The following is a 72,089-nucleotide window of genomic DNA, read 5'->3' on the forward strand; positions in this document are numbered from 1 at the left end:
TTACCAGCAATTCAGGGATCTATTATCCACTTATACCGAAGAGCATCAGTTTGGGAAAGTATGTTCTAAGCCAAGTTTGAATAGAATGGAGCTAAAGATTTCACATGCTAAAGAGAAAAAAAAAACTTAAAACACACTGATAAAATAATGCTAATTGGTAAAGGTTCCCCTCGCACATATGTGCTAGTCGTTCCCGACTCTAGGGGGCAGTGCTCAAAGCCAAAGAGCCAGCGCTGTCCAAAGACATCTCCATGGTCATGTAGCCGGCATGACTAAACACCACCAAAGGTGGTCCCTATTTTTCTTCTTGCATTTTTTATGTGCTTTCAAACTGCTAGGTTGGCAGAAGCTGGGACAAGTAACGGGAGGTCACCCCATTATGTGGCACTAGGGATTCGAAATGCTGAACTGCTGACCTTTCAATCAACAAGCTCAGCATTTTAGCCACTGAGCCACAGTGTCCCATGCTAAACTTAATCCAGCACAAATAACTATGATTACTATAGCACCTATGTAGAATGCCACTACCGAAGGAGCAGTTTTCATCAGCCTTCCCTTGAGATTGATAATTTATGATAAACATTTAAATCAAGCAAAATGAGCCTAAATCACCTCAGGAAATGATTGTAGTATCTTTATAATCTGTTGGGATTGGTTGGTGGGAGGGGATGAATATAAATATAAAAACTTTATGTGGCCACTGTCCAGTAATTTTATTGTGTAGTTCTTTCTCATTGTATTATTTTAAAATCTAGGACTGTTGCAGCTGAATGAATGCTTTGATCAGTGCTGGCTAGGGAGATTCTGGGAATTGAAGTCCATACATTTTAAGATTGCCAAAATTTAGGAACGCTGGCCTTGATTTTAGGAAGGTAGCTTATACAAACTCAAACCATTAGTTTATTTTGTTCAAAATATTCTGGCAATTACTCTCCAAGATTAAAGACAGAAGCCATTCCCTTTCTCTGGATCAGTGATTATTTAATATATGATCACATATTCTCTGAGCAACATTCTCTACTATGTCCTTGGAAATGGAGGGCTAGTTTAAATGTGATTTTAAAGTAGCACTTGAAATACACCACAAATAACAAGGTTTGATCCAGTTTGTGATTGTGAGGTTATACTACAGCCAAGAAAGAACTGCTGGGTAAAATCTAAATAATCTGAAAGCATCTTTCAGGTATTATTCTTTGTGCTCCCAGATCAATTTATAAACAGAGGAAACAGCTGGTCTGAGAGGCTTCTCTCAATGGTGCCACCTTGTTAGTAGCAGGAGAAAAGTTTTCATCTTATCAAACCTGAGTTAGCTAATAGAAGGAGCCCAAGGAGGCTTTCCTTAGGCCTACAGAACTATCTTAGACATTATATTCTTAAAAATATAAGAATACAGATTCATGGTATTTCCAGAACCAGATAATCCACATGTTTTTAGTTTAAATAGTCTTTGAGGCCTGAACTGATCACCTTGGATATCCTGATTATTTCTAGCCTCTTCAACTACTTGTAATACTTATCTTACCGGGAACTTTCCATGCAAAATGCATAGTTTTCTGTCTGTTGCACCTTTTTCCATTTCATATCTTGATGATCCCAGTATTGTTAGAGCAGTCAAGATATCGCAACAAGAAACAGATTGTGGAATGCCCATCTTGGATCATACAGGTTGAGGAAGACATGATATCGGCATGATGAGAGCTCCCCCTTGTGTTTGAAACTGAAATGGTGTTACTGGAAACTCGTAGCTACACTCTGTAATTATATCCTGTAATCAGGGAAGCATTGTGAACAACTTTGTCCATGATAAAGGATCCCAGATTTCATTGAAGGCAGGCTTTTTAACTAGATTAAAGAAATACCCAATGGAATTTAGAGGTCAGTGTTTGCTGGGATTAGCTGCTCTGAAAGCACTCACCTTAAATATTGGCTACAGAGTGTTGTCTTACTGCCATGTAAGTATTTTTTTTTAATTTTAGAAAATGTTTTATTTTTATTTCTTATCCACATAATGTAAATGTACATTCTCTTATACATCATTGGTTATACAAATACATATTTTTCTTAAAGAAAGCATAAAAATAAGGCATTTTAATTACATTTGAGGTTGCTCTTCTACCCACTTTTCCCTCATTTCACAACAAACCTTCTCCTCCTCCTTCTTTCTTTCCCTTCCCTCCCTCCTCTCCTACTTTCTCCCTCCTCCTCCTCCTCTTTCCTACTTCCCCTTCCTTTCTCCACTCCTCCACTCTCCCCCCCTTTTCACCTTCTCTCCTACTCCTGTCCCCTGTCCTTTCTTCCTCTCCTTTAACCTTTCTTCCATTCCTCTCTCTCCTCTCCTCTTTTTACCCGCTCTTCCTCTCTCCTTTCTTGTGGAATATATTCCCTATTTGGTATCAGAGCAACTTCAATATTCTAATTATACTTTCTTTTCGATTTCTTTTCAATTTTACCCATCACTTTTATCATCATAATTGTACATTTATATTTATAATCTTTTTTTCCCCCTCCCATCCCCCTTTTCTATTTACTCTGGTGTCATCTGGGTTTCTATTTTTTTTTTGTCCTCTCTCTCATTTAACTTTCTATTATTTAAATCATTTATCTATCATCTTTTATTCATATTTCTTTTCTAACCATACATACAATCTTCCCCATGTCTTGAACTACACCGATTCCTCTTTATCTTTTATTCTTACAGTTAATCTATTCATTTCTGCAGAGTCTAAAATCTTTTTTATTACTTCATCTTCTGACGGAATTTTTTCTGTCTTCCAATTTTGTGCAAATACAATTCTTGCTGCTGTTATTATATGTATAAATTAAATACACATCTTCTTTGCTGTATCTCTCTGGCAGAATACCCAATTACAAAACCATGTAAGTTATTTTTTAATGGCCAACTGAATTTTAGTAAAATAGAGTTTAGAAGTTTACTCTTGCTTAAGGTTTACTTGCTTTTTTAAAACTTATTATTAACCTTGCATTCTTTGCCTATTGATTTATTTATCACATTTGCACAGCTACTAACCCACAAGAGAATGACTCTGGGAGGTATAGAACACTTAATTAGAAAAGAAAAACAATAAATACATATAAAAACAATCATTGTCAAAAATACATTTTAAAAAACTACTTTGAAAGGCACACAGACAAGAGAGGATGTTAACCGTAGCAAAGGGGCCATCGAAAGATTGAGGGACTGGACTGAGATTTTACAAGGTTGGCACCATAGCAGGGAAGGTCCACCCCCTGGGACCCCAGCAATTGCAATTCCTGACACTTTCTGTCAAATCTGATGGGACAGGCAGATGTAAGTAGGAGAGATGGTTCTTCAGATAACCCACTACTAGTGAGTGAAAATGTCATCATATATGATGGAATATAAAAGCTTCTTTCTATATTGAAAAAGTTCAATTGCCGCCAAATGTTTCTTTTACATCCTGCTTGCTAAAGGTAATTGCAAAGATGATTTCCATGCTTGTGGGTTGTTGTTGTTGTTGTTGTTTTTGACACATCCAAAGAACCATCTTTTAATTTTACTCTTCAGAATGTAAAGGGAAAGGAACACATAGTATTTTGAATATGATCCCTCCCCCCCCATTTTTAAGGGCAGATGGTATTGTGACGCCTGGTGGCAACTTTAATTTGCCAATTTTGCAATTGGTTGAAGAGAAAATCTCATTTGAGTGATTGAGTTTAAAACACTTCCTTATTTCTTTATTGATAAAGTTCTTTATTTGAAATTATGCCTGGCTTTTCTGAGAAATTTAAAATAAAATACAATTTCATTTATTCAATAATGAAATGAAGAGAATCTAAAACAAGATTTAATGTTAATTAAATTTGTACTGCTAAAAGAGAGATATCAAAAACTGTGCCACTGCGTTTCAAAGGGAAATGGAATTGATCTGATTAACAAACTACTACATGTGGAAACATATAGCTTTTATATAGGGGGAAAAACAGGTATATTCATGATTAAAAAGAAAATGCCTTCAAACTGATACTTTAGAAGAACTTTTCTATTATCTATCCACCTACCTACCTATCTAGCAATTAATACCGAAATTCCTCATTTGATGACTACTGGAACTGATTAAAATGTTGACTTTCTACTTTTTCCTTCCTTCCCTAATAAAGAACTGCATCCAATTTGTATGTTACTCTGATGTAACAGTTTAAACCGGAGAAAATGATGAGTTTGAAAAATAAAAGAACTTTCCAAAGAAAAATGAAGTGCTATCACTGAAATCTTTATTTATCTGGAAAGAAAGAGCTAAAACATTACCTCAGAATTCAAGATTACAACTTCAGTGTGGCATAATGTAAATCCATTCTAGTGGTGAAACATCAGAAGACATAATCCTTTTTCAAAGACCTTTTGTTATTTTAATGTCTGACAAATTATACTTTTAAAAAAAGAGTGAGAGAAACAGAAAGAGGGAGAAGGAAAACACTTACATTTAAGAGGTTTCTTTTACTTCAGAAAAGGAATTTCCCTGTTTAAAAGTTTTAATTCTCCTCTACCAATGGTATCTACTAGGCTGGATATGTATTAACATAAAAGTGGAGTTATTTACTTTCAATAGGATTCAATACAAAGTTACCACCAAAGATTTTTTGCATCAAGTTGTTATGGCAACTCCACTTCTGAAAAGCACTTAAAATTTAGCAAAGGCTTTTGTTTTGTCCATGATAATTGATACTTGGTCCTTAGATTTAAGTTGTTTCTTTAAAAACTGTAGCCATATACATTGTTGATATTTGCCTGCGAGAGAAAAAGACATTAAAGTGCACTAGAATTTTGCATTTTATTTTTTATTAAAAATAACATGATGGAATTAATGTACACGAGCTATTTTTCCATAGCCTTGGAATGTGAACTTCATTTGTTTATTTTTGAAATTAAAAATACAATTTATAAAATAAAAGTTGAAGGAATTTTATCTGAGTGAATCTAAATGCAAGCAAAATGGGGTTGACTCGAAAGTGCTTATTTATGTATAAATCACAATTGGAAGCCAACCATTCAAAGCAACTCTCCCCAAGGTGAAGATTAAAAATCTGTGTTGACAGGGGGGCAGAGGTCGACCCCGAAGCCCCTCATATGTGGGGTGCCGCAGGGATCGGTCCTCTCGCCCCTTTTGTTCAACATTTATGTAAAGCCACTGGGCGAGATCATCCGTGGTTTCGGGGTGAAGTACCATCAGTATGCTGACGACACCCAGCTGTACATCTCCACCCCGGACCACCCCAACGATGCCCCTGAAGTGATGTCCCGGTGCCTGGAGGCCATACGGATCTGGATGGAGAGGAACAGGCTCAGGCTCAACCCATCCAAGACTGAGTGGCTGTGGTTTCCGACGTCCTGATATAGTCAACTGGCACTATCGCTGACTATTGGGGGCGAATCATTGGCCCCCACGGAAAGGGCTCGCAACTTGGGCGTCCTCCTGAATTCACGGCTGTCTTTAGAAGAGCACTTGACAGCCATGACGATTTTTCATCAGGTTCGCCTGATCCGCCAGTTGCGTTCCTTTCTAGATCGGGACTCCCTACACACAGTCACTCATGCCCTCGTCACCTCTCGTCTGGACTATTGTAATGCTCTCGACATGGGGCTTTCCTTGAGGTGTACTCGGAGGCTCCAACTGGCACAGAGTTCGGCCGCGCAGGTGGTTATGGGAGCAACATGGAGTTCCCATGTAACACCTCTCCTGCGCGAGCTGCACTGGGTCCCGGTGGTCTTCCGAGTGCGCTTCAAGGTTCTGGTTATCACCTTTAAAGCGCTCCATGGCTTAGGACCTGGTTATCTACGGGACCGCCTGCTACCACCCATAGCCTCTCACCGGCCAGTACACTCCCATAGAGGGGCTCCTCCGGGTGCCGTCGGCCAAATAATGTCAACTGGCGGCCCCCAGGGGGAGAGCCTTCTCTGTGGGGGCCCCTACAATCTGGAACGAGCTCCCCCCGGAGATACGGAGGATCCCGGATCTGTGCACCTTCCGTTGCGTGCTTAAGACTTTTTTATTTCATCAAGCTGGCCTGGCCTAAATGTTCTCCCCTTTTAAATATAAATTTTAATTTGTTTTAAATTATGGGGTATTTTAAATTCAGCCAAACTATTTAATTCGTTTTTAATCTATTTTAAATTTTTGTATTTATATGTTTTATCTTGTGGCTGTTCACCGCCCTGAGTCCTTCGGGAGAAGGGCAGTATAGAAATTTAATAAAATAAAATAAAATAAAATAAATAAAATAAAAATGTAAAAAAAAATCAAACAAAAAGGGGGAAAAGAAAAGAAAAAAAATTGGGGGCAGCAAACAGCAAAAAAAAAAAAAAAAAAAAAGCAAGAAAACATAACAACGAAACCAACATCCAAGAAGCTGACACTATCTATTAGCCTAATGTCTGGGAAAGTCGAATGTCATCAACCAATGTTGATCAAATATAATTTCTGGACAAGCAGGAGTTCATCCAGCTTCAGCAAAAGAAGGTGAAAAGTGAGATTAATCTATCATCAGTGTTTCTCAACCTTGGGAAATTTCAGATATGTGGACTTTAGCTCCCAGAATTTCTCAGCCAGCATTGACTTCTCAACTAATAATTTAACTACATAGTAACATTACAGCTAAATGACCGTGACAAGGGAGGCTTTTGCACAGGTTCGCCTGGTGCACCAGTTACGCCCTTTCCTAGACAGGGATGCCCTCCGTACAGTCACTCATGCTCTCATTTCTCGGTTGGATTACTGCAATGCCTTCTACATGGGGCTGCCCTTGGGGTGCACCCGGAGGCTCCAGCTGATCCAGAATGCGGCCACGCGGGTTGTTACAGGAGCTTCCCGCTATTCCCATGTAACACCTCTCCTGCACGAGCTGCACTGGCTGCCAGTGGCCCTTCGGATCCACTTCAAGGGCTGGTACTCACCTATAAAGCCCTTCATGGCATGGGCCTGGGGTACTTGCAGGACCACCTCCTACCGGTCTCCCACCACCCAGTGCGCTCACATAGGACTGCCCTCCTCCGGGTGCTGTCAGCGAGACAGTGTCAGCTGGTGGCCCCCAGGATGAGGGCATTCTCTGTGGCTGCACCGACCCTCTGGAATGGGTTACCCACCAGACTCCAGACGGCCCCTAATCTCCGCACTTTCCAAGCTGAAGACATGGCTTTTTCAGCAACTTCCCTGATCTGCTGCAGGGTTTTTAATTGTCTGGGGATTTTAAACTGACTAATTTTAGTATTTGGATTGTTGTGTAGTTTTTATTTTGTCAGCCGTCCCGAGTCCTATGGGAGAAGGGCGGCATATAAATTTGAAAAATAAATAAATAAATAAATAAGAATGGGCCCACAAAGGTCCTTTGTCAGACACTATTTTATTGAAGAGAGGAGTTAAACATTAGTTTAGTATGTCCTTCTTATGTAACTTTTATATTAATGATATTGTAATGGCCATGAAGTCACAAAGTTTTTCTCCCTCTTATTTAGTGGGTAGAAAATTTCAATAATAATTGAAATGCTGATGGCTTGGGTCTTATTTCTGTACTGAGATTGACCTTAGAAATTGTTAGCCAATTTCTGAGAGTGAAAGAGAAAAACTGAGGCTAAATTATAATAAAACAAAAGTGGTATTACTTTTGGCAGAAGTAATATTAAAGATAGGCAATTAATGCCCAACAAATTGTTGGCTTCCTCTGAAACCATCTGTGCTCCGCCGAACAAACACCTCACGCGCACACTCAAAGGTGAAGCTATCCGGTTTAATCGTAGCTTACCCGGTGGTCATACAGTAAGCGCCGAAGTTTTCTGATGAAAAACAAAGTCGGAGATGCCCGATTCCTCCGCTTATCTGGCTTTATAGAACGCCCCCAAGTGCCCCGCCCTTGCTCAATTGTGCATTTAAAGTGACCGCGCTATTTACTCCTTCAATTACTTCCGGATCTCGCTGTCCCTCGTATTGAAGGACGTTTGTTTCCTTTGACATCGTTTTATTGACCCTGTCCCCAGATTCCCTATACCGTCCACCAACTGATATCACCATGCCCTGCTAAACGCTACAACACCCCCCTTCACCGTGTCTCTGTTCTTCTGGCTTGTCACAGTCTCCGGGATCATGTGTCGAGAGAATGGCTGACATTCGACACAAATACAGCAATGACTTGCTTTTAAACACCTGGGCATCTCTTTTAAAAGTTCCTTTTATGGAAAGCACATTTAAAGAGTGTTTTAGCAACCGCTGAACATACAGTCAGCATTAATTCTGAAATTTCACCATTCTAAAGGAGGACAATTGCTAGCTCATGCAGTTACAATACTTCAAGGCAACTTTATAATTCATATGTTGTATGGGGATACAGGTAAGGATACCTTCTATCACTATTAGAATACACCTGGCATTGTTGGGACACTATCTGTATACTACGAAACCTATAATTGAAGATGTAGCTTGAATTTGTACTCTTGTGGCGTTTCAAATTCCTATTAATTCTTGGACCAGAAAAAGCCACATTAGATATCATAAAAAGAATATTATGAAGAGATCCTATATATACGCTTAAGTACTCTTAATAATTTTTCCAGCATTTGTTAAATGCCCATATAGATGGGCATTTAACACTAGTATTAAATCTCAGTACTGAATAGATTAGTAACATCCCACAAACCTCCCCTCCGAATAGTCTTGAAGGTAAATTTTTAATATTTACTACTGTAAATGCCCTACTATTTCAGCTGACTAGAAAAAATTGGTGGAAAAATAAGTTATAAAAAAGGGGAAAAAAAGTAAGTAAAAAAAATTAAAAAATGAAGTTTTACTGAGTTTAAAATCAGTAATATTTGAGTTCCGTGAATTATACTTACTGCAATAGCAGTACAAAGTGGAAGTCTTAAAGGTAATAGAGCTAATACACAGTGACTCAGCTGAACAAGCATGTCTTCTTTGCAAAGCAGCCAATGAACTAATGAGGTTAGTTTGCAACCAACTGAAGCTTCTAACCCAAATGGACAGGGATAATCAAAGCAACAGAACAAGGAAAAGTATAATTTGTAAGACGAACAGAAAAACATGCTGCAAAGCTGCTTTGGTAAATTAATAGATAATATTTCTTCCTCCAGAAGCAGTTAATGGGGCAACAGAACAATGTAGATAACCTCTAAATTAACATTTTACTTCCTTCCTAAAGTACTTGTTGGCCTGAAATAAAAATTGTGTGCTTTCCACCAACAGATCATTCTTCCAAAATGCCTACTAAAATTGCTGAATTCTATTCAGTTGTTAGAAAATTCTTGGTTGGAAGTAAATTTAGGCTTGGTTAGCTAAATTAGGTGCAGATTAGTTAAATTAGATGTAGAGAGTTGGTTCTTTTTTAACATTTGCAGGATTCTCCCTAATGTGTTCATTTTCATCCATTAAAAAAAATTATACTGCATTTGTGTTTTCCTTTGGATCTTCAACTATGAACTTAACCCATTGGCAATAATAAACCTCAATGGAGTAGCATCATCTTTTTGTAGCATCACAAAGATTTTATTGAAGGCATCAACCGAATCAAGTCATCGAAACTGTACCACTGTTATTTTCATCAAGGTGGGAGTTAGGAGTTAGCAGGAATGCACAACTTCTGCCAGTTTGAAGGTAATATCAGGTTTTGCAGGTCAAAGGTCACATTCCAAAACATTTGCAGCAAAATAATCAAGAATAGCTAACAAGTATTGCATACTTTTTTGAAAGTAATTTTATGACAATAAATAATAGACACAATCAATTTATGTTTATTTTCAATCTGAGACCAGAAAACAAAATAGATAACTGTACATTGGCAATTTTTGGACATGGAATGTTAATGGTCCAATGGTGCAGAATAATATGATTCATCCTGAAAAGGTGGAGTTTTAGGCAAGTCTCCTTGAAACTCTTTTGCATAGTTTCTGAAGTCACTTTTACTTCATCAATTAGGACTGCAGAAAAAAAAAACAATTGCAAACAGCCTATCTTACATTGGGGACCTGTATACTGCAAGAGCCAGAAAAGAGGGCTGAGAAAATATCTAGAAACCCTTCACATCCTGGACATAAACTGTTTCAATTCCTTCCCCTCAGGATGCTGTTACATGGACTTGCATGCCAAAATAATTAAGACACACAGAGTTTTTTCTCTCATGCCATCACTCTGCTAAACACCTAATTCCCACAGCACTCTTATGCCTAAGGAGGTAGCCCAATGTAGTAGGGCTGTATTGCTGTTATCCTTATCTTTCTATTACCTTCTCCTATTGGTATCTTATGACTTATCACTTAGTTGTTTATATCTTATGATTTATTATTGCATTTTATGATCTATTCTAAAGAATATTCTATTCTATATTCTATTCTATTTCTTGAAAGTGCTGGAAGAAGCCTGAGCAGAGTGAAGTGGATCAACAAGTTATCTCCCTTTGAAAACATTCTTCTCTTGAAACAAGGTTGAAATGAAACATCTCTTCATGCCCTGTTATAGCCCTGGTACTTTTATCATTTAGACAAACACATTTGCTCAAGCAATAAGACATTTCATTATTTAAAATAATTTTCCAGTAGTTCATTTCCCGATACTTTCATATTTTATTTGTATATAAAATATATTCTGTAGTTCCAGTACCCATCCACTTTTGCATAGTGGGGCCTTGTTCTTTGAAAAACTTTGTCAAACTGGCGGCCTGCAGGCTGGATGTGTCACATGCAGGCCACGCCCACCCCGGCTCTGCAAAGGCAAAAAACTTCATGATACATCATGTGACACGATTGAGTTTAACATCTGTGACCTAAGGCATGAAAACATTATCCACCTAATGTGCACAGCAGACTTCGTTTTGGCTTGTCAAAGATAATGCTCTAAGGGGTGGAAATAATTTCCCCTGGACTTAACTAAAACATGCCCATGTGGTAAAATAAATAGGAACATTCTGTGAAAGTACCTGTATTTTACTGTAGGCACTTTTAATACTGAGCAATTGAAGATTTAGAAGACACTTCAGAATTGTCTACCTGTTTTCCCTTGTGGCAGATAATAACTGTTAATTGATTTGCTTATAAAGTTTATTTAAAGAGATATTAAACTATCATTTTTCATGGACGTGTGAACATTGCTAAGCTTCTTAAATCTTCATCAGATAGGTTCTTTAGGATACTAATATGTGGTAATATGAAATTTAGAAATCAGTTTGTAGTGGTGTTACCTATACAATACTGATACAACAAGAGTTGGAGATGTGTGTGTGTGTGTGTGTGTGTGTGTGTGTATGAATATGTGTATATTTGTGCATGTATCTAAATACATAGATGGACAGACACAGATTCCTTCAAGCATATTTATAACCCTTAGTATATTCCACTGTGTAATCCTCACAACAGTGCATAATTAATATTTACCGTCTTTGTAGGTGGATTTTACTAAATCTACTTTTTGCTAGCAAAATCTTGAGATTTCTGGATGTAAAACATTTTTTAATCCTTGTTATTTTTAAGACAAATTTATTTTTGGGGCTGTACTGTGTATGTTACTGCTCATACAATTCTCCTGCTTTCTGTTGCTTCTTTCAAAATTCCCTTTGATCTTACTGTTACAAATTGCCTATAAAATGCATCTTGTATAACATAACTATTCAATCAGAGATCAATAGACCAAATAAAATATGCTTTTTGTAATCTAAAAAGATGTAATTTTTAAAAATGTATGATCAGTATCTTGAAAATGCTTTCTCCAAACAATTGATGGATGGATGGATTGACAGTTTTTTGAAATACATACATCTTCAATGAAACAAAGAACAATTGCAGAAATATTTAAACATTTATAACTTATTATTTTGTTATGTTTTAAGTGAATGTACTTCGCATGGAGGTGAATAATGAAAGGCTCCAATATGAACCAAACCTAATATATTGCAACTGCATGTGGACCAAATATCTATATAGTAAGATTTTTTAAAGACATATATTGTTAAATTTATTGAGCAAAAGAATACGCAACCTAACTAGCAGCTGAACAACTTTTTCTACAAATATAACCAAAAACACTGTAGATAGGAAGTCAGATTTTTTTTTAGATCAAGCTAAGGGATCATTTCATTCTGTATCCAGCTTGGCATAATGTTTAATTAGATGCTCTACAAACTCCACAAGAGTATGAAAGCAATTGTCTTTTCGTATTATATGAGATTGCCTAACAAACAGGCATTAATTATGATGAAAAGTGTTCTATATCTGAGTTGCCTACAGATGCTGCAACCTGTGAAACACCAGTACTAAGAATCTAATCTTTCTCCCTTCCCAACCAATAGATTTGTTCTTAGCACAGGTGTTTCTGCTGAAGAAAATATGCAGAGCTCAGATACATATATATTTCCCCACTATACTGGAATTTAGCTAATTCAAATGAAGAAGGTAATATGCTACCACTGAGATGAAAGGACAGAAACATTCTTTTTATTCAATGTTTAGGAATGAGAAAAAAAACCAACTTGTCCATAAATAGGTATGACATTATGAAGGTACTCAGATTTAGATTTCATGTAATCATATATTAGTTGCATTTATTCTGAATTACGTTCCTAAATGACAAATTGCAAGGGAAGTGAGTTCATCCCTCAAACAGTGCTGACAATCTTATGGATAGTTTTATGATTTATCTCCAAATGAAGAAGTCTCTCATAGATGAGTATGACTTTTGCTTATTAGGTTTTATGTAGTTATATTCATGAAAGCTCTAATGGAGCCTTTGGTACTGGACAGGACACCAATGACTACTTGCAAGTGCACCCATCTTTTCTTATAGCAAGAACTTCATGATCTGTGGCAAACTCTGATCCATTAATCAGGAAATGAAGGTGTAAATATTCTTTGAATTAGTTATTTTAATGCCATTTTTTCACTTTTTTGTATCTTTTGTACTATATGTGGCAGAATATGAATGTATAGGCAAGGACTGCCATTTTAAGTTTTGTGCAGAACTAAGGAAGCGTCGCCCTTGTGCATGTGTGTGTATAATTTCCTGATGTCCTAAGGAAAGTAAAATCACTACTTTCCTCAGTGTTTTAAAAATCTTATTAGCATGAGGTTTAAAAGCAGTTTTAATACCTGACACAGATTTCATCATTTATGTTAGATTCAACATTCAATTGCAGTTGACATTCCAACTGTTGTCATTGACTGAAACATGATAATGTTACTGCTGTATAAATTCTGCATACAACTTCCCTACTGATCAGATGCAGCATTTTAAACCCAAATTTTAGATTGTAATAAAAGACAAAGATCTAAGATCCACTTACATGGATTTCTAGTGGTAGGAATGGCTACATCACAGTGTTACACAACTAATCAGGATTAATCATGCAGGCCATCTTTCCCATTTGATTGTTTCCCTGCTCAAAATCAATAATTGTGAAAAGATATGTACAACTCTATCCACGTGATTTTGGCATCCAAATTCAGAGCACAGTTTAGGAGGACCATATCATAAAATGTTGTCTGTTCAGCAACTTAACAGATGTCTTCCCATGATAAAGATATAGACAAGTCACTGGCAGACAAAATAATTATTTTAAGATATTAAAGAAAATAAATGGGTTTTAGTCTTATGTACAGGAAATTATTATCACTTCTGGCTACAATTTTAATGAACTGTTTGACAGAACCAGCAGAAAGCAAATGAGGAGAAATTTTTATTTTGATATGGATTGCAATAAATGTTAGTGATGTGCAGAAATATATTTGACTACTCAAGTTTAAAGTGTTGGGTACAAATGCCCCTTTTATTGTTGAGATCCTGGTTACAGCTGAATTAAGGCTTCAGAAATTACTTCCTATCATCACTGAAAAGTGTTAGAAAGCTTCATTGAGAAGAGAAAACCTGAAACTTTGAATGCTGTTTTGCCAGTTTAACCACACCAGTAAAAAAAAAAAAATGTTTGGAATGCTAGAAGCCTATGATTCACACCAGTAATTTATGATTTATCAACGAAAAGTTCCCATTACTTGTTAAGGAAACTAACATCAAGTCAAATCATGCCAATTTTTATAACTAATGGTATTAAAATATTAGATATTAAGTATTCAGATAGGCATCCAATGGACTCTAAAAACTGCCATTGTCCGTCACACATATCAAATATATACATATAGTGTATGTATCAAATTATGTGTGTGTGTGTGTGTGTGTGTGTGTGTGTGTAATTTTATTGATATTAATTAAATTTATGTGAAAAATTACTCTGAGCAATGTACAGAAATCCAATAAAACAGTAAAATAAAGAATTACCTAAAACCATTAGAAAATAATTATTAAAAGGGCATTAAAAACTATAAAAGCAGAACTAAAATAAGAAATGAGAATAAACAGAGAGATAATAATAACAAAGCCTCCACACAAGTTCCCCTGTCCCCTTAAGTCCTCAGGCCTGATGGCATTACCAGGTCTTGAGGAACCTTTGAAAGTTGAAGAATGGTGAGGCCAACCTCAACTTTTGGGAGCTAAGATTCCACAATGTGGCACCACAAAAGAAAAAAATGCGGCCCGCGGGCTGGATGCGTCACGCACTGGCCATGCCCACCCGATTTAGTGAAGGGAGAAAAAAGTCACAATACATCATGTGACAACCATAAGATGACGAAAGTTTGACACCACTGATTTAGACTATTATTTAAAGCTTACAATGGATAATTCTCTTATACAAGGAATCTAAAATTATCCATGAACGATCATTTCAGATATATCATCTGTATTATTTGTGACACATACCATAAATCAATTGAAACAAAATTGAAATGTTCTTCAAAATTTACTTGTGTAGTTATGATCATTGACAAACTACTTCTGCCCAGAATATGAATATCATGTGTGAAAAATATAAAACATTGTTATATGTCACATTCCTCATTTCTTTCTATAAATATAATTGTTTTTTTATCACTTTTAGTTGCAAAGATTATTATCCTACAACTGTTAATTTCTGGGGTGGGTGGGTGATAAAAATAAAGGTCATTTAGATAGGTAGATATAGTAAATCAAACTTGGTTTGTGGCTACATCATGCCCACTGTGAAATAAAACATGTATTTAACCAAAATGCCTATATATTCTTTAAAAGCCTTAAGTGCTATTTGCTATAAAAAGATAAAGTTCTTAGTGCAAGATAAAAACTTGGACAGGCAGGTTTATATTTTTCCATTGCTTTAATGGGTCTCTTAAATGTTACTAAAAGGATACCCTCCATAAAATTTGTCAGAAATGTTCTTGAAATGCTCTTATTTCATGAAAACTAAATGGACTGACTAGTCCATTAATTATGTTATAATGGTCTTAATCAGTGAGTACCTATTAGTTCAATCGGTATGGCAATTATTGGATTACATATCCCATAACCTTTAGTCATCATGGCAATGTCTAAGGCTATGAGAATTGGTTCAAAATATCAGGAGTGTTCCAGGTTGCCTATTATGTATCTAAATAAGAAGACAGAATTAAAGCAAGCTGGTCAAATAGGTGTACATCAGGATAATTAAAATTGTTCCAATTGGTTTGCTATAAAAATACAAATATCACCTACTTTGTAAACATGAAATCAACTGACTGTCTGTATCAAAAGGATGATATAATTGAAATAAAAACATTATTAAAAGATACTAAGTACGCAAATAACCTTACTCCCCAAAGATTTCTACACTAAATCCCAAAGAACCACAGACTTCTTTTTTTAATTTGCCCTTCTAAATTGTTTAAAACAAAAAGATTTGGTATATATCTTACATCATTTCTGCCATGTTTGATGTCAAATTAAAATTGGCTTTCTAAGTCTCAACATTCTGTTCATGCTCTTCTTCACTGCTACATATTAATATTTATGAAATATTATTAAGCCTTTCCCAATATTAACACACCCATTTCCAGCATGGCTCTAGGTAACCTGACCTTGACATGTCAACTTTTGATTCCTTATTCAAGGTATTTTGGACCCACTAGGTGAACTTCAGCTTTTTCCTGGATGTTGTAATATCACCAAGTGTTAGTAGTCGGGTAGGAAAACAATCTACTTTGAATCTATTGTATCATTAACATCTTCTTTTATTGCTGTTTCCATTTTTGATTCTATCAGCTCAAGTATTTCACCTCAACTGAAAACTCAAACTAATTGTTGTGAAAGAGATACTTTTTCAGGTTTACTGATGAGGACTGTTTTTTTAATATGTGGAAGATGACCATCTCCCTAATTGTCCCTAGGTGATGATGGCAACTCTCTCAGGAGTTGCATTTAGCCCCAATGTCCTCATCATTAATGGATTCATTTTTCTTGCAAGACTTTTGTTAATTAATATTAATACTAATTTTGTTTTCAACTCTTTAGCTTATACCTTTAGTTTTTATAAAAAAATATATCTTGAATATTTCCTAGAGTAGCAGGATGAGGTATAAACTGACTAAATAAATTCCATCATTAAATTGAATAAGATTTATCTACAATTTCTCTGTCATATCTTTCTTTTCAAAGAAGAAAATAAGACAAGTCATTTGGGAAAGCAAGGAAAAATAATCATTATTTCTTCTAGACATACATTTTCCTTAGGCTATATTGTATTGTCAGCTATGAACTAATGAAAATATTCCTGTTAATGTTTCAAGGAAACTGAAATTGCCCCACTGCATGCATGCTTTGTTGGTTTGTTTGTTGGTTTGTTTATTCTGCCATCCATTTCATTGTCCTACTAGCAATGCCAAATCAACGCAAAGCTGTTACTTGTATATACAAAGTTTGAAGAACAAAAAGCATTGTCCTCATTTTGATTTAACTTCCAACATTATTCATCATCATTCTGTAAACAATTCAGAATTACAGGAATGCTTTCTGCACTTAATTCTGATGATCAGCTGAATAAAACAAATTAGGACAAAAAAAAAGTTAGTTTTAAAGTAGCAACAGCATTTATGTACAGTCATCTTATTCTTCAGCAATACTGATGTTTCTGAGTTGTCATTACTCAAAGGGAAGGGATATTAAGCACTGCTTTAGGATACCGTAAGTATATTCATATTTCCATTGGCATTCATCGTAGAACTTCACTGAAGTGCCCAAATTCTGATCACATGACCATGGGGATGCTGCAACAGTCATAAGTGTGAAGATTGATTATAAGCTCTTTTTTTCAGTGGTATTCTAACTTTGAATGGTTGCTAAAGAAATGGTTGTAAATTGAGGACTAATTGTAGCAGTAGCATAGGAAAGCTTGTCATAAAATAAACATAAGCAATGAATCTAAGTGGCCAGTTCCTATTCCAAACTGATGGCAAGAAAAAGATGCAATGGCAACTCTATTTTGTTGGCTCTTGAAGAATGTAGGCATTTCTTTTTTTGATATTGCCATTAAACCATTTTAGTTGAAATCCTAAACTCTAATTTATGGAAAGAATCTAGCTACATGATGAAATTGGTTGTATGTGTTTAAAATATGTTGCTATTTTAAAAACTATTTTGATAAGGTATTATATTCAAATGGGTCATTTAGTAGATTCATTTGTCTTTGAATATCTAACTGTAGGAACATTATGTATACTTGTAAGATAACTCAAGTTGGAAAATAGATGCTTTTTCTATTTTCTTTACAACAACCTGCTCCCTTTTCAGCAATTCTTCAGAGATTTATGATGCTACGCAGTAAACCTGCTTGGTCAGTAATTTATAGCTTTTGCTATGTATTTAACTGTCAATATAACTAATTGTAGTTAATTCCACATTACTTTATGGAAAACTCATCTTTGTGAAATATTATGTTTCATGGGAAGGGAATGAAGGAAATCACCATCCTGAGGCTACAAACAAAGGGGGGGGGGAATCTATATTAGGACAGAAAACTAAGGACTTGCCATAAACCATGAAATTACTATTTCTTCATAAAATATTTTAACCCAAGTTCTCAAAAACAATCAGTTATTGTTAAATTAATATTCCTTATCCTTGGATATATCACTTTGCTTAATAAGAACCAAGAGCCTTGCCTTCTCAGTGGCAGCCTCTGACTTTTCAAGCAATTTTCCACCTAATAAACAGTTGGCCCTGCAGGGCTTTAGAAGGCAATTAAGACCTGGTTATTGTCCAAGCACTTGGTTCAGGATAAGCCAAACTCCCCTACTTTGTAGGGAGAGATCTAGATTCTGGTAGCCATTTAAGGGTTTTTATTTTATTTTAGTAGCATGTACTTTTTTTCTTCTGAATTTTTGTTTATTTAATTAATTAATACATTGCCCGGAGTCACATGTTTTAAGGTGGGTGGCTACATAAATGTCCTAAGTAAATAAATAATAAGAGAAATGTAAATGAAATATATTACAGAAATTAATGGAAAATTTACTTTATGTTTTCAGGAAACAGGAATTTTAACTTATTGTAATTTTAATTGAGACAATATATTTATATTAATATGAATAAATAAATAATATAAAAATAACTGAATAAAGCTGGTATATTTTTAATCTTAATAATTTTTGATAAAACAATTTATAGCTTGAATTTTTGTGTGATGAAAAAGACAGAAATGTTTAAAAGGTTGAAGGTAGAATGCCTAAATATAGTAACATATGGAAGGGAAAGCAATTGTTCTATGACTCATTCAGCAGCAGAAACATTACAAAATAAAACAAATAAATTTATAATTTATGCACCATATATATTAACAAACCTTTTCCCCGGCTTTATAATTTTCAGCTTTCCTAGACAGAATTAATTACATGTATCCCATGTTGCTTTTTGTTTCCCATCTTTTCTTTGCTTCAAAACTATAAAGAAATACAAGTATATGTCAGTTTCCACTGAAGTACACTTCAGGAATTTTCAGTGACATTTCATTTAGCAGCAATGTCTAAATTGTAACTAAGTTTTTAATACTCCAGCAATGAAAAAGGAAATGTATAAACATTTGAATAATGTGTCAGTTGCACTAAAAATCCTACACAAAATAGATAAACTATTCAAAGAAAGAGCCACGTTTAAAATTAAACAAATATGGATCAAGCTCAAGAAGAAAAACATTTAAGTCAAATAATCAGCTAGCTGCAAAAAGAGATGCCCACTTACTTACCCCCAGGCAAGTTTTTTCTTTTTTCGGGCCTCTTGAGTAACCTCTACATCTTGCTTGGCTTTCACAAAATTTCGGCAAGCAACAGCTTTTGCAATTTTCACACCAAGCTAAGAAAAAAAGAATATAAGTAAGTCCACAGAAGTTAGCAAAACTAAATTAGATAAAGAAAAAACAGTTTTTTAAGAACATACTTAGGCAATGTTTGCATGGATCAAATTTGTCCTTTATCTACCATGGAAACTGTCTACTTATATTCAGTGGATGGTGTGGTCAGTTCTGATTTTGTGAAGTAAATGTGTATTATTTATCTAAAAGTCTATAAAAGCTTACAATTGAAGCTAGCAATACTCATGGTAGGCTAATATTAGCTGACTGAAATTATACATATTAAGCTTTTAGTTTTCTTCCAGCTGAAAATGAGGCAACGGGGACTTTATAATACAAATTTATCTGTTACTATCAAAATGGCCCTTGAGTTTTCCTTATACATATAATGCTTGGGAACTAGGCATGAATAGCTCTATGACTGGAATTTTCTGACTTTCTTAAGTTGGATACACTAAAAGAGGAGTTCTGGAAGACATCAAAAGGTTGGAATATGAAAAATGTATGAAGGGAATATAGACAAGCAAGAAAAAACCAAAAGTTATCATCAAATTATGTTTTTAATCAGTATTAATGTAAACAGTAAATATGTTATTCTTGGTTCATATTTTTCATAGAAACAAGCTGTTCAATGGCGAACTTGAGGAAAGATATACAAAGCCATTAGAGAAGAGCTACATACATGATGGAACATATATGATGAATTAGGAGAAAAAGGGGAAACATTTAGTGCATGCTAGCATAAATATACATACCGAATTTTTCAGTGTATAAAACACACTCCCCCCCCCAAAGTGGGTGGAAATGTCTATGCGTCTTATAAAGCGAATGTTGCCAAAGCCCCGCCCACCTGTCAGCCCCACCTTTCGGCCTCTACCTCCCAGCAATTTGACACCTTGCAGCAAACAGCCTGGTCAGCTTCAGCACAGCCTGATTTAGGATCGCCTCCACCCATCGCCACCCTCACTGCCCGTTGCTGCTGCTGCCTATTGTAGCCTCCACGCACCCCTTTTTCAGTCTCCACACATTCCATTTTTAGCCCGTTCCAGGCGGCTGGGATAGGCGACGGCAATCCCCGCTGCCTGGAGCGGGCCAAAAACGGGATGCACAGAGCCCAAAAGCAGACATGTGGGGCCTGAAAATTGGGCATAGGGAGGCCGCGATAGGCAGCAGCGGCAATGGGCGGCAACAGCGGCAATGAGTGGTGGCAATCTCCACAGCCTGGAACAGCTGATAGGCGGTTTTCTGGGAGGCAGATCCAACCGCTGCTGCTCGTGCTAAATCAGGCTGTGCTGAAACTGACCAGGCAGTTTGCTGTTTGCAGCAAGGAGGCAAATTGCTGGGAGGCAGAAGCAGGTTTTTTTTTTCTTGTTTTCCTCCCCAAAAGCTAGGTGCATCTTATAGTCCGGAGCATCTTATAGTCCAAAAAAATACGGTATGTGTTTTATATAAATATTCACTTATATGCATATACATATCCAAATGCAGAAAATCAATCTTATATTCCTCAAGAATAACCCCACCTATCATTTATTTTACAATTAGAAGACAAGTCTGTCTGTCTATTTCAGGCTGTGCATGAAAAAAATGTGTTATCAAATCAAAGTAATCCCATTCTCCCAAAGATTTTGTGCAACCGCCCTGAGGGATTTTCTCACCTATCCAATGTATCTTTCACTGAACATCCAATCCTGGTGCAGTTTTATTTCATTAGTTCTCTATACAAAGAACCCCAGAAGCAACCATGCCAATGTTTGGGAGGACGTGACCATATAATCATTTTGCTTATGTTGCCAGTCTCCCTTTAAAAACGCCATACTGTCTTCCTATATATTTCTTAACACTACATAAAAACAGTGATTTCATCCTGGAACTTCATTAACTGATAAATCTCATTATCTCAAATTTTCATAATTAATATTGTAGATACAACAGCTCCTGTACTATAAACCTGCAGTTTTATGAATACAGGTAGTCCTTTACTTATGACAATTGACCCCAAAATTTGTTAATTGAATTTTGCCCATTTTATGACCTTTCTTGCTACAGTTGTTAAGTGAATCACTATAGCTGGTAACATGGTTGTTAAGTGAATATGGCTTCCCCATTGACTTTGCAAAGGTTGAAAATGTGATTTACATGACCCCACAACACTGCAAGCATCATAAATATGAGTCAGTTTTCAAGTGTTTGAATTTTGATCAGGTGACCATGTGGATGCTGCAATGGTCGTAAGTATGAAAAATGGTCAAAAATCACTTTTTTCAGTGACACTGTAATTTTGAATGGACACTAAATGAACTGTTGTAAGTTGAGGAGTACCTATACCTCAAAGAAAAAACTTATTATGAAAGGAATGAATGATGAACTTTAATGGAAAGGATTGAGAGTCTTTTGCCAACACTAGAGGGCTACATCAGCTGAGCAATTTTGGTTCAGAGGGAAATGTTTAATATACAGTATCATTAACCTGGATCATTAAACTCATTTTAGACCAGGAACTCATGTTTATTGTTTCCACAACAAATCTAGCATAAGTATCATAAAGTCTAAGGATGTCACATAAGCTTTTTCCTGAAGTCTTCAAAACAATACAAATAGAGTGAACAAATGGAGTGAAGTGCTCTATAAATGGCTTTCCTCAAATATTATGCAGAATAATGGTTTTTTAAAAAATACTGTATGTGGAGGTTTGATGAATATAACTGCATCACTAATACATTAATGAATTGCATTCAATCTATTTTCTAATTACAAATAGTAAAATCTTTTAAAAATGGTTTATCAAATAAGGCTCCCAGATGAAAAGAATTAAATTTCTTTGTTGTTCAATAATTAATATATTTTGCAGCTTACTGTGCACTTTTATTTTTGTTAGATAAAATATTTGTTACAATAACACTAAGGAATTCTTCTTCATGAACAATAAAATAGATGTTATATAGATATCCTTGAACTTAATGGAGCATGCTCCTCATGGTTGTAATCATGATCATAATTAATTGGGTCACCCTCACCCATGACTGAACTGATTTTATGATTTTTGAAGCGGACATTAAGTGCATGCTATGTTTCTTAAGCAAAACAATGGTTTCCTATGGGGTCAGTTTTGCTGAAAACCAGAAGTAAATTCTGGTTTTTGGCAATACCAATGTAAAATGTGGTTATGTGATTTTGTGATGCTGCCAAGCACCTTGAATGCAGTCATGTGACTGTGGGAAAGGAGGATGGCCATTGGAGCTTTGAATCTGGAGGGATAAGGATCCCTCAAATTGGTCCATCATAAATTCAAATATTCATTAAGCCAAAGACTACCTGTACTCTAACAAAAATTATGTCCACTGAGTTTTATGAGACTTATTCTTAGATAAAAGTTCATTTAGTATATAGTATACTATATACTATATGAACTAAAAGTTCATATACATATAGTAATAGTATCAACTATTAACCCAAATATACAGGACTCATTACCCCGGCACATGTTATACTTTGAAATTTCATTTCCATATTCCCATATTTCCGCTATTAGACTGAAAAGATAATAATATCTAATAGATATTAGATATCTAATTATGATGTAGACCCAAGCATTTACATTGATTTACAAGTGCAGCAGCTCTTCTGTCTTTCAATATCACTAATAGGGCTTATATAAATTCTTTGCGTTGCTATCTTTTGTTTTGGTTTCTTAAGAATAAAATAACTCAATTATCAAAGCATAGATTAAAAAGGGCTTAAAATGGTACAGATTGTTAGAGAAGGAAAAGTATGTCCTGAGAATTTAATAATGAAATAAAAGTGATATTCCTATTGCAGTAAAGATATTACAGAACATCAAAAGTAACTTTTAAAAGACAAATGCAAATTAATTGCAGAGAAAGTGCATAAAATAAATCACTATGACTATGCCTTAGTGAAACAAACATTTTATGCTTCTATATACACTCATGCATGTAGTTTCACTTCCCATTTTAACAGGGCCCACCAAATCTTGGTCAATAGGTTTTATACTTTTTTTAAAAAGGTCATCAGATAACGTAGCAAGCTGCAATGCTATAAGAAGCAATAAAACATGAATAAAAATACATACAACATTTTCTTATGTAGTCAAAGTATCAGCATTTTCCATATAGAACATCCAATATTTTGCTGCATTTTAATTAAGGTGTCTAAACATTATCACAAAGAACTGCAAATTGGTCAGAGCATGCAGTAAAGAAAATTAAGCTCTAAAGGCTTTTTATCACCACATTTCAGGAACCAAGGGTGTAAAATGTTCTAATTTGGGATATATTAAAAGCCATAAAAGGTCTTTCAAAAAGATTAATGGTACTTTGCTTGGATTTAAGATAAGGGCTTTAGCTGGTTGGAAAAGCAGGGCCCTGGCTAGACCCTTGAGGCATTCATCTTTACAGCCACTTGGAAGATTTGTAAAAGCGTCTGCATAACCTCAAGCAAACGCATTGCGACATATTTTTTTTAAAAAAAAAATCCTGTCAATTTTATAGGTTTAATATGTGGAAGTTGTATTGGGAGTAATGTTGATATAGTGATTCATCTTCATTACCATTTTTAAGAGGCAAACTTTTTTAATCAAGTAAGTTTTCTATGAGGTAAAAAGCATTCATTCATATTGAAGTTCAAAGATAATCATTTCAGAAATCTTGCTCTAGCAGCTTAAAGAGCAGAGCACAAATTTCCTATCCATTAATTTTCACAAAGAAAAGCTAAATAGCTATCAAGAGTATCTGGTGACAATTTTTAAAATCTTCATTTTCTGTCAAACAGTTTGAAGGTATTTATTTTTTTAAAAGGCCGATTATCATACTAAAGTTGTTTTGTGTCTATGTGTGGAATAACAGGTTTCTATATAAAATATTCATACTATTCACTTTTGTTCTTTAATTAAATGAAAACAGATGTTTTCTAAAGTAAAGCGGAACCATTACTGAAGTACTTAAAGTGCTAAAGTCTTTAATTTTTATATCAGTTTGGTCTACAATTCCTGATTGTCTTTACTCAAGCTCAACATTAATGTCAAGCAAGTTACCTAGGAGACGAAAGAGATCAAAGAGACAAAACCCCCTCAAATGTCTGATTAATCAAGCCTGCAAACAGCTTATTTCTTTTAGCCTGCATGCAAGTATGAAAATGAGATTCAGGGAGCCGTACATTGTGCAGATTTGTTCATTCTTATCAGAACAAAGCCAGCGGCAGCTTATTTCATGGATCATTGGCACTGTCATCAGTGCTACACAGAACGGGTGACAGCTCCTCATTTTAAGGCTTGAACAAAATTAGCAAAAAGTCGGCACAAATTAGCCTCTCATCTTTTTAGTAATATGACATTATTCATTTACTTTTTATCCAATTTTTAATTTTTTCCTTGTCATCTATCCCTCTCTAGTGTTCCTTGAACAGCACCATAAAGCCCCTTCCTCTTTTTTTTAAAAAAAAACTATAAAACAGATGAAGTTCAAATGGTAAATAAAGTTAAGGCAGAGAGAAAATACATTATCTTATTTAGCTGCAAAAATATTTAACTTAAACTTCCAGAAAACATTATAAAATTATTGATGTTTGTTGAAAATGTTTAAAGATGAAACATTCATGAGCTGTATGGGCCATGATATCCCCTAGAAATGGTCTTCTAGAATTACCATTTATGTGCCAATCAAATTAGGACATGGAAGTATGGAAGCTAACTATTACAATAAAGTAAAAGCCATGAAACTCATTCCTTTTGGAAATTTGTGTACACAGAGCTGCCTTATTGGAAAGATGGGTGGTATATAAATTTAATAAATAATTTATATTTATTATTTAATAAATAATAGCAAATAAATAATAATCTTGGCTTATTTCCAGGAGTAAAACAATGCTATTTTGCTTAGGCTGGTCTTTAGTTGACTCATAACTTTTTAAAATTGTGGCTGACTTTATAAATATTTCCTTGTATTTTACCTTTTGGTTACCTCCTTGGGCCTTAGTGGTATCAAATTCAAAAAAAGCAACAGACAAACAGTGAAACAGCCAGGCAGTTAGAGATAAAGATTTATTTCAAAGACCTATTGTAATATACACACTCTAGGATAAGAATAATTCGATGGAACATTCAAAGCTAAATCAAAAATGTCATATAAGATCTGTTCTATAAAAGGCTAAACCCAAAGGGGTTTTAGCAGAACATCTCTATTCTAACAGGTCCTGAAGCATCCTGTGGTCTATCAAACCAAACAGCCTTTTAATACTGTATTACAGTTTCTCATCAAATATGAATCTAGTTATTTCAGATTCAGCCTTTGGCAATGATTTTCCCCTTTTATGTTATGGAATGTTATCCACTACTGATGTATATTAAATATATAAAGCAAACAAGAATCTCAGTTGATTTTGAAGAGAAAATGATAATCTCCCAATTGTTTGTTCAACTTCAAAATACTCCAATCTCTTTGTTGTGTGCTACTGCTATTTATTGTATCAAAATACATTCTACTGCTGGATATTTATATTAAAATATAAAAACACAACACTGTTCACATATTTTAGCTTTTCTTTTTATTAAAATATTTTAATGCGAATAAATTCTTCCATTCATAAAAAAATAAAAAAATTAACCATAAGCTGTTAGATGTTTTACAGTTCCCTTGTAAGAAAGGCTGCTTTTAAAAAAAGAACTGTAGTACTGTTTTCAGCAATTTCTTTATCTCTGTTCTTCTAAGTAAGAAAGCTTATTAACAAGCTTTGAACTTAAAATCACATTTACAATAATGTGCCATCAACAGTTTTATAAGCTAATTAGAAAAAAAGATTAATTAATGACTGGCTGCTAATAAAATGGCAATCATGAAGAAAGAAACCAAGGGTGCTAAGCTTCAACTACCACCAATTAAGAGCTAATTACAAACAAATTATATATGTGTTTTGCTGTGGGCTTTAATTTACTAAAATGGTTTTAATTAAAAGAGAAAACATGCTGATTAATTGAACTGCAGAAAAAATCTACAGTATAAACTGTGCTTTGTCTCTTTAATTAGACTTGTAACATTTGAATTTTTTAAAGGTTTGTTAAAAAAGATATACATAATTAAGAGGGCACATGCATACAATCATAGGTGATAACCCCTGTCATATAGTAAAGTTTAAGACAAAACACCCTGATAAAGAGAAAACGATTGGATTAAGAAGGCAGAATAATTAACAATACAGTGCAGTATTTGTCCATAATTCTTTCCACAATATAATAAATAATTTGAAAGTTATATATAGTTCTGTCATTAAAATATATGAACAGTTAAAATATTAATATACATTTTTCATGTTTTTTAACAATGACTTTTTTCTTAAAAATAATAAACTCTATATTTCTCTATATTATATAAATCGTTTCTTTCAAGCATTATTTTTACTGAAATTGTGGCATATAAATTTAAATATTTTTTCTATATTAAATTATGTGTCACAAAATTCTTCTACATAAACACTTCAGATAGAAGGTATAATGTATAGGAGTATTAGCTTTCTGTGGGCTTCTAGCTGTGAATTGCCACACTGTGCTCCATGTTAAATACTGCAACAGAATCTGATTATTGATTCTTTTAAAGTGGGAGACAGTTTAAATTTTGATAGGATATTATAAATGGCTATCAAGCATAGAAATTTATATATCAACAAGGTGAGTAAAAGTCAACAGAAAAAATGTAAAAATTATGAATTATGATAGAATACACAAATCAATTTGAATTATTTCAAACAAAAATAAAGAGCATATTCAAAAAATAATAATTGTGAAATCATTCATACCAAATGTCAGAAAGCGCTGGGCTGACGTTTAGAACAGTTTTGATAGTATTATTTGTATTTGGAGAACAACAACTAAAGTAATTTGGAATGCAATTCTATATTCATTTACTTAAGAGTAACCCCTGATATAATTTACTTCTGAGCAGACATGTGAAGAATTAACCTATCAAGTTTCTTGACAGGGAATCAAATAAGATTTTTTTTTCTTTTCAAGATACAGTATTTATTTTTTAACCAAAAGACAAAAAGCAAAAATATAGCAAACCTGCAGGTTACTTATATTTATGGCATCACACAAGCAAAATGTTTCATCTTAGAAATCTGCAAGACTGGTTTCATTTTTTATATCCCTTGACTTTTTAAAGCATCCATATAGCAGCAACTAATAATTGGGGTGTATAAGGCTTGATTGGGTTATCTGGTTTAAGGAAGCCTCAATCATACCACTCCACCGAAGGAGATTCACAAACTAAAATGGGTAGCTGCTTTAAAGGAACAAACTGAACTGACTGGCTCTAAAGCTTTTCAGAGATTCCACAGCTTTTTCTGCTGCTTTCAGAATTTTTGCAAACAACACGGAATATTACAACCTCAGTTCCATATCTTGGGGGGATGTTTGAGTGTTGTGATAGGCTCTCTATCATTATTATGAGCAACCAGCAAATAAGATTTACCACTGCATTAAACTCTAGGGTTATTAGAGCTCTTTTGGAGCTAGCAAGGCTAACATACTTTGGGCTTCATTCACTTTTTCACTTCTCAGCTTCTTTAATGTGGCTAGCCATAAGCCCTCTCTTTTGCTAATGGAATGTTACATTTGCATGCTGTTCCTGCAAATACAATTAAGGCCTTAATTCAGTTTTCAGCATTCTAAATATTGGCTCAGGCTGATCTTACTTTTAAATTCTATATGATGGGGCAGATACAAGTCTTGATAATGAATGAATGGTCACCAGATTAACATGGCTCAAATTTACTGCTTTAAAAGTAAAAATGAGATAGCAAGACTACAGATATACTTTCTCTGTTTTATGTCATCCTACTTCTGCTGTTTCTCCCAATATAAATACTAGCCAGCAAGCCACAACTCGGGCACAGTCAATCACAGATGGTGATGAGGTCATTTCCATGAAAGCCAAACTTGCTAACAAGATACACAAACCCTCCTTACTCCCCAAGAAATTCAGTGATCACCTTCCTGGAAGAGGCCCAGCTTTGCCAATGTGCCCTGCCCAGCTTGGAACAAGGCCAAGGCCAGTAAAAGTGGATCATTCCCAGGAGGGACCATCTTTTCAACTAGTTAAGACAGCACTTCTGGCAGAGCTTGCCATTCATCTATGCCACATTTTCCACTACTTCAGAAAATCCTATAATCAGATTAATTATATGCCATGCAAAAAAGGCAAATAAAATATGTGTCATGACTGAACTGAGATAAATAAGAGCAAGTAATCACCATCAATAGAAATGGTAAAAAGCTCTAGTGACAAAAAGGTTCTTACAAAACAAAATGTCCACTGATTTAAGATCAAATTGTTCAATTGGACAAATGTGCCACCCTTATCAACAACAGGTGAGAAAATAGTGAAAACTGAAGTAATCAAGATGCCCTATGAAAATAATATCAAGAGTTTGGATGAAAAAGATTGCTACAAATACCTTCAGGTTGAGAACATCAAGCACACTGAAGTCAAGAAGGTTAGTAATGAAAATGGGCGTAGCATGTAGCAAAAACACCAGATAGTTGAAGAAGAAAAAAAGGGCATTGGAAGAATATTTGAAGAAGATAACTGAAGCTAGTATATCATGAAGGCTTACCGAATACCAGAGACGAAAATGGCCTAAAAGAAAGACCAGATAAAGAATAGAGAAGAGACATGGCAAAGGAAAATATTACAGGGCCACTGAATTTTTTTAAAAAAAAACTGCATGTAAATCAGATAACAACAAGCTCTGGCAATGGCTAAGAGCAGGAAAGTTGAAGCAAAAAACAGTGAGGCTAATTCTGGCTGCATAAGAGCAAGCCTTAAGAACAAATGCATACAAAGCCAGAATGGAGAAGACATCAATAGTCAATAAATACCATTTCTGCAAAGAAGCTGAAGAAACAGTGGACCAACCGATTAGCTGCTGTGAGACAATTGCACACTTATTACAAGCAGCAGCATAACAAAGTAATAATAGTGATGCATAAAATACTACTTGTCCCCAAGCAAGAAATAACAAACTTTATAAAAAGGAAGTTGTTGTTATTGTTATTTATAACAATGTGACATTACATCTGCCAGTTCTTTAACTGGTGTTGATTTTCAGATACATCAAGTTCTTCTCAACAACCTAGGATCGTGATGGCGAACCTTTTCCGGACTGAGTGCCCAAAGCATTTGAGTGTGCACGCAAATGTACACGCACCTAAAGCCCCAAAATGCAATGTGCACATGGCCCCGCACATGTCCCACCCCCCCACGCATGTGCAGAAGAGACCCCATGACCAGCTGGCTGGCAGGACGCGCACACGTATGCATGGCAGAGCTGAACTGGGGTGACGGCTTGTGTGCCCACAGAGAGGGTACTGCGTGCCACCTGTGGCATGTGTGCCATAGGTTCATCATCATGGATCTAGGATGTGTAATGTACTAGTGGATATATGTGCAGATCTCAATAATGTGGTATTTTGTAATTGACAGATGGATATTTTGTCAATGTGCTGATCTTCTGAGTGCTGTCAAAGATCTTTTAGTATGATACCCAGTCTTCTGATAACCACTGGGATCACCAGAGATTTGATTTTTATCCTGCCTGTATTATTTTATTACTCTAGTTATTATAAGTAATTCAAGGTTACAAATATTTGGAATACTCCTTCCTACTTCTATTTTACCCACAACAACAAACCTTAAGGTGGACTGGGCTACAGAAAGGTGACCTGCCCAAAGTCATCCAGCTGGTTTTCATAGTTAATGCATGACTAGCTTTCTAGGACATCACTTTAACAACACACCAAAGACCATAATCTTATTATTATGGTTAGCAGCACAGTCAAGCAGGTATTTAGATTGAATATGACATTTTATCTACCATGGAGTCCTTCTCAAAAATCTGTGACAAGCAGATGTTGTTTGATGGTGTTAAAAATACTGTCCCAAGATCTAGGTTGTTCCATATAAAGCTGCCTTTTGCAATGGGCAACAGGCTGAAGTGATTCTGTCAATACCAATGATATTCAAATGGTGCTCCAGAGCTTTTGGGATTGTACACAAAGTACCTATTACTATTATCTTTGTTTTCTTTTGCCATAATTCTAATTTTTGTCTTTTATTCTACTATAGCTTGGTACTGCAATGTCCTCTTTATGGACTTTTTATTTTTCTTATTGAAAATTGTTAAATTTGAGGTATTATGTGGCAAGTCTGTTTGAATTCTAAAGTTCCAGAATACTTGCGCTTCTTCATTTTTTATTACTTCTATTATTCCCATCAGTTCTGGCTTGTGGGCAGATAGTATTTCTTTAAAATATTAATAACAGATCACTATTTCTTTGTATTCATTCTTTGTATCATTGTGGCGGGTACACAACTTTTTTTCCAGTAGTCCACCGCTGCTGGTCCTTGTTCGACAACCAACAGTCCTGAATCCTGTAGTTCATTTGTCCCCCGATATCCAGGAACACCCAGCAAAGTCCTTATTGACCCAACTGACAACTGATCTGGTATAAATTACTTCTCACCATATTGCTTATGGGAGAAACACTCTTTGTTTGGCTCCTCTAATGAGACCTGTCCAATATAACTGAATCTCTAGCTCTCATCTTCCTCAGAATACAAATGCCCCACAACCATCTAAAATACTGCCTACTGAAGGTTAATATTCACAATAATGTGAAGTCACAGCTGCTTGTTTAATTGATGTTGGCTTTCAGATGTTTCAAATTCTTTCCAAGAATCTAGGATGCCATAATATATTGGTGCATTATACGAGCAGATCCAAGCAATGTAGCATCTTGCAATTGATAGATGGAAATTTTGTCAATGGGTAGATTTTCTAAGATTTATGGGTATGGCACCCAGTGTGCTGATAACCACTGGGACTATCATGGCCATTTTAACATCATAGTCATTTAATTTCAATTTTCAGATCTTGATATCTTGATACCAATTTTATTTATTTATTTATTTATTGGTTCGATTTATATGCTGCCCTTTTCCGGAGACTCAGGGTGGCTTACAATGCATTAAGCAATAGCCTTCATACTTCTTGTATATACCTGCTTGGTAGGGCTTTCACCCTCCCCCCCAAGCGGTGTTCTTTTTTATACAAAGTCAGCTTATTGCCCCCACAAACCAGGTCCTCATTTTACCTACCTCGAAAGGATGGAAGGCTGAGTCAACCTTGAACCTGGTGAGATTTGAACTTGCAGTAATTGCAGGCAGCTGGGGTTACTTAACGGTGCTTTAGTCTGCTGCGCCACCAAGGCTCTGTATTTTTAGATCTTTTCCCAAATCTTTGTCTTCTATTCTACTATCCCCTGGAATTGTCAACACAATTTTGAACCATACCTATATCTGATATGTTATGACATTACTTGAAGGGATTAAATATTAACATTATTAAAAGGGAAGGAATATAATGTTTGTCTATTTGATCAAAGTTAAACCAGACATTATTACTTCTTTTGTTGACCAGGCTTAATGACAAGGTTTTAAGAATACACTTATTGATAACAGATGGGATATGAAATAAAGTGATTGTTTCCTATATTTTAAAAGAAAATGTTGTTTAAATTGTTTATACTAGTTGAAATGAGAAGGAAGTTCCTTCTTTATTTATTTTTTGTTACAGTCCTTTTTTTTCTTTTCTTTACTCTTTCATTTTCTTTTTTGCACTTTTTACTTTTTCTGTCTACTTTATTTTTTGTAGTTTGTATTAGCTTTTTTCTCTATATTGTAGTATGTAATAAAATTTGGAAAAAAGAATATATTAAAAGCACTACTGACCATGAAGACAGGTAAACCAGCAAACATTGTTATACAGTAGGTTCCCCAAAAGCTTTTGAAGAAGATATTCATCGAATAGTTAACCATTACAGTATCTCAAAATCTTACAAAGATACACAGAAAATGAAAATATCAACAAATCTGATATTTATCTCACTATTTTGTAAGCATTATTGGTTGGCAATTCACAGAAATATAACAAAATGTACCAGCCATATAATAGTAATTTAGTGGAAAAACATGTTTTTCCACAGAATATCGTAAACTAGTCTATTAATATTCACTTTAGGAAGAAATTAAATAAAATATTCTCATAATTCCTGACACCTCAAAGAAAAGTGCACACTTGTTAAAAAAAAAAAGCACCCCAAACTGTTCTGAATATTCATTTCTATATCCTAGCAATACTATTATCAAAATAACAATAACAGTCCAAAAAGGATTGTCAGGTGTATTAAAATGTAACTGCATCGAGTGCACCATAGTAAAATAAAGTTACTCATGTTTCAATCTGCTGTTTCTATTGGATTATGTATATTATTTACAATTTCTTCAATTCCCAGGCAACCTGATTCCATAAAAATTGGTTCTCACTGTGACATAATGATAGTACACTGACAGCTGTATTTTGGCATTGCTTAGCTCTTCAGGGCATGTTTCATAGCTTCTCTTAGCCATTTCTTTATTTTTGGCCTCATTTCCCCTTTAAATACTCATGCTGCTCTATCTGTTTCACAGGCTTATAAATGTTATACATCAAAATTAGTTTCACTTATTACGGAAGGAAACATTTTAAAGCATCCTGGAATCCATGCCTCAAAGCAAAGGCTTTATCAGCAGGTTCCCGTTACTGCTTTTTGAGAATGGAAAATATCAGTGATCAAAACTGTACCTGATCTCTACAGAATACTTACCCCCTAAACATTCATTCATCAAATTCAAAAGAAAACAACTATACCAAGAAATTTATATATTTATTTTAAGTGGAAAATACATAAAAGCATTAGTGATACTTAGTAACTTGTAGTCAACCTTTATTTTTTTAGGTTGGAATTTGGTCACCTAAAGAATATGAAATAAAAAAAGAATAGAAATCTGCAAACAATCTTACCAAATATTCAGGCCACTGATTACATTTCTGGGAATTCGGAATTTCAAAGATAGTAAGGAAACATTCTTTTTAAATGACTGAATCTCAAATAGGAGATTGACAACCTTGTTTAGAATTATCAATAGAGAACAATTAATAACTGTACTTGCTGTCTATTCATCCCACCCATAAAAGAAAATAATAAATGTGTCTCAAATGTTAATTATACAAAAAGTTAATTATACAAAAATAAGGGCTGTTATTCCCCAGTTAACAAAAGCAATTTGGGCTAGAATTGCCATCAGTAAATGAAACAATCATAAAGGACGATGTCATGTTACCCTTTCATTTAGTGATGGCAATACTAGTAGTCCCGGAAGCTATTATTATGCGAGGACCCCATACAACTCAAAACATCTCAGCTTCCCCATTGACTTTACTTGTGGAACACTGACAGGAAATTTGAAAATTGCAACCATGTGACAATAGGGATGCTGCATTGGCCCGAATGCTAAGGACCAGTCATAACTACCATTCATTCACCTATTGCTGTCATAAGTTTCAATAGTTGACTACTGAATGAATAGTCATTAATAGAGGACCACCTGCATTATACTTTATAGTAATATTGATAATTAATTAGAAAAAAGGCTGGAAATAAACAATATCAAACCTTCCCTCTTAGTTGCCAAGTTCATAATAAAATAATATATTTATTATATTCCCAAATAATACCTTTGATTGTTTTTCTCTCATTAAACCTGCTATCCTTCTAAATCAGGTCAAACATATAATTCTTCACCTCTTCAATCCAATTAAATAATCATAGCTCGATGAATAATAGCACAGATTATTGATGTATTCTTTTACTTTGTACCTTGATACTATCTTTTACTGGTTTATACAGTCTTTCAATTAAGATTGAAAAATTAGTTTAGTTAATAAACTCATGTAAAATACAGTTAATGAAAAATATAGATTTGATAACTATACATAAAATATAGTAGAGTTACCATTTAAATACAAAAACAAAATCTATTACAGTTATGGTAATTTATTTATAGGCTGTGACATCAGATTGTAAAGAGGATTTCTTAATTTAGAGTTAAATCAGGGTGGCCTCAATCTTTTGTATTATTATGGAACACTTATAAGAATCCTAAAATTATATACTAAAAACTCTTTTTTCACTTTATACTGCTCAATATATATTGCCATTTCCCAATTTTATACCAGTGGTCCCCATAATACTGAAGCATATTCAAATTTAGCAAGAAGTAGTGTCTAGAGGAGGATCAGAAGAGCAACTTGGCCATATGGCCTTTAGATATATTGGATCCAAGTATTCATTTAAAACTTGTTTCTTGTATTCTGGCACATTATTTATTTATTCCAGGCTTGTGCACCACAAATTGCAATAGAAGCAATTAAGAAATAAAATATATCCACAGGATTTCCCAAATAACTCCCGCAATTCCCAAACAATAGTAACTTAAAAACTATTCCATAAAAGAATTGCAAATTGTCTAATAATATTTATTACCATATTGAAAGAAAGCAAAATTGTAACTTACCTCTCGAGTAGCTAATCTATCACTTAATTCCTCAGCTTGAGCAATATTACCTTCAGCTACACATTTGTCTATACTGATTTCAAGGCCAGACTAGAAAACATACCAAAAAGAGAGAGAAAAATGAATGGTCCTCCTAGAATTTTAACTGAACATTATAAAAATGTATTTAAAAAATCTTATCAATTCCAAAATAATATGAACTTCACACCTGTAACTTTCATATATAGCAAATCACATGCAAAAGATTAAGAAAGAAAGAAAGTAGATTAGGAAGCTATGACTGAGTAGGGCTCAAACTCTGCTAACTTCCAAGACAAATCCATATAGTTTTGTTATCAAAAGAAGCCCCTGAGTAGCTTGCAATTAGGATATTCTTTTTGGGATATTCTTACCAACTTTAAAGCTTACTGAGTAGTCCTGGAATGTTTTCCATCCAAGTTGGAAGCAGATCTGACTGTAAGTGGGTTTTAATTTCTAATTTGAATAGCCTGCCCTATTGATAGCTACAGAACTGTTGTATAAGAACAAACTTTTGTATTATTTTCATTTTACTTTTTGAATAAATTCAGCATTTAAAAATGTCAACTAGTTTAAACTTATCTTAATATTTCATTTCAATGTCTGATTCATCAATTCTTTTCCTGAAGAAAATATGGTATATTTGCATCAACTGCATGAAAAATAGTAATTTCTATTGTAACTTTGCAATCTTAGTTTTTATATTCATCAAGGAAGTGGATTTCCAAAATGCCACCTCTCATTTATCCTGTAAATTGTCAGATGTAGGTAAAGGATAAACTTTTAATTTCTAAAATCAAACATTAAGAATAAGCTTAAAAAATCAGCAGCAAATCCTAATTATTTTAAGATTTTACAAGTGAATAGATGGTCCTTGAGCGATAACTGCAACAGGGACCAGAATTTCCCTTTCTAAGCAAAGTGGTTGTTAAGTGAGTTGTACTGAATTTTATGGCCTTTTTTGCCATGGATGTTAAGCAAGTCACTGTAGTTATTAAATGAATCACATGGTCATCAAACAAATCTGGTTTTGTCCATTGACTTTGCTTGTCGGAAGCCAGCAGGGAAGGTTGCAAATGATGATCACATGTCCCAGGAATACTGAAACTGTTGTAAATATATGCCAATTTCCAAGTCCCTGAATTGTGACCATGTGTTTGTGAGGAATACTTGTAAACCACTTTTTTTCAGTGCAGTTGTAACTCTGAATCATCGTTAAAGAAACATAAATGCAAATCAAGGACCTTAACAGAATGTCAGATTTTTATCTCTAAAACTCTAGTTTATCTTTACTGAATTTGTAGCATAGATGAATAACTGGCAAAAAAGAATAGAACACTGAATTTAAGTTTATTAGAAGAATAATTATGTTTATGTAACCAATATGACCCATACTATATTAAGAAGTGGTACCTGATTAATCTTGTCTTTCTTTTTCCTTAATCATTCTTATGTCATTCTAAAATCATTCTTTTACTTGTATCTTTTTTAAATGAGCTTGAAAGTGGGGTTTTTTCTTTTTTTCTTACTGATCCATAAAATGACAGTTTTTCCAATTTATGTGTGAAAGTGAAAGTTTTAAATGAATATATACATTTTATACTGACATCTATCACTGACCATGGAACACCAGAAGATTGTATACTCATTCTTAGTCCAAAACAAGAGCACAAGATCAACCTGGATAAGGACTTTATTTCCCCCATTCTTGCTTTACTTTGGCCACAGCAATCAGCATGAGTAATTGATGGCTGCTAAGTTACATGGATTCTGTGTGTAGGCATGCATATGTATAACATTCCACCTTACCTCATTTACACATTGCTATTTTTAAATTTGTCTTATAAATTGGGGTGTTTTAAATTTGTTTTGGGCCAAAGTATTTAATGTATTTTATATGGTTTTTAACGTTTGTACTATGTGTATTTTATCTTTTGCCTGTTCACCGCCCTGAGTCCTTCGGGAGTAGGGTGGTATATAAATTTAATAAATAGTAATAGTAATAGTAATAGTAATAGTAATAGTAATAATAATAATAATAATAATAATAATAATAATAATTTTTTAATTCTTAATGCCTAATGTTTTACTATATATTTAACCTTATATTTGTTATTTCTGATACTGTAAGTTGCCCAAGGTCTCGATAGTGAGATGGGCAACATATATAATTAATAAATAATAAATATATATTCATTGCACTCATATGTAATTGCAGTGAAATGAAATGCAAATGAAATGCAAGCCTAAAATCAATTTTTTTAAAAAAATCTAGCAATCACCTTTTGAGTAGTTTCCTTGCTTTCCAGTGGTTTAAACCTATCATTGATTCCAAAATATTGAGTGAGCTCTTTGAAGTGTCTTTCTTTTACAGACTCTTGGCTACAAAGAAAGAAAAAAAGAAAATAGTTGGACTAGATCCCATCACAAGAAAATAGTCACATATATAAATATGTAACATATTTTATAATATGAAACATTGGAATTAATAATTTTATTGTTGGCTTATGTAAAGAATTAGTATATATTTTACAGAAACTGTATATTCTTCTATTTTGTGATGTAATACAATTCAATTTTATTTACATTTGTATATTTGATATAAAAGAATATACCTATTTTATGAAAACAAAAGCATATCTATTATGCAGATGGGCAGAAGTAATATTTTTTTCAAGTAATCAAGTGATCTTGAAAGGATCTGTACAAAAATCCATTGTTTAATCACTCAAAGAGAATGAAGAGGAGCTGAACATTTTGACTATGTAAAAATAAATTTTAAATAATCATGTCATATTTTGAAATACCTTTCAGTTATTTCTTCACGGCTTTTCATTTTACCTAAAAAAAATCAAATTCTAAAATTTAGTATGAAAAATTCCTCATGAACGAATACAAATGTTTTAGGACTAAATTCTGATGCAGTAATAAACATAATGAAATCAGTGATGTTTGTGATATAATTAACAGTGAAAAACCAAATTTAAAATTAAATCCCAGCTTAGACAGAGTCTACTTCCACAGCACTAAACACAAATATTTACTGATACCTAAGTTTAGAGGGAATTAAAGCTTATATGATCTGAAGAATAGTATGTTATGCTGTATGTGGTTTTTAAGCTAGTGGTGGAAGGACTACTTTTAGCTACAATAGAAATCTGACAAATACAGTATTTCTCACATGGCTGAAGAGACAAGACAATGATGGAATGATACAACCAGAGGTAGGTTTTGTTTCATTTTGAAGGTTGGGACTGATGGCAGAATCAGTTTCATTATACATTGCCTTTGCATCTATAGCCAAATAATTTGTAGAAAAATTATTCCTGGTGCTTTCGTTAATAAATTTGCAAAATTTATTAAATAAATAAAAGACACAGTCAAAAGAGTACCTCATAATTGGAGAAAGGTGTGTGTGAATGAGGTAAACCCTTTAAAGTTAAGGGCACTATCAGGGAACAAGTCATTAACCGCTGAAGATATATATTTTCAGTCATAATGACTTACTACAACTTTCCTGTGTAAGCAATGTGTGGGTATTACCAAAGGTAGTATTATTCCAAAACAGAATAATTACAGAAACAAATCAGCTTAATAAGTTTCTAGTACAAAGGTTCAGATTAATTTGAATGCAATATACAATATAAATATGTGAAACTGCATAGTCCACTGTAGCCCAGAACTCCTGGGGCTGAGGAATCTAGAATCACTAGATTACCAGATTAATAGCACTGCATATAAATAAATTAAATGTTAAATCAAAAGCCACAACTGAAGAGTCCTTTTTAAAATTCTATATGTTTAACCATTAAAACACAGAAAAGAATGTCTGAAATATAATTAACAGTGAAAAAGATCAAAATTTAGAAAATCGCAGTGTAGACATTGATATTTGTTCTCTTTCAGCATACTCCATGGTAGAACATAAGATATCACCTGTAAATACCACATGCAAAATTAGATAAATGAACAAAAATGCATAAATCTATTTCATGCATGTGAATATTTTCTGTGATGAACGACTTCTCTAGCCTTATCCAAAAGAGTTTAGAAAAAGTTCTCATAAATTCCATCATGATTTGTTCTACTGCAAGTAGGCTGTGGTTTAGAAAAAATGCCAAAGCTTCTCTGAGTACCTGGAATTAGGCAAACATTAATATGGACTAGACTACAGTAAATGTTTTTTTTCTACTAGATAACAACCAAATAACATAAAATCAATAAGGTGATTATAAAATTACCTAATCCTAATACCAAATTATTTGGAAACTTTATTGTAGTGTGCCCTACATTTTAACAACTGGAAACAAACCACCTTTTTGAGAACGTTTTCTCTTTTGTCGCTTATCTCTTTGACATTTTTCTTGATTTTTCATGTCAAGGTTTTTCTTTTTCAGATTCTGAAATTTCTGTCGAAAGAGAAAATTGATTTTTTTTTTTACTTTTGTTTCATTACTGTAAGTTGGATAGCATAAAATAACAAATTATTTCAATTGATCCACAATATCAAAAAAGTACAATATTCATAACAAAACAATCAATGAAGATGATTACACTATACACTGAACATACGCAATTCAGCTCTCATATATTCAAGGATTGTCTTGATATTATTAAATGAAACTGTTCACTTTTTTATGTAAGGACGTTCTTTAGACATTGACTTTGAAACTCTAAAATAAAAGCTAAGATCCAAAAAGTTAATATAAGCAAGCATGGCCAATGGGATTCTATTTTCTCCTTTAAAAAGCATAACATCACTGAGCATTATGATTATGCAACATTTCAGAACACATGGGAATGTGAATGCAGCAGCTGTCTATAATAAATAAGACAGCCACATCTGCTTCTAGATACCATAAAACTTGCCACTTTTGAACTTCTATGTGTAATTGGTGTCTTTTACACTATCCTAAGAAGCTGAGTTTCTGAAGTTAAAGTAGCTCTTCCAAGTTCACGTGGAAGAAAAAAATGGAATGTTTAATGAATAGGAGAGATGCTACCCTGATGATATCTGAAGCATTTCTTCAAAATTGTTTTTAAAATATGCAACGCCTAACAAACAAATGTGAAATACATTTAATGAAGATAGTAAGTAATCATTCATGAGCAAGTTAAAAATTCCATAACATTACTACAGAGATACATACACAGCAATAAAAAAGAAAATCAATTTTGAAAACCTTAAAAAAGATTTTAAAAAATACTCCAGTATACTGTAAAAGCACTGAAGTGCCTACATGTTTGGTGAAAGGGAATTCATCACAACTTCTTCCAATTTTACTTTAAGACAGAAGTTTGTCAAACAATGTTATTAAAATATTTCTTCACTTTAACTGAAAAGTTTAAAAGGATTATATTTCATTCAAAACATATTTAATTTATTCTTGCCAGAAGGATTATGTCCCTAGATATCACAACAGGAATAACTAACCTAATATTTCAGTTTCAATTAAATACAGAGTTGTAAACAAACCTACATTCCACATATCTAAGGGAACTCCAGGAAGGCATGCCAGACATTCCTGTTCTTCTGCAGAAGGAAGTTGGTTTTCAGCCATATTTTTTTTCTCATGATCACAAGTCTGTTTGTCTAGGAATTTCTTTTCTTCTTGTTTTTCATTTAAGATACTCTCAGGAAGAGACACTCTTTCTTCATCATCTGAACTTATGGCAACATCAGCTTCATTCACACCAGGAGGTAGCAGACCACTCCACATCTATACAAATGAAAAGATCAAATACTGACTACCATCATGAAGGAATCTTCAGCAAAATTATTAAAAATATCTTTAGGGCATCTTTACCAGTGTAAAATGAGAGCAGGAAAATTTGATGCACTGCAGTCTTCCATTTTTATTCATCATTGGAAATTAGTTTTTTGTTCGTTATTGGAAATTGAATATGAGAATAAATTAGCCATATGAGGATTGAGAAAAATACAGGATTACAAAAATAACAGTGCTTCGTTTAAACAGCTGAAAAAGACATTAAAATTGACCTCCAATAAAAGTCCCTACAATTTATTTAAAAAAATATCAATGTGCTCAAGTAAATAGTGATATTATATAAGTATTTGTTTGTACTGTTGTTTTAGCAGTTATAACAACAAATATTTTGAATCATATTATATATTTTTTAAAAAGAAGAGGTACAAGTGCAAATCAGATGCATTTGAAATCATTGAATAAATATACAGCACATTCTCTATTAAATAAACTTGTTAAATAATCATACAGTGCAATATAAAATTTATCCAAGCTCAACCTTGTGAATAAATTATTACACTATAATAGAAAAAAAGATAAAGATACAATAAAAATAAGAAATATAAATAAGAAAAAGGCAACATGGCTTATATATTTAAAATAAAACGTAACTGAAAAGAGAAATTAATTAAATGTTAAATATTTGCTGATATTTTCAGAAGTCTTTTAACAATTCCTTGGAAGAAGACAACTAATGTCCAATTCAATAGCACTACCACTAGAAAAGCCTATCTCCTACTTCCAAAAGGAGAAAATTCTCAAGTTATGAAAAACAAAATTTTATTTTGGTCTTCAAATGTACTGTAAAGAACTTGGTATAGTACAGAAATGTTTTTATACATAAATAAGTTTTAAGGTTGGCTATTGTCTTTATATTTACCCTGTTTCCCCTAAAATAAAGACATTCCCTGATAATAAACCCAATGAGGCTTTTGAGCGCATGGCAATAAGGCCAAGCATTTATTTCAGGGTTCAAAAAAATATAACACAGGCTCTTATTTTTGGGGAAACACGGTATAAAAGTTGGCAATTGCATATTTTCCCTAGATGGATTTATGATGATTGACCAATTTTTCAAACAAAACATATACTGTAGTTGTTCTAGATGTTCCTCTTCAATTTATGTGTACCTATGTATATGTGTGGTACAAAAAATATGGATGATGACAAAAAATACAGAATGGAAAATATCATCTCAATACCTTGTATTGTTCCATGAACATAGAAAGCTATTTAAGGCTCAGCCTGTTTCAGTTATAATTGTGAATGGTATGGCACTCTCTCTGAAAAATATCTGTGGCTATCCTTGTGCAAAGCTCTAATTCTTTGGGCAGACACAGAATATGGCCAGGTAGGCCTCTATCGAGCTTAAGCAGATGTTCCAGTTGTAGTCATATCTTGAGCCCAGTGACAGTAGCCAAGCCTCATCACCACCAAGCTAGACTATTTCAAAGGGTTCAACACAGCATAATCTTTGAAAACTACTCAAAAACATTTGGTGCAAAATACTGATAGAAGATGGACACCTGCCTCATGTTATACCAATAGTGCAGAAATTGCATTGGTTGCTGGTAGTTTATAGGGTTCAATGTGTTGGTTCAGACCATTAAAGCTCAACTTAGCTTGGTAACTGAGTTCCATCAGGACCATCTTCTCCAGGAAAAACCATGCTATCAACTATTCATCTCAGTTATCTGGTGAAATTGAAGGGAGTATTTTTCAGTTATGGAACTCACTTTATAAAATAGCCTCCTCTTTTTCAGGCTACACTGGCACATATTTTAACCCAAATTGTAAAATTAACAAAGACTAATTCATTCCACATGGTGTTGAATATTTAAGGTTACCTATGTTGATGGTGCTTACAGATGAGGCATTATATTGTTTTTACTGATTTTTTTTGTTTTGTTTTATGAATTATCAGTTATATTTTATTTTTATTGCCCTATTTTGTTATTATGGACCATTATGAACTGTTCAGATTGGTGCTATGTAAATCCAACAAATAAACAAATACCATACCGCACTCTCTAAAATATTTGGTGGTTTCCTTTGAATGACTTATCTCTTATTTTTACAGTAATGTTTTTCTGTTTGCTTATTTCTACATTTTGGTTTTCTTATTACTCTTTTAAAAACAAATACTCAACTCAATATTTGTTACTTATAACAGCAACATTATAAACATTTATCTCCATTTGTTACATGTTTTATTTTAGAAAACTCAAATTCTGGTAATTTTTAATTACATAAGATTATGGTGCAGTCTAGATATAGATAGATAGGTACATAGACTAGAGATCTCCAGATAAGAGGCTTGATAGTCACCTGTCAGGATCCTGCATTGAACAGGAAGAAGTACTAGATGAGCTCTAAAATCCTTTCCTACTCTGTTCCATAATACGAAACAAGACATTAATTTTATTCTTGATTTTTACTACTTCTGAATGGAATTTTTAATTGTTAGCGTTTCTCACATGTGTAGCATTACTAAGAATAAACTTAAACCCAAATGATTTCTATTAAACTTGATAAATGTATATAAAATTATGTATTGCTGAATCTTGATAGTCTCTAACTCTGAATATACTTAGAAAAGTGAAACAATACAAAACAATTATATAAAAATTTGTCCTATTATGTTTTCCTATTCACCACTTATTTGTATTATTGTTAAAGAGTCTCTGATAGGTACACAACTTGAATATACATCTATTTATGCTTCACTGAAGAAAAATCAACACTTTACCAGTTTAGAATTTCAAGATGTTTTCTAATCCTATAAATACACAGAATGCAAAAGGATAGCTACAGATTACAATAGGTGACATCAAACCACATTATCCTATGAACATTTCAGAAGCAAAGCAACACCTGAATATAAAGATGTCTACACCCCTTCACACAAGAACATTATCTTTTTTGCCTCAAATCTCATTATAAGGGCAAACCTACACAGAGGTATAAATCCAGCATTATTACACTTAGGTACAGAGCAGATGTAGGATCCTGTTTTTGGAGCAAACATGCTCATATGGAGTAAGTATAACTAAAATTTCTTTTCCTCCACCAATCAATCAATCTGCAACATTAAATTCATGGTATTACAATTTTATACGCCCATCTGAAAGGGAAATAATCAGCAACAGAGGGAGGAAAACACCTTAATGTTTTCAAAGCAGAAAAGGAAAGGTTTTATCAGCATTCCTTTTATTTCCAGACTACTCTGTCATTGACTGCAACAGGTCTTGGTCCAAAATTATAAAACAGCCATCGTCAAGCGTACATTCTTCCATTACACACTTTGTTTTTTTTATTATTTTGATTTATATGCCTGGCTAAAGATATGTATATCTTTAGCCAGGTTCTTCCTACGTAAAGCAAGGTTTTTATGCAGCCCTAGTTCAGTGAAATCACAATCCACTAGTTTCTAGGCTTTTTTCAGGCAGGCAGCAAGCACCCTGCTGCCCATTGGGAGACTAAGGAGACTACCCAATGGGCAGCAGGGTGCTTGCTGGCTGCCTGAAAAAAGCCTAGAAACTAGTGGATTGTGATTTCACTGAACTAGGGCTGCATAATAATCTTGGTTTATGTAGGAAAAACCTGGCTAAAGACAAATACACATAAAGGCCTATCTTGGCACACACACACACACACACACACACACACACACACACACACACATATATGATATAGATATATTCGTTTTGTATATTGCAGCAAACCTTATAGTGTGAAATGGTTCAGCATTTGGATTGCACCCCCTTCTAGATTTAACCTATGCAGTTTATCCCACAATGCAGGTTATCCCACCAATGCAGGTAAATCCCTCACCAATTTATCTACGCAAAATGTTATGCAGTCAGTGTGAAATGCTAAGAAGACAGTGGAAGATGATGTCTAATTCGTTCTATCTAGTTTCCTTTTACAGAACAGCAGCAGCACAACCATCGCCTCACCTAAACGCCAATTTCCCTTTTCCCCCAGACAACCGTTGGCGGCTTTTACTCGAACCTCGCCGATGGCCTTTGAATGGCTCCAACACACCGACCAATCAATAAAAGCAACGGAAAACCAGGGTGAAAAGAAAGAGGGAGGACAAAACTCGAGGACTCTCGTCACAAAGCACGCTTCAGACTTGGGAAAGGAACGCCAGCAGCCTCTAAGGCGCTTCTTTCAGAACAAGCCGTCGTCAGCCGGGCTCATCTTTTCCGTATTGCACACCCGCGTCTGCCACCGAGACGGCTTGGATACACAATCTGTGCAAAACCGCCGCTTTTGCCTTAACCAAACCGCCCAGGCAACTTACTCTCTTGGTTCCCTAAAACCATAGAGTTTCGTTTCCCCCACCTCCCCCCCCAATAAAAAAAAATCACTCAAATTCCCAGCCTGACTTACCGCCGGATCTTGTTTACATTGCCGCCATCTTGGAACTTCTCCCACAGCCGGCCTTGACGGCGCGAGCTCCGCCTCTCCGCCGACCCGCATTGGCCAGCCTTTAGGCGCGGGCGTCTCTATAGCAACCGGGCGTTCTTCGTTTTTCCCCAACCGAAAGGCTCCTATCGAAAATTTCCGAGTTTTTCTGGCGGGCGGTTCTCGGGGTTCGCGGAAGCAAAGTTGATGGGGAAATTTAGTGAAGTTAAGAAGGTTGAAACCTTTCTTTGCCTGAACTGTTTTGAAAATGGTCTCGGTATCACCCCTAACACACACACTCACATACCATACATTACATTAAAATAGCATTCTGAGAGTACCCACAAATTTAGGCTTTGCCCTAACTAAAGAAATTTTATTTATTTATTGATTGATTGATTGATTGATTGATTGATTGAATTTATATACCGCCCTACTCCCGAAGGATTCAGGGCGGTGAACAGCCACAGAATAAAACACATAAATACAAAAATTTAAAATAGAATAAAAACGAATTAAATAATTTGGCTGAGACGAATTTAAAATACCCAATAATTTAAAAACAAATTAAAATTTACATTTAAAAGGGGAAAAGATTTAGGTCAGGCCAGCTTGATGAAATAAGAAAGTCTTGAGCGCACGACGGAAGGTGCGTATCTCCAGGGAGAGCTCGTTCCAGATCATAGGTGCCCCCACAGAGAAGGCTCTCCCCCAGAATTTCTTAATTTTCTGCCATCAAATCGTTTTGGCCTGCTGGAGGTAAATTAGGTTTTATCCATGACCAATAATTGTCCATAACCTGGTCTTTCAGGTCTTCCAACATTGCACCCATTGGCACTCTATCTGGGTCTATCAACACCCACTTCTCTTTCCTTAAACCAGTGTTTCTCAACTTTGGTAGCCTTGAAGATGGGTGGACTTCAACTCCCAGAATCCCCCAGCCAGCAGCTCTGGCTGGGGGATTCTGGGAGTTGAAGTCCACCCATCTTCAAGCTACCAAGGTTGAGAAACACTGCCTTATACGCTTCCAAGTATTAGAGCCTTTCCAAAGAGCAGGGTCGTAGGATAATTTGAGCTTGGTCGTTTGTGCCGTGAGTGATTTGTTTGATGAGCCATTGGTTTGTTTTCTTGGATGTCTAAGGCATTTTCAGAAGGATTCTTCAACATCAAAGTTCAAAGATGTCAGTACTGTTCCTAGCCTGTTTCTTCATTTTTGTGGACTATCACATGGAATACCAAAGCTTGCATGATTCTGATCTTTATAGACATAGACACATCATGGCATTTTTTTTAAAAAAAAAAAATCTATGCCATGGCTGCCCTTCAGGCTACTCTACCTAGCAATCACTAAATAAAACATCTATGGACTCTATTCCCTTGTATTAAACATAACCTTGAAAATGTTTAAGTTTGTGTAACTAAGAGAGCTGTGTAACATACTTAAAACATAATCCTTTCACAAATGTAAGGGGGAATATATAGGCATGTAGTAGAAGAAAACTTCCTGAGAGAAAAATGGCTGTCTATTGATTTCCTTTGATTTAATAATCATTAGCTAAGACAAAAACAAGCATACAGCAAGTTATTTCTGACAAAAACTAACTCCCAAGGGAGAAATTTTGTACTTAATTACTGTACTACTTAGAGACCAATTTCTAAAAATAATAATATAAGAATTAAATGTATATTGGTCTGGGGTTTTTCTTTGTAAGTCAGCTTGGACTAGTGGTTAAGGCACCAGGGTAGAAAGGAGGAGAGAGTGAGTTCTAGTGCTACCTTAGGTATGAAAGCTCGCTGGGTGACTTTGGACCAGTCACTCTCAGCTCATGACATTAGACAACAAGTTAGTCAGTCAAATCCTACTACAACCAATGAATCAACAATTAGTTGATTAAAAAAAAAACCTACTCTTACAGAAAAAATGTTAGGAAGAAAGAAAAGAAAGGTTTGGGGCTTTTTCATATATATCTATATCTATCTATATCTATATCTATATATCTTTATATCTTTATATCTTTGTATCTATATATCTATATATCTATATCTATATCTATATCTATCTATCTATCTATCTATCTATCTATCTATCTATCTATCTATGATTATTTTTTAAAAACATAAACATAAAACACATTTTTTTCAAAACAAAGCTTTTGATCCGGTCACATATTCATACTAATCACTAACAAATCTTAATTTTCAATTAACACAACTTAATATTTTACTATTTGGGGCTTTTTCTAGCCCTAACCTAGTATAAAAGTTTTCACTTCCTTGTTTTCCAATTAGAAAGTTACCTTAGCTGTCAGAATAAAGCAACAGCCAGAGTATTTATATGAATTATTATTTAAAATATATAAAAACAAAATAAAGGCATCTAGTTGCCAGGAAATGGATAGTTGCTTATATATCTTTCTGTTTGGGTACCAATAATAGAATTGACTCAAGGGGAAGGGAGTTTCAAGATCCTGGACTTTGAGATTTTTAGATCTAAATTGGATGACACTACCTCAGGCAGACCTAGTTCACAACTTGGGGCTTTCCTCGACTTGTGACTCAAAGATCAGGTGGCAATAGCTGCTAGGAGAGCCTTTGCACAACTTTGGGTTGTGTGTCAGTTGCGGCTTCTGGACCAGGAGTCCCTGCATTTAGTCATTCAAGCCCCAGTCATCCCTTTTTTGGACTACTGCAATGCACTCTTCATGAGACTACCCTTGAAGAGAATTTGGAAGCTTCAGCTGGTGCAGAGTGCAGCAGCATGGGCAGTCCTTGGGCCCCTAGAGTGGCCCATGTTACACCTCTGTTCCGAGAACTGCACTGGTTTGCTTCCGGTGCAATTCAAGGTTTTCAATTCAATTTCTTTTAAAAACCCTGCATGGCATGTGTCCAGGTTACCTGTCCCATAGGATGGACTTGTCCCATCCTATGGGACAGGTCCATCCCATTTGTGCCAACAAAGGAGGCATGCTGCAGATGCTGTCAGTCAAGGAATTTTGGCAGCAGGATCCAGGAGAAGAGCCATCTCTGCCATGACCTTGGCCTTTTGGAACCTATTTCCCCCTGAGGTGAGGTTGGCTCACACCTTCCTAACTTTCTGTAGGTGCCTGAAGTCCCGGCTTTATTGTTGGTTTGGGGCCCCAATGGGGAAATTTCACACTGAAGGTGGTTAATCGACTAACAGAAGCTCCCAGATCCCCCCCCCATATATTGTCCTTCCTTTGCCCCCATCTTTAGTTAAAACTTGTACTTTATTGAAATTTTAATGTGATTTTATATATTTATTCATATATTTATGGTTTCATTTTAATGTTGCAATCCACCCAGACTTGCCTTGTGGTGAGATGGGCATCAAACAAATTTAATAACAACAACAACAACAACAACAACAACAACAACAACAACAACAACAACATGTGATACCCATTATATCAACAGTGATACCCATTGTAATCCGGGCACTTGGTACCATGTCCAAGAATTTTATAACATACATCAGCAAATTGTGGCTTTCTGCAATAACACCAGAGGAACTGCAAAAAACTGCGCTAGTTGGAACATCATACATCTTAAGAAGGTACTCCGTTGATACCTAGGACGTTGGCAGCAACCCGTATCAACCATTACAAATACCATCAATGGTATTTGTGATGCATTTTTGAATATTCAGTTGACTGAGTTTCATATTTAATGAATAAAGATAATAATAATAAACTGCTTAAACTAGGCCAACAAGATGGCCATATTTATTAATACATTGATATAGATGTACATATTTATTAATACATATTAGGATATTACTTGCATCTTTACAGGTAATATTTTTTCCTCTCCCTTATTTCAAGACATGGGAAACCATGAACTATGATTTACATGTCACAGTTTTTGGAATTGTATATCATGCAAAACCCAAACCAAACTAACTACATTGTGGCTTAACATGAGTCAAATTACAGAATTGTTTTTCAAGGGAATAATCAAATAAGGAATTATTGATAAAACTATGAAAATCTTGTGTCCCTTGTTATAGAAAGGTTCAGCTATGTTATTTTTTTGTGGATAATGTCATTGTACTGAGGAGTAAGATGATCACGACAGTTGCTAGGCTGCTTCTATTTATTATAAACAATATATAGTGACTTCTGTATATTAATCAGAGGATTTGTATACAAGATGAATATAAATTTCTCCCTGAATACGAACTCAACACCTTAATCAATCAATTCATAAAAATACTTCAAACTGATATTAGTAATCAGCATGGTTCAATCTGAATTGTCCTATCTGTCTTAAAACCCAAAAAGTCCTTGTGGAAATAATTGGTTATAAACATCTCTGTTAAGACTATGGGATTTGGCTGCAGAGATCCAACAGACTACTAGAGAGCAGTAATATTTTGAAAATACCCTTTACCACAATGCAGATTTTATAGCCTGTCGGAAATGTAAGTTTAGTCAGCTTTTATTCTGACAAGGAGCCAGGAATCCATAGAAATGGTTCTTTTCATCGTTCAGAATAATTATCCTTTGAGCCTTTTTAGACTCATTATCCTTACCTTGAAATCTATACCTTCCATTGATTAAACAATTTAATGTGTATTTTGATATTCTGTTATTAGTCCAGTAATCTCAGAACTCTTAAAATCCAGATAAAGTCATTTGAGTTGAATATGTCTCTTAGGCCACAAGTAATGTCCCATTGACGGAAGAGAACTTTTATGCTAGTAAAGATTGTTTTCAAGGAATACAGTGCATTGAGTTGCTGTCCTCAAACAAATAAGAATAACTCTGTTCCTATCTAGGAGAATAATTCAAGGGTTGGAGTATATGACAAATGGGTTAATTGATATAAATGTAATAATTGAAAGTTCTAGGATAAAATGTGTAAATCTATATTTACAATTTATTATTTTCCTTTTTTGGGGAAACAAATAATTTTTATCATGTTTTCAATTTTACAAGCAATTCCTATCTTATTGACTGCCCACAAGTGCCATAGGAACTAAAGTGAATATTTGCTCAGTGAACTTCCTTGTACCTAAGATAATTAAGCTTGTATCAAATGTTGGCCAGTTTTACATCCCAATTAATCTCTGTCTCACTTTCTGTGTGTGTATGTGTTTTTCACATCAGCAATCTAGTTCTTGTATGTCAAACATTTGATTTATTTTTTCAAGTTAGTGGAAGTAACTTCCTTTTTTTACTCAAATTCCTATCTTGGAATTCTTCCAAACAGTTATTCATATAAATGAGATGTGTCATAATGTAAAATAACTAAAAGGATCAGCAATTACACTGTAGGCTATAGAACCATTGTTGCTGTTGCTTGAAAAATTAAGGTAATAAATAATAAAATAAAGGTGTTCTGTACATCATTCATCTGTGTCAGCATTAGTTATAGTCAAACTTCTCTAAATATGGCAGAATTTGCTACTGCAAACACCAAAAGCTTATGCCACATTGTACACAACACAAATCAACAAGTGGATATATATCTTATTTCAGTGTTGTGTAACCTGAAAGGCCATAAGGAAAAGTAAATATTTCACCTGTTCAGTTGTGTCCAACTCTAGGGGGCAGTGCTCACTTCCGTTTATTAGGCAAGGCAGCCACAGTGGTAGGTTGCTCCCGGTTCCCACCAGTTCGCAAGAACCGGTAGTAAAAAATTTTAGTAGTTCGGAGAACCAGTAATAACATTGGCTGGCCATGCCCCCGAACCGGTCCCCGGCCCGATCGCCACTCGCTTACCCCGCCCACCTCACCAGAGGCTTTTTTTTTTTTTTACTTTTAAAAGCATTTTTTCTACAACCTCTCGGCTGAAAAAATGCTTTTAAAAGTTAAAAAAAAGCCTCTGATGATCGCATGGCTCAATGGGATCGTCAGAAGCTTCTGAAAGCATTTTTTCTGCAACTTCTTAAGGTTGTAGAAAAAATGCTTTTAAAAGTAAAAGTAAAAAAAAAAAAAATGTTGGACATGCCCACCCAGTCACATTACCCCCAAGCCACATCCACAAAATAAGCTGTGCCCACAGAACCAGTAGTAAAAAAATTTAGAACCCACCCCTGGGAAGCCAGCATTGTCCAAAGACACTTCTTGGTCATTTGGCCAGCATGACTATACCCCAAGGAGCACAGAACGCTGTTACTTTTCTACCAAAGTGGTACCTATTTATCTACTTGCATTTTTATGCTTTTGAACAACTAGGTTGGCAGGAACTGGGACAAAAATGGGGCTCATTCCTTTGCACAGTGCTTGGGTCTTGAACCCAAGCTTTCCAGCTGACAAGCTCAGCATCTTGAACCACTGAGCCATCAACCAGTATGCCACATTGTACACTCCACAAATCAATAAGTGCATATATTATTTCAGGGTTGTGTAATCTGAAAGACCATATCAGCATACAAAGAGCTACAGCAGGTATTAAGTAGCATTCCATGGTCTAAAGAGTTAAAATACTGAATGAGGACATTTTTAGTTTACGCTCTTATCCAAATGAAAATAGGCTAATTTTTGCCTAGCTACTTGTGGAGAAATTCTGGGGCCACAAGAGGATGGGCTAGAGGTGGCATGTGAGCTGTACTTCTTATAATCCTGTCCCACCCAAATGCCCCGCAGAAAAATCATAAGACAACAGGCAGAATTTGCAATAAAGCAATACAGATGTCATATTGTTTTAAGATAACATACTTTTTTCCCAACAAACATCCATTGATAAAAAGACATGTAGTATATTGAATGAAGATACATCGGTTTTGTACTTTTTAACATAGCCATAGCATAATCCTGTAGCAGATGCATTGCTTGCAAAGTATCACAGATTCAACTCTTAATTTCCCCAGGCAAAACTAAGAAGGGCAGGGCTAACATACTGACTAAGCCATGATTTAGTTTTGTTTAATTTGGGTTTAGGAGATTAGGTCATATTTTAACATTTGAAGCAATGTTATTAAATAATAAAATTACTTAGTGGTGGCTGGCAAATATGTAGGATTATTATTTTATGTTTATACTTTTATTTCATAATTCAGATACATATCAGAACTAAGACCCATTACATTTCTTGAGGTTTACTCTCAGATTCACTGATTATACCATCACATTGAATTTGACGTGCACAAATTCTGATTTTCAAATACAAAGTCTCTATTGTCCAGTGTAATGTTTAAACAATCAGTGTGTCTTCAGACCATCAGTATTTAACCATATCTTTCTATCGCATATAGAATAGAATATATTCTATATATTCAAATATATAAAATATATTTGAATTTTGACCAACATTCTTTTTTTTAATTACAACATCTCCCTACTGTTGTATTTCTAGATCACTGCTGTCAGTTATACTGGTCATAGCGGATGTTAAACTAAGTTGATTAAAGCCATGATATGAAAACATAAGATACTTGCAATTGTTCTTGATTTAGATAAATAGAATATCAAGCAATATCTATGGTAAATCCCTTCAGTCGACAGGATTTTTTAAAATTTCAGTGTAAAAGATTCTAGAAACTGATAAAATGAAGGAACTAAATCTTAGACTTATTCTGGATTTTTAAAACTTTGGTTCACATTGAATAACTTAACTCTTGTTTAAACATTTGGTTGGATATTGCTTGGAAACATTACTATTAGAAATAAAGGTTCTTTAAAATTTACATTGCATATGTTTGCACAAAAGAAAGCAAATTATATAATCCTAATGTTAAAATGTATATTTAAGATAAACTAAACAATCACATATCACTGTATGTTCTTGACAGTGGCTGACAAGAAATGAATCTGGAGTTATTTTCTTTCACAAATATAAGGAAAATATTAATTTTCTTCATTTTAGATAGTGTTTTGGAAATAAGCTGAAATAATCAAGAATGGAGGTTCTTGTTTAAACATACTTTGAAGAATTTATTGTATTAGTAGATTACAGTCATTGTGTTAGGATAGTATCTATGCCATATTCATTTTTGTGAACATAATGGGAAATTCTACAGAGTGATTGTGTTTTAATAAAACACCCCCTGCTGAAAAGGAATACTAATGATTTTAGAAAGAGATGTACAAAGACAAAAATAGCATCTAAATTTTCAGGTTTTATTTTGTATTAATCTTTTGAAATAATAATGTTCAAGATAGCTTTAAAAGGGTTTAATGCTGTTTGGGGCTCTGTATTTTGTGTCAGTTTGAGATACATTTATAATAGGATTCTAACATCTTTTAATCATGTATCTTAAGGCAAATTGCAGCCAAATAACAGAATTTTGTAGCATTAGCTCATATTGGGGTAGGCAGACTAGGATACATTCAAGGTTTATAATGACCTTGAGATCAACTGTTGTGTTGGAAAGTACATAAACTGCCTGGAAATATTTAAGAAAAATTGGTATATAAATGTACTAAATAAATCACTGCTCTTGTACATCAGTGCTGCCATTATGGAAAGGGTCATCAGAGTGTTGCATCAGCTATTATATCAAACTACTAAAAGGATTTTTTTTCCCATTCAAGTCCAATTTTGCAAAAAAAAAAGAGAGAGAGAGAGAGAGAGAGAAGTTTTTACCTCCATTTATTTAATATCCCAAATTCAGTCCATAATTTGGCATTTGAAGCAGATCATGGCCCAAGTGCCAGGATGAGACAAGTGTAGCACTAGACCTTTAGCAGAAAATGGCCTGAATGCCAGGAGAACAATAGGTAATGACGTAAAGAACCATGAAGCTCATATTTTAGGGGATAAAATAACTCTAGTTTAAGTACAGTGTTGAACTATTATCTTTCCCCAAAATAAAAATTCTAGTATTTTAAAGTCCAAAATGGCAGTGAAATGTTTCCAGTTGTTTCTGGGGCTATTGTTCATAAGTGCTATTATTACCTCCAATTATATTATCAAAAATGCATTCTTACTATATTTTCTTTTCAATTTATTATTTTTTTTATAATGAACATATATCTATTTTGAATCCTTATTTATAAAGCTTAGATTAAAAGTTTTGTATTCATCTTAATCTTTCAACTTAATTTGGATGGGCCTGGAAAAACGATGACCTCATTTGCTCTAAATTTTAACTGGATTTATATCCCAGTGAGAAAATATTCCTAACCATTATAAATACATGCAAAGTTACATGGAGCATGCTCCTCATGAATCAGAAATACAGTCTGGAACGCAAATCAAGACTCTGCTAAGCAAAAAACCAAATTTTCAACCCAATTCTAATTTATTTTGCAAAGCATCAGTTAAGCAATTGAGCCATGTTACAAGGTGTTTTGCTTTACAGACTTAGTACTGAATATAGCCGAAAGTTTTTAAAAAAAATAAACACACTAATTCTGAGTTAGCAGATAGTGATTGAATTGAATGACTTAGACATAAAACCACCTCACAAGAGTTGCCCAACTCAGGATGTAAAAGGAGAAAAAAAAGCTGTAACATCTTATTAAATCTACTTTTCTATTTTCAAGCATGATTGTTTCAGTGTTATCAAAATTAATACAAATATTAAAATAGATGATCCTTCATTATGAGTCAAGTATTAAGATCAGGGAAAGGGAAGTATAAGGTTAGACAGAAGAGGAAATATCTTTTGGGATTTTCATAAATTGGCAGTATTTTTACCAAGCTCACTTTTCCTATGCGCTAAAACTGGAGGTCACATGATTTTGGAATGTGTATCCAAAGATAATACTACCTTTAGAAGACTCTACTTACAGGTAAGTAACTCTTCTTTAAAGGAGGTATCTTTGTGAGGCAGGCTGTTTATGGGAGCAATTTGAATTGAACTTTAAATGAAAAAGGCATATCTCTGTAAGTGGTAATAATTTTAGTCATCTCACTGTAGCTAGGGGTTGTGGAATTCATTAGCACAGATTAACATATAAAGTGGGTGAGATATCGAATAGCAAACGTAAGGTTTAGGGACCTTAATTCATCACTGAATGAACAGCGTGTACAGTATTAGGGACTATGAAATTTTTAATTTACACAAAGTGTCCAAGAATATAGGGAATAAATTTAAACCCCAAACAGATAATGGAGCTGTGCCCTGCCTCACTGGCAAGTTGAATTGTTTTTACACTGAGTGAAGAAAGCTAATTATCCCAAGCACAAGGAGACTGCTAAAAATAATAAGATTATAAAGAATAATTTGCTGATATAATTACAACAAAATTGGGTACACACAATCGTCAGATACATGTATTGCTTGACCTGGGCGAGAAAGTGAAATAAATCCTTCCTCTATAGCCTTCGTAAATTTGTTTTTATCATCTCAAAGTGGTGTTTGCATAGGCAACACAATTTGCATGTGTAATGTGGCTGTACAAATTGACAACAAGTAAATTATTCAAAGAAATAGGCTGGTTGTGGGTCTGAACTATCTCCACAAAGCCTATTCATTTTGAAGAATCACTGAAACGTGAAGCCCATGCATCAACCATTTTCTGACAATCCTCAGACTTATTGTCTCCTAAAATGTCATTATGACTATTATTTATGAAGCTAATTCATTTATTAATATATATTTAACTCTGACTTGTCATGCACCTTAGTAGGCTTTCTGCGCTCTGCATATTTTTTGAATAGATGAAAGAGTTTTGCATGCTGTAATGATTACTCTAAGCTGCTATAGATTTATAGAATGCAGCTTTATTATCTACTTGCATTAATACCTTTTTATAACTTTTTCCCCCTTAGGGCCATGAAATATAAATGGCAAATGACATATCCAAAAGATTGTGTAAGAAGAGATTTTCTTGGAGTTTGCTGAATATTAGAACAAAATGGGTTAGCTAACTGTTTAAAGCTTATCTCATTTTTAAGAGGGTATAATAATTATATTAGATTGACTACTCCCCAAGTTACATGCATTGTCTACCCATTTCAGGAAAATGGAAAATATTTCCAAAATAGAAACATTTTGCTTATTATTTACTGTAATCCAAAAAAAAGGGGGGGAGGGAGATTAGTTTGATAAGCATTCAGGGACTGGATAGGGACTGACACTGAAGTCGACTTGCCTTATCATAGTCAAATTGCTTGTAGCATGAACCAGTGTGCATAGAATATTAGTAATTTAACATATTTTTTCCTCCTAAGCAACTTAGGTTATTTTAAGATGTTTGATATTAAAAAATATATTATTACAATATTAAAAAAACCAAACATTAGACCTTTCTGAAAACAAACCAACTGACTAGAGATGCACATAGTTGCAGAAGCACAGATGCCTCTGAGGAGTCTCTTGAGAGGGACTGTTTACCTTCAAAAATTTCAGACATTTCATTTTAAAGCTTCTTCTGTTATCTTTGTTTCTCTATTTTCTCATGACCTTATTTCTATCCAGGTTTGTTCTTCCTTTGGCCCTCAGTTATTTCCTTTTGTTCCTATTTCAACTATGCTTGCTCTTACTTTGCCATCATGTCCATCCTGGTTGCTGGCAGTTGTTATTTTCCTTCTTTATCTTGGCTGGAAGGAAAGTGGGGAGTGTGAGCATACTCTCGTGTCTCTGTGAGAGAGAATAATTTGTATGTGAAGGGGGAGAGGACCAGTAGTGTATGAAAATGGGCAATCAATTAATTTTAGCAAGAATTATTTTTACAAATAATTTAATTTTAATAACAAGTTATTTAATTACTTTTTCCCTTTCCTTCCTTTTCAGACTGTTGCTCCTGGCATGAATAGTTGTGTGTATGAGTAAGTGAATATGTGTATCTCTATATATTTCTTCTTTATCACTCTTTTTTTTTTTGCCAGGGAAAGGCAGCTTGCTTGCTTATTTTATTTATTTATTTATATTTTATATTTCTAAATCCCCATCTCCCTCAAAGCGAGGCTTAAAGTCAAGTCATTCTTCTTTTTAGTGAAGAAATAACTACCAAAATGAATCTCTGGCTATTACCTTTAAAATATATTTTTTTCAGTATGATGTCATCCACTACTTTTCTATCACATGATGTTTGAGTTCTTTTGTATTCAAGCTGATCAATTTCTGGTTCTTCCAGATCACCAAAGGTAATGCTGGGTAGATGATGTTGAGGTATGATTGCTGACATTGTTTTCCACTGGCAAGATTACTTGCCTCACTCAAAAATGTTTGTTTTCATTCTTTTTCCCTGAAGTCAAGATACCATGATGCACTGCCCTGGTTAAACTGAGTGGATTTTTGTGTTTCATTACTAGAACAAGAACTGATTAAGCCTTGAGAGAAGGGCTATTCATCAAGTTTCTGAGATTTGGTGGGATGAAGGTGATGGCTGAGCAGAAATACTTTAAAAATCAACATAATAATACTTTTAAAATGTGGCGGAAGATTAAAACAGGAGAAAGGAACTCATGCAGTTATTGAGCTACAGCTTCTAGCATTCGGTACTCCTGGCTATGCTGATGGTTTTTGGTTGCTGTGAGCTGTTCATGAACAACTTCTGAAAAATTTATGTGCCGCCCAACTCCCAAGGAACTCTGGGTGGCATAGAAATTATGATTCACTGATTATTCTTGACAAATATATTTTATTTTTTCTTTATGTGCATTGAGAGCATATGCACCAAAGACAAATTCCTTGTGTGTCCAATCACACTTGGCCAATAAAGAATTCTATTTATTCTATCTATAAAAATTTAAATATTGCTTGTTTAGTTCTTGTAGTAGACCTACAGAGACCTATAGCAGTGGTGGGTTGCCACCGGTTCACACCGGTTCTATAGAACCAGTAGTAAAACCGGCAGGAGGCTCCGCCCACCGACCCCGACATCATCAAAATGTTCTGCGCATGCACAGAAGAGAGTGCACACGCGGCCCCGTTGCGAACCGGTAGTCAAGGTAGGTAGAACCCACCCCTGACCTATAGAATATGCAATTAATCAGACTGAATATAGGCATCAAAGTAACATGTTTTTGACATACATATTTAAGTTTTCCAGTGCTTTCTCAGCCTATACTTTCCTTTCTTTTCAGAAAAATATATTGAGATTATTTCATTTTATTTTTACTCTTTTTTTAAAGAAACAGAATATGTATTTTCCAAAAAGACATAGTGATTATCAAGAATATGTGCATGTAATTAAACTTTGCCCTATATCATTTAAATGAAAAGGAAATGATGTTACTCTTTGATCCTCAAAAAGAAGCTATGCATTAGTAATTGCAGAGTAAAAGTGAAAGTATTGCACATTTCCTATGAATGCTTTCTGACATGTGTCAAATGAGCTCATTATCAATGAGACTCAGGTAATCACACATTCGGTCGTAGATGTTCAAAGGCCAACTTCTTGAATTGTTCCTACATGGTTGAAAAACACTGGAAAAGTGGGAACAAGAATTGCTTACAGTAGCTTACAGTACTGTAGCTTTTTTGAGTTTTTAACATTAATTTAAATTATGGTAATTTAAAATAAACACAGGTTTGTTGGTTATAAAATTTTTATGTTCCTTTTCCAAAATCAAAACTCTTTTCCAAGAGTTTTCTCTAGCTTATCTCTAGCTCCCTTATTACAACCTTTTGTTCAACTTTCTAACTTACTTTTATGAAAATGAATACATTTTTCATTCTGAAACTTTTAGATAATTAGGGTTGCAATGCACTCAAATGTAAATATAAAAAAAGAAAAGAAACTTAAATGTTTCAGAGGATTTAGTCTGTTCATTTGTATTTCAGATTTAAAATAAACCTGCTTAATAGGTTGTGTATCTAAAATTAAGAGCCTTGGTAGTACAGTGGTCTAAGGCACCCTGTTATTAAGCTGGTTATTAAGACCAGCTGCCTGCAATTACTGCAGGTTCGAATCTCTCCAAGGCTCAAAGTTGACTCAGCCTTCCATCCTTTCTAAGGTAGGTAAATTGAGGACCCAGTATGGAGAGGCAATAAGCTGACTTTGTATAAATATACAAAAGGATGAAGGCTATTGCTGAGCACATTGTAAGCCGCCCTGAATCTCCGGAGAAGGGCGGCATATAAATCAAATTTAAAAAAAAACAAAAAACAGGTTGTGTATCTAAACAGGTTGTGTATCTAAAAACCCTACTACTACTACTACTACTACTACTACTACTACTACTACTACTACTCTTTAGTCTAACCACTGAACCAGGACCCATCACTGTAAGTTCTCCATTATGCTCCATGGTTATATACTTTTCTTCCCTTTTTTACTTGTTTTTGTCTAGTTTCGCTTGAAAAAGAGACCAACTTCAGCTAGATGAGACCAGCTAAAACACTCTTTAGGAAACTCAGTTTTGTTTTTTTTTACTGAAGACTTACATGGGGTAATTTTTTAGATTCCTTACATATTATTTAATATTAGAAATATTTTGCTGTTCGTATTGTGTCTGCTGGATGTCCCCCAGTGGCACTTTTTAGTTTCATTCCTTAAAACTAAAAACATCTGAAGGACTACTATGAAGAATTCTTGCAACATTTGGCAGATGAAATAGCCCAGATTCAAATGGTGTAATTTATTTGGAGGAAGGGAATGCCACTTCATGATATTTCTGATTGTTAGCCACTCAGAACTTTCTGAAATGGGAAGCAGACAAATAAAGCAAAAAAAAAAACCAAGACACAGGTTTCAAAAAAACAAAAATGACCAGCAATTTGTTAAAGTTTTCTCCTAAAGGTGCTTTTTCTGGACTTCCTTGTTTTTCCTTGAAGACGTTTTGCTTCTCATCCAAGAAGTTTCTTCAGATCAGAGCATCTTCAGAGAAAAACAAGTGTAGAGCTGATACCACTAAAAGCCATCTTGTAAAGCATTTAGAAATAAAAATGAAGGAAATCTTTGTAGGGATTCTTTTTTTCCCTTCCAAAGACCATCTTTTATATTTTGTTCATTTACCTTGGATGATGCTTTGCTATATTTATGAAGGTGACTTTATATGGTGAAAAGGCCTGATCATATGCCAATTCCTAGTTTTGCCCCTTAATTGGCTTTTTAAGTACAGTATAAGGTTGACCCAAACTATTTATTGATATAGATTAGATTTTCAACCAATCAAGAGATACTTTTTTCCCACTCATAAGATCAAAAATATTTTCCCTAAGAATTGTAAGATATACCTGCCACATCACAGGAATTTTCCATTTAATTGATGTTTTGTATAATTTTTAAATTTTGTTTTGAAGCAAACTGAACTACAACATAATATTCTGGGGAAAAGAAGATTTGTATTCTCAGAGTCTGGATATTTCAGGGATAACAGACAGTGGCTTTAGCGTAGTGGTTAATGCATTAAACTAGAAATCAGAAGACCATGAATTGGATTTCATACAACAAAGATGAATCCAGAAGAACAGAGAGATGTTCTAGGGGAGAGAGAGCGCATTCCGGTTTCTGAACCTGAGAATTGTCAATTCTTGTATAGTTAGAATTAATATCATTTTACTGAACTCTGACATATTTATCCTGATTTTTACCTTTAGTTTCTTGTCATTATTTAAAGAGTCTAAATTGAGCTGATAGCTGATAGTTTTATGTAAGATCACATTTATTTCCCAGAGGCATTACTGAACTCTCCCCAGATGAATGATAATAAATTAAAATGGCTTTAACAAGCTATAGGGAAAAGCTCTGTTCCTGCAGCCAGCAACTTTCTTCTCCTTAAAAAAGCTGTATCTTTTCTGGTATTTCCACAGTAGCTCTGCAGATTCAAGAAAATCCACACTATTAACTTTAAGAAAAAAATCAGGCCTTTTAAATAGTCACCAATCGATAGGGCTAGATGCTGATGTTGGAGCTAAACCACCTATATTTATTTGTATCTGAACATTGTACCAAAATACGCAGTTAAAAGTAAAGATAATGTAGGCCCCTAGTGGGGCTAAGAAAAAGGGTCTTCTTTGTGGTGGCTCCCTCCTTGGAGAATTAAAATTTACCTCCACTGTGACACTATTTTGAAAGGCCCTGAAGACATGGTTCTGCCAACAGGCCTAGGGAGCCAGGGTAATGTGGAGCCCATCAATTGGTTGATCTGATTGTTGTTGCCAGGGGTATGAGGGTTTATTGCTCATTATATTGGGGTTTTATTGCTGTAACCTGCCAAGAGTCACCATGAGTGAGTTGAGTGGCCATTTTCTTAATAAATAAATAACAAATAAAATAAAACATCAACTTTAATGTTTTTGAACAATTTGAACATAAATAGCAGTAGTAGATAGTTTTGGTTTATAGTGTTCAAATTAGATATAGCTGGATATTGTACTAGAGAATTAAAGAGAAGATTATTCCTAGTGAGGAAAGCAATGTCAACATAAAACACGATCAGGAAGGATATGTGTATTTAAATGACAAGAAAGATTTCAATTAATGAATACTAATAACTCATATTCCCATAGCAGTTTCTAGTATCTTATCCAGATTACTCAACCAACATATTAAACCTAATATAGATTACTTCTCAGGTTAAAGTGTGTACCATAGCTATCCTTACAATAAAACAAGAAACTCTATTCTCAAATGCCTCAGTAAAACTTTTCATGCTGAACAAAATCTACTAGTTCTAGTAATTTGAAAAGAAATACACTCCTAAGATTGTATGGTATGGTACAGTGGTGGGTTCCTCCCGGTTCCTCCCGGTTCCACCGAGCCGGTAGTGGTGACGGTTCTGCCCCTCCGCCCCCCACCCCCCGCATTACTCTTACCTTTTATTTGGCCCCACCCCCAATCTATTTCTGCCTCCTGAATCCCAGCTGATGGCTAGAGGGAAAAAAACTGTTTAACTCTTGCTGCCGTGCTTCAAAGGGCCGCCCTACAGCTGATCAGTGTTAAAAGAAAACAAATGAGTAGACCGGTGCCTGCAAAAATAAATGGGTAGATCAGTGCCTGCAAAAATAAATGGGTAGATCAGTGCCTGCAAAAATAAATGGGTAGATCGGTACAGCTCTGCAAGCAGTTAAAATCCTGGTAGACCAGTACCTCTGCTAAATCCTGAATAATTGTCACATAACCATCAAGCCACGCCCACAAAATAAGCCACGCCCACAGAACCGGTAGTAAAAAAATTTAGAACCCACCCCGGTATGGTATGTAAAATTATGTAAACCTGATATTATTTTGTAAAATTCAAATATCATGGCAAACCTTACAATGTTATACTTTCACTTGGAAAAGAAAAAATCAATGCTCAGAAAAGTCGTTCAAAATCCAGCCACGTAAAGTAAATTGTATTAATATGGACGATAGTCTCACATACCATTTTCACATAAGAAAGAATAATTGGCCAAAATATAAACTGCAACAGGCATCTATCTCCTTCCCTCCTGCATAAAAACAATAAGTCTCTCATTAGGACACAGAGCACTTTGTATAGGCCCTATTTTTGGAGAACAGAAAGAATATCCATTTATTTCTCTTTGTCTTTAGCATGGCCTATCTCCTCTTCCGCTGATCTTGACTGAAACTTCTGTGCAAAATGTTCTCCTAATGTAAGCAAATATTTATGTTTAAAAAAGAAAGTCACACATATTGCAAGTATTTAATCCTTGACATATTACTAACATTTTTTCTTTTACAGACAAGCTATATCTTAAACTGTTGTAAGTGGGATAAAAATACAAAATAAAAGGTAGAAATGCTTTTATTTATTTATTTATTTATTTATTTATTTATTTATTTATTTATTTATTTATTTATTTATTTATTTATTAAATTTTCCTGGCATATCCATATAATCCATATAAACTTCTTTTTAATGGAATTAATTTTGTAACGGATGGTCTACTATTTAAAATAACCACCATACTGTCTATAATCTTAATGATCCAATACTTGACAGACATGCATTTGCAAGCTGTTATTGGGGGCGGGGGATGTTCCATAGAACAAAAAACCTCCAAGGATGTCTTTGTCTTTTTTCATTAAACTATACAGTGTTTTATAGGAAATAAAACAAGCATTTGGTAAATCTTATCTGATTCTTGATAACTTCATGACTTCAGACTGAGTACATAAGATCTTTTCCTCAGAAATAAATAACCATTTAACATAAAGTGAATTCATGGTCCTCTTAATTACTTTGGGTCATAATATGTCTTCTTGTCTTCCTCTTCATCTTGTCTAGCATTTAATTTTCTTCCTTGCTTTCCTAAATTTTACTAGGCTCAGATTAAGGCCAATTGATGCCCTACGTACAGCTCCTTGGCCCTTCCATTGCTGAATAGAATAGAATAGAATAGAATAGAATAGAATAGAATAGAATAGAATAGAATAGAATAGAATAGAATAGAATAGAATAGAATAGAATAGAATAGAATAGAATTCTTTATTGGCCAAGTGTGATTGGAGACACAAGGAATTTGTCTTTGGTGCATATGCTCTCAATGAACGTAAAAAGACAAGATACATTCATCAAGAATCATAAGGTACAACACTTAATGATAGTCATAGGGTACAAATAAGCAATCAAATCATACTAGGAAACAATATCAATATAAATTGTAAGGATACAAGCAACAAAGTTACAGTCATACAGTCATAAGTGGGAGGAAAAAATGGGTGATAGGAATGATGAGAAGACTAATAGTAATAGTAATGCAGCTTTAGTGAATAGTTTGACAGTGTTGAGGGAATTATTTGTTTAGCAGAGTGATGGCATTCAGGAAAAAACTGTTCTTGTGTCTAGTTGTTTTGGTGTGCAGTGCTCTATAGCGTCGTTTTGAGGGTAGGAGTTGAAACAGTTTATGTCCAGGAAGTGAGGGGTCTGTAAATATTTTCACAGCCCTCTTTTTGATTCGTGCAGTATACAGGTCCTCAATGGAAGGTAGGTTGGTAGTAATTGTTTTTTCTTTAGTCCTAATTATCTTCTGAAGTCTGTGTCGGTTTTGTTGGGTTGCAGAACCAAACCAGTCAGTTATAGAGGTGCAGATGACAGACTCAATAATTTCTCTGTAGAACTGTATCAGCAGTTCCTTGGGCAGTTTGAGCTTCCTGAGTTGGCGCAGAAAGAACATTCTTTGTTGTGCTTTTTTGATGACGGTTTTGATGTTAGGTGTCCATTTTAGGTCTTGAAATATGATAGAACCTAGAAATTTTAGGATCTCTACTGTTGATACTGTGTTGTCTAGTATTGTAAGAGGTGGTAGTATGGGAGGGTTTCTCCTAAAGTCTACCACCATTTCTACGGTTTTGAGTGTGTTCAGTTCCAGATTGTTCTGGTCGCACCAAGAGGCTAGTTGTTCAACTTGAGAAGTCACTAAGACTGTTGAAAACTAAACATGAGTGTAGCAGTGAAAAAGTTATGATAGGGCAAAAAATTATGTGGTGACTCCTTCCCTTGGTGCTCTAAATGCATGCTTATTTTGGTTAAATGGTTAATCCAGAGCTGCCAGTCCTGTGTATAAACTTGTAACCTATAAACTTACCAAATACTGTAGAAGGTTCTTCTCGTCTTTTTTTTTTTCTCCAATAAGGACACAAACATACATTTCCAGGATCTGTGTTTCTTCTCAGGCAGGAAGAACTTTCTTTACTTTCCATGTAACATGCATGGTCTTGTACGCAAAACTCCTCCATTTACTTGATTAGCAATTCATTCTCTGGGGGACCTAATTTTCTGCAAGTGCCCTGAAATGCCTCAACTAGATCAGCAGAAATTAATGTTCCAAGTCACAAATGATGGGCAATTAATAGCACAAAGTAGTTGGAAAACAACCTCATTCATCTTTTTGCCAATTAGAAAGCTAAGGGAGGGAGAAATCACTATCCTATCCCAATAAATCAGGAGGCTCTAAAACTCTCCAGGCCAAATAAAAGCAAGTTTGGACTCCTTTACAACTAGCTGAAGCAGTCTTTTGAATCAGCTTTTGGGTGACCTCTGAAGACTGTATTCATGGTTCATGTTCCTTTACAAAGTGTTATCTGTCAGGTGACAAATCCAAAGGAGGAGCAAGAGAAAAGGTGTGACCAAAACTCATAAAAGTCACTTTCAGAGGAAGGGACTGCAAAAAATAAGCTATGCTGAGCCTTCTTCTGACACACTTCTGAGTTCCATCAAAAAGTACCTTACTCCAAAGTTTGAACTTAAATTATGACTTACATGACCTTTGGCTAATCAATTCAACTCTGAATTTTCATTAAATGCTTTTGCCTAGGAAAAAGTATCTGAACTTCTAAATCTGTTTTCGTACTCTTAGTAGGTGCAGGTGAGTATCTCCAAATTTGCCAGGTTGGTTAGAGTTAAAGTATGGTTACTGGCTCCAATACTGCTGGAACCTTCAGCATAAAGATTGCTCTCACGTGATATTTCTGGCTCCATTTTGCCCACTCTTTTTATCTGACGACAAATCCTGTAGCAGGAGTGTAGCAACAGCATTGTCTCCCCTATTAGTCCCAGAATTGGGGTAAGGCAGAAGATACTCCAGATAACTCTCTAAGTAAGACCTTATGGAGACTGCACTAGAAACCTTTTTTTTTTTACTGGAAGAAAATATAGCAATATCCCAGATCAGGCCAAACATGTGTTTGGCTGTTGGACAACATGGGTTCTCTACACCTGCAGTATACTACTATGTTCTTTTTATAGCTGGTGTTCAGACTTAATTGGTCATATAGTCAGGTGAGGAGTAAGTACTGTTTCCTTTTATGGAAATGTAGGCAATAACCTCTGGAAAGTAACTAGAAATTTAATAGAATATGTATAGCTTCTGCGATATGTCTGAGCTTCAAAAGTGCATTGCTTGTTCCCTTCTGTATAATAGATATGGTGCTAGATCAGGGGTGTCAAACTCAATTTCATTGAGGGCCGCATCAGGGTTGTGTTTGACTTCAAGGAGCCATGGTGGGCGTGGGTGTGGGTGTGGCAACCATGGCCATGATGGGCGTGGCCACCTCCACATCACTCGTGTCAGGGGGCACCTGTGGTGGCCAAGTACTAAGGAAGGACTTCCCTCAGACCTTCCCTCACTCTAATTATAATATCTTTCTTTCCTTCTTTCCTTCCTTCCAAACCGGCTAGCTTTAACTAGTTCTAAGGCCACTCCTAGTGTGCTCTTGACCGCTTTTATGGATTGCTCGAGTGACTTAATAGCTTCCTTTAAGCCCCCTACTCTTACTCTTGGTAGAGCTTCTCAGAGGAAGGGGGCCCCCTGGTTTAATATGCAGTGCAAACAAGCCAGGAACCGATTGAGATCCATATATATCCTTTGTAAAAATTCTGGTTCGTCGAGAGCCCCTCCTGCTTACTTTATGGCTAAGAAGGCATATAAGTCTGCTCTTTTAAGAGCCAAACAAAATTGGCAACGACTAAGATGGAATTCCTTATTAGCTGCTGCGCAATCCCGTAATCCTTGTGATTTTTGGAGTTTGCTGAACATAAGGCCAACTAGTAGGTTTATTTACTCTATATCTGCCCCCACATGGGAACTCTTCCTACGCCAAGTCTTTTACGACACAAATTTGCCATTCTTTACGGCATTAGATTTCCCCCGAAAAACTCCCTAGATGGCCCCCTGTGAACCCCTCCACCATCTCGAAGCTAATTTGACAACTCAAATCGGGAAAAGCCCCCGGCCCTGACCTTATCCCCGCTGAGGCCATTCAAGCCCATAAGGACTGTTGGACTACTGAGGTATTTAATGTGATTAATGAAACAGGCATTATCCCTAAGGTCTGGAAGGATGCCATCATCGTGCCAATTCATAAGAAAGGCTCCGCTTCCAATCCGGGCAATTTTCGAAATATCAGTTTATTGTCAGTACTGGGGAAACTCTATGCCTGGTTCCTCTTGTCCAGGCTGAAGTGCTGGGTTGAGGAGGCTGGTCTGCTCGGTCACGAGCAGGGGGGGTTCAGAGCAGATCATTCTACTATTGACCATGCTCTGATCCTATACCATTTAGCCTTAAAATACTCTACCCCTAGGAAAGGCCATCTCTGTGTTGCCTTTATAGACTTAAAGGCTGCTTTTGACAGCATCCCCAGATATAAACTGTGGGGTAAATTCCTTTCCTGGGGCATCGATAAAAGACTTCTCTGGCTCATCTCCCAACTGCATGAGGGAACAGAGGCAAAAGTGCACCTTACCCCACAAGGGGACCTCATGCTTGGCCCAAATGCAGCGAAATCGCTGATATTTCAACGATTGGATGATATTGAAAGACAACAGAATCTGGCACTTAATGGGGAGGAGGAAGTCCATTTTCTCTCAGTATTACTCCCCGAATGCACCCCCCCCCCAAATATCTCTCTACGCTATCCTTTGTTAAATACAGGTTGGCGTTTCTAAAGGCACGTTTTAATGTGATCCCCTCGAATGTCCTAGATAGCAAGTGCTCAGGGTGTGTGAAATCCACCCACTGTTCATGTGATGGTCGATCTCCGGAATCGTTGGCTCACATCGTATTGACATGACCCCATTATCGGGAGGTAAGGTCAGACTTTATCTCTCCCATTTGTCAAAAATTTCCTGGATTATCTGAAAATCTTAGTTTTCGCTTCTTACTCCAAGATACTGATTCTAAGATTACATTAAAGGTAGCAAAATTTTTTGCTGCAGTCTTGGGATGTAAGAGCCGGGGGGAGGGACGGGCTGGACCCATTGACTGAGGTTAGCTTTATTGATCGCCAGCGGTTGAGTTAGCTGGTGGTTGTATAAAGTGCCGATGTGTGGGGACTTCCGGCGGCGATCTCAGCGCGTTAGGGATGAAAGGGGTGAAGCTCCGCTCCTGAGTCCCTAACAATCCCGCATCTGGAGCCGAAACAGGCGCTATTGATCTCGTAGTGATCAATAGTTTAAAGGGGAACATCTTAGGACCTCGGAGGCGATCGCAACTTCTCCGAAGGTACAAGATAAAGCCCTTAATCCAGAGTGAGGAAAAACCAGCCTTACGGGGCTGGCCGGAGGCGCTGATAACTGTATAAGAGGGAAGCGAAGATTGAAAGCTATAAGAGGTCATCAACAGAAGATCCTTAACTAGAAAACCCCCAAAAAATTACCTGATAGTAAGAAGCAGCGCTGGTGGAAGAGAAACCCGAAAAAAGAAAGAGGATAAGCGGCGACGGAAGATAGATCGGAACGGAGCCATTTTGAAAGCAAAGTGACAGCGCAAAAATTCGAACAGCTGAGTGTACAGTGAGAGTGGAAGAGCGGAAGGAGGTAATTCCTATGAATACTGCGACGAGAATAGAGAATAATTTAAAAAGACTTGGATATTAGTATTGGATTTTATAAATGTGGACTGGATTGAGTGGAGAGAATTGGATAAAAAATAAAACAAGAACGGACCGTGCAGCATCGGAGTGAGCGGAGAGAGCGTGTGCAGCGAGGAGAGCTGGAGATCGGAGGAGAGGAGAGGAACTTGGGCGGACCTTTACAAACTGATCGTATTGGACTTTACTGATGTGGAGTTGCCAGTGTGGATTGAACTAGATAATTCGAAAGAGGAAAAGCTTGTGGGAGACTGGATTGAGTGGAGAGAGTTGGACAAATAAGAACAGAACGTGCAGCATCGGAGCGAGCGGGGACAGCGTGTGCAGTGTGGAGTGCCGGAGATCGGAGGAGAGGAGAGGAGCCTGGACGGATCTCTACAAATTGATCGTATTGGATTTTACTGATTTATATAAACTATCTTTTAGTGATACTTCTTGTGAAGATTAGGATACAAAACTGATACAAAGTGTGAGGGACTTTGACTTTGATTATTTGACTACTAGAGACTGAACTGTTTGGATTGAACAATTTAAATATTGATTAATACTTGATGAACCAGATGATAAGGACTTAAATAGAGGATACAACATTACACTCTTGGGATTGGATCTGGATTCTAACAACAGGAATACAGAGGACTATAGATTAAATTGGATCGTGGAACAATTAAAGTGAATAGGGTGACTCAGACCTTTGGAACCGTATTTGGTTGGAAGAAAGATAAGTTTACATAACACTAAGAAAGATAAGAGACTATAATTAATGGACAATATATATATGCTTAGCTCGATTTAAGTCTATTCTACTATATATTATAAGATACTAGACCCGGAAAATAACCTTTAATAACTTATTAGTTTTTCTCTGAAGTAGTCTGTCTAATTTGTCTATTTGAAATTAATTAAACAATTATAGAATATTATCTTTAATTATCTTTAATTAATTTATTCATATACAGTAAATGATTTTAAATAATTAGATAGAATTATAATAATTAAATTGATATTGATACTAATTTAGAACTATTATAATAAAATACATTTTATTTTGTAAGTAATTGAAGAATAAGGTAATTAATGAATTGTTAGAAGCTTACTTTTTCCCCGTTGTTCCCCCCTTCTCTTGCTTCCCCCCCCGCCTTCCTTTTTGCTGTTTTCCCAATATCGTATTACTAATTAGAAATACTCTGAAAAAACCTTGTAAAAATAATCCTGCATCCAGGTTATAAACATTAGACGTGAGAATTTTATGAAATTGTGGGCAAAAATAATAAGCATAATAGATATGGCAACCTCAAACATACCAACTACTATTAAATCAACCAAGAAAATGCCCCCAACCCAAACACTATTGGTGGCTTCCCCGATCCAGCAGAAGACAGGGGAAACAACAGATAAAGAAAAGACCAACATAGGTATTCAAAATATCCAAGCTGCCCTTGCAATGATTCAGGAGGGAATGAAAAGGATGGAAGATAAGATGACCCTGAATCATGATGAAACGAAAAAGAACCATGAACAAATGAGATTGGATGTAGGGGAAATTAAAGATGAGATTAGAAATATAGATGAAAAAATAGAGAAAATTCAACAAAATATAACCGAAAATGAACAGAGAATCCATAAAGTTGAGGAAAAGGCGGAAGCCACAGCTACCAGGTTGGAACAGATGGAGAACCAACAAGCAACAAGAAGCCGAGACACAGAAGATGCACTTACATTTCTTGAAATGGAAAAGGCATCTTTCTACTTAAGATTTCAAAATATAGAAGAACAGAGAGAGGAAGACTTGGGTGAAATTATGGTTGGAATCTTGGCAGAGGTGACACATAAGGATAAAGATGAAATAAGAGGTGGCATCGACGAAATTTACAGGGCCTTCACAAACTATGCCAGAAGAAACAAACTCCCTAAAGAAGTACACATCAGATTTACAAAAAAAACAATGAAAGAAGAAATATACCGAAAGATGAGAGAGGAGACAGTCATGTACAAAGGGAGGGAAGTTCTAACGCTAAAACAAGTACCGAGAAGGGCCAGGGATAGGAGAAGAGAATATAACTTCTTAACACGACAGTTGAATAAACTCAAGATTAAATTTAGATGGCTTATACCAGAAGGAGTACTCATTTCTTGGGAAGGAAGAAAATTTCGAATCGACACCATAGAAAAAGCCCAGGACTTCGCAGACCAACATTTAGGATATGAAGGAGAACAGGAGAGCAGAGGAGGCAGAGAAGATTCAAACCCCAGTGACCAAGAAGAGCAGCCAATAAATAAGGAGGACAAGGAACGGAAGAAGGGAAAGCCGGGGAAGGAGGAAATGACGGGGATCACACAAAGAGTTACAAGAAACACATCAAAACTCAAAATAACAGACAAATAAACAACACCAGGAATGGAAGAAGAACTAAAACTCATCTCTATAAATATAAATGGTCTAAATTCACCAAGCAAAAGACATCAGATTTTCACTAAACTGCAAAAATTAGGAGCAGATATAATCACCTTACAAGAGGTACACATAAAAAAACAACAGAAAAAATTACTCGAAAATAAAAAATTAGGAGTAATGTACACATCCTTAGGCGACTGTAAAAAAAGGGGAGTGGTAATATATGTTAGAGACCATATAAGAACAAAGCCGATATATGTGGACAAAGAGGGTCGAGTCTTAATAATAGAAGTAAAACTGGAAACAAAAATAATACTGTTAGTAGCCATCTACGCCCCAAATGGAAACCAAATAGACTTTTATAAAAAACTACATGACAAATTAAAAGAGCTGGACTATGAAAATATCTGCATTGTCGGAGATTTTAATGCAATTGCCAACACACGAGAAGACTACTATAGTAACAGGAAGAACAAAATCAAAAGGAAGACACTGCCACAAACATTTAAGAACTTGGTACAAGAAATGAGTCTACATGACACCTGGCGAGAATTAAATACTACAACCAAACAGTACACATACTTTTCTGGCCCACATCAATCGTGGTCAAGATTGGATATGGCCTGGATGACACCCCAACTAAGTAAAGAAACACACAACGTAGAAATTATGCCTAACATATGGGCTGACCACAACCCTATCAAAATAATTTGGAAAGGCTCCCGAAAACAAAAAAGATGGAAAATGGATACAAGTATTATAAAGGAAAAAGAGTATCTACAGATGATGGAAAAAGAGATTAAGATATTTTTCCAAATTAACACAAAGGACCAAACGTCGTTACAAAATCTATGGGACACGACGAAAGCATATATCAGGGGCCTAACCATTGCATACCTGGCAAAGAGAAAAAAAGAGAAACAAAGAATCAGGAATGACTTATTGGAAGAAATCAAGATAGAAGAAACTAAATTACAACAGCACCCTAATAATAAGATAGCACAGCAAAAACTTAATTTGGCTAAACATAAATTGAATTTGACTACAAAAGCTGATTTGGCACAAAAAATAAAAATGGCAAAACAGACCAACTTCGAACACGCAAACAAAACTGGACGCTGGTTAGCCCATAAATTAAAAAAGCAAACAGACAAAAGAATTATACACCAACTCCAGGACGAATCAGGAACTTTATTCCACACACACGTAGATAAGAAAAACATAGCCAAAACATTCTTTCAGAATCTCTATCGGCAGGAAGATGTCCCCGAAGACCAAATTCGAAAATACCTTAGTAAAGTGAACATTACACAATTCGAAGAAGAACATAGAGAGATCTTGAATCGCCCCATAACAATGACTGAATTGATTGAAGCTCGTAAAAAACAAAAGAACAACAAAACTCCAGGACCAGATGGAATTCCTACTGAATTTTATAAACACTCCCAACAAGAAATAGACGAAATACTGCTACAAGTCTTCAACGCAGCATTATTGACAGCTGAAATCCCAAAATCATGGACAGAAACCATTATTACGTTAATACACAAAGAAGATTTAGACCGGACCCAAGTTAGGAATTACAGACCCATCTCATTACTCAATGTAGACTACAAACTATTCATGTCAATATTAGCGCAGAGACTTAAAACAATAATCCATAAATATATACATACAGACCAAAACGGCTTCATACCCAGGAGGC

At 35.1% G+C, this 72,089-nt stretch overlaps 1 protein-coding gene across 7 annotated transcripts; it reads right to left on the bottom strand.

Annotated features, from left to right (window-relative positions):
* Positions 1-9,749: 9,749 nt before the first annotated feature.
* On the bottom strand, positions 9,750-44,947 carry FAM204A (family with sequence similarity 204 member A). 7 transcript variants are annotated; one of them, XM_087872941.1, is made up of 10 exons: positions 44,858-44,943; positions 41,990-42,153; positions 40,172-40,411; positions 39,007-39,100; positions 37,499-37,532; positions 36,974-37,073; positions 34,674-34,763; positions 19,105-19,211; positions 18,706-18,802; positions 9,750-10,739 (listed from the first exon to the last, which is right to left on the bottom strand). In XM_087872941.1, exons 3-9 carry the CDS (start codon positions 40,409-40,411, stop codon positions 18,751-18,753), a joined length of 717 nt encoding a protein of 238 aa, XP_087729067.1. In that variant the 5' UTR covers positions 41,990-42,153; positions 44,858-44,943; the 3' UTR covers positions 9,750-10,739; positions 18,706-18,750. The 7 variants fall into 7 exon arrangements, with proteins under 7 accessions (XP_087729067.1, XP_087729064.1, XP_087729068.1 ...); XM_087872943.1 differs by lacking the exon at positions 9,750-10,739 and adding an exon at positions 13,764-16,900; XM_087872938.1 differs by lacking the exon at positions 41,990-42,153 and having other exon boundaries at positions 44,858-44,947.
* Positions 44,948-72,089: the final 27,142 nt, after the last annotated feature.

This window comes from Pantherophis guttatus, chromosome 6 (genome assembly GCF_059756535.1).
Source record: "Pantherophis guttatus breed Tessera chromosome 6, ASM5975653v1, whole genome shotgun sequence".
In the NCBI taxonomy this organism is placed as follows: Eukaryota; Metazoa; Chordata; class Lepidosauria; order Squamata; family Colubridae; genus Pantherophis; species Pantherophis guttatus.

Bases quoted from the DNA above. Each gene is read 5' to 3' on its own strand.
- FAM204A (XM_087872938.1), bottom strand. From the start codon at position 44,947: ATGCGGGTCGGCGGAGAGGCGGAGCTCGCGCCGTCAAGGCCGGCTGTG. The intron at 34,764-36,973 runs GTGATTGCTAGA...TATGTTTTCTAG, and splicing joins GCAAGGAAACTACTCAAAAG to TCTGGCCTTGAAATCAGTAT. The intron at 19,212-34,673 runs GTAAGTTACAAT...TTTTTTTCTTAG, and splicing joins ATAGATTAGCTACTCGAGAG to CTTGGTGTGAAAATTGCAAA.